The following is a 72,089-nucleotide window of genomic DNA, read 5'->3' on the forward strand; positions in this document are numbered from 1 at the left end:
TTCTTGAGGTGGAGAGAAATAGGTGAACTGACTCAACATAAAGATAAAAGAAAGGTCCTTCAAAGAGGAAAGCATCGATTGCTATATTTGTGCTAGAGCTTTGGTTTTGAAAACAAGAAACAATTTTGTCAACGGTAGTAATAAAGCATATGTGTTATGTAAATTATATCTTACAAGTTGCAAGCCTCATGCATAGTATACTAATAGTGCCCGCACCTTGTCCTAATTAGCTTGGATTACCTGGATTATCATCGCAATGCACATGTTTTAACCAAGTGTCACAAAGGGGTACCTCTATGCCGCCTGTACAATGGTCTAAGGAGAAAGCTCGCATCGGATTTCTCGCTATTGATTATTCTCAACTTAGACATCCATACCGGGACAACATAGACAACAGATAATGGACTCCTCTTATATGCATAAGCATGTAGCAACAATTAATTTTCTCATATGAGATTGAGGATTTTTGTCCAAAACTGAAACTTCCACCATGGATCATGGCTTTAGTTAGCGGCCCAATGTTCTTCTCTAACAGTATGCAATGCTCTAACCATTTTAGTGGTACATCTCCCTTACTTCAGACAAGACGAACATGCATAGCAACTCACATGATATTCAACAAAGAGTAGTTGATGGCGTCCCCAGGAACATGGTTATCGCACAACAAGCAACTTAATAAGAGATAAAGTGCATAAGTACATATTCAATACCACAATAGTTTTTAGGCTATTTGTCCCATGAGCTATATATTGCAAAGGTGAAGAATGGAAATTTTAAAGGTAGCACTCAAGCAATTTACTTTGGAATGGCGGAGAAATACCATGTAGTAGGTAGGTATGGTGGACACAAATGGCATAGTGGTTGGCTCAAGGATTTTGGATGCATGAGAAGTATTCCCTCTCGATACAAGGTTTTAGGCTAGCAAGGCTATTTGAAACAAACACAAGGATGAAGCGGTGCAGCAAAACTCACATAAAAGACATATTGTAAACATTATAAGACTCTACACCGTCTTCCTTGTTGTTCAAACTCAATACTAGAAATTATCTAGACCTTAGAGAGACCAATTATGCAAACCAAATTTTAGCAAGATCTATGTATTTCTTCATTAATAGGTGCAAAGTATATGATGCAAGAGCTTAAACATGAGCACAACAATTGCCAAGTATCACATTATCCAAGACATTTTAGCAATTACTACATGTATCATTTTCCAATTCCAACCATATAACAATTTAACGAAGAAGATACTTTCGCCATGAATATTATGAGTAAAGCCTAAGGACATATTTGTCCATATGCAACAGCGGAGTGTGTCTCTCTCCCACACAAAGAATGCTAGGATCCATTTTATTCAAACAAAACAAAAACAAAAACAAACCGACGCTCCAAGCAAAGCACATAAGATGTGATGGAATAAAAATATAGTTTCACTAGAGGAACCTGATAATGTTGTCGATGAAGAAGGGGATGCCTTGGGCATCCCCAAGCTTAGACGCTTGAGTCTTCTTAAAATATGCAGGGGTGAACCACCGGGGCATCCCCAAGCTTAGAGCTTTCACTCTCCTTGATCATATTGTATCATCTCCCTCTCTTGATCCTTGAAAACTTCCTCCACACCAAACTCAAAACAACTCATTAGAGGGTTAGTGCACAATCAAAAATTACATGTTCAGAGGTGACATAATCATTCTTAACACTTCTGGACATTGCACAAAGCTACTGAAAATCAATGGTATCGAAAAATCCATCAAGCATAGCAAAACAGGCAATGCGAAATAAAAGGCAGAATCTGTCAAAACAGAACAGTTCGTAAAGACGAATTTTATTGAGGCACCAGACTTGCTCAAATGAAAATTCTCAAATTGAATGAAAGTTGTGTACATATCTTAGGATCACTCACGTAAATTTGCATAATTTCCTGAGTTACCTACAGAGAATTAGACCCAGATTCGTGACAGCAAAGAAATCTGTTTCTGCGCAATAATCCAAATCTAGTATGAACCTTACTATCAACGACTTTACTTGGCACAACAATGCACAAAACTAAGATAAGGAGAGGTTGCTACAGTAGTAACAACTTCCAAGACTCAAATATAAAATAAAAGTACTGTTGTAAAAACATGGGTTGTCTCCCATAAGCGCTTTTCTTTAACGCCTTTCAGCTAGGCGCAGAAAGTGTGTATCAAGTATTATCAAGAGACGAAGTGTCAACATCATAATTTGTTCTAATAATAGAATCAAAAGGTAACTTCATTCTCTTTCTAGGGAAGTGTTCCATACCTTTCTTGAGAGGAAATTGATATTTAATATTACCTTCCTTCATATCAATGATAGCACCAACAGTTCAAAGAAAAGGTCTTCCCAATATAATGGGACAAGATGCATTGCATTCAATATCCAAGACAACAAAATCAACGGGGACAAGGTTATTGTTAATGGTAATGTGAACATTATCAACTCTCCCCAACGGTTTCTTTGTAGAGTTATCAGCAAGATTAACATCCAAATAACAATTTTTCAATGGTGGCAAGTCAAGCATATTATAGATTTTCTTAGGCATAACGGAAATACTTGCACCAAGATCACATAAAGCATTACAATCAAAGTCATTGACCTTCATCTTAATGATGGGCTCCCAACCATCCTCTAGCTTCCTAGGAATAGAAGTTTCGCGTTCTAGTTTCTCTTCTCTAGCTTTTATGAGAGCATTTGTAATATGTTTCGTGAAAGCCAAGTTTATAGCACTAGCATTAGGACTCTTAGCAAGTTTTTGTAAGAACTTTATAACTTCAGAGATGTGGCAATCATCAAAATCTAAACCATTATAATCTAAAGCAATGGGATCATCATCCCCAATGTTGGAAAAAAATTCAGCAGTTTTATCACAGGCAATTTCAGCAGTTTTAGCAGTTTCAGGCAGTTTTTCGCGCTTTGCATTAGGAGTGGAAACATTGCCAACACCAATTATTTTACCATTAATAGTAGGAGGTGCAGCAACATGTGGAGCATTAGCTTTGCTAGTGGTGGTAATAGTCCAAACTTTAGCTATATTATCTTCTTTAGCATTTTCTTCTCTTTCCCACCTAGCACGCAATTCGGCCATCAATCTTATATTCTCATTAATTCTAACTTGGATGGCATTTTCTGTAGTAACAATTTTATGATTATGATTTTCATGAGGCATAACTTTCGATTTCAAAAGATCAACATCAGCAGCAAGACTATCGACTTTAGAAGCAAGTATATCAATTTTCCCAAGCTTTTCTTCAACAGATTTGTTAAAAGCAGTTTGTGTACTAATAAATTCTTTAAGCATAGCTTCAAGTCCAGGGGGTGTGTTCCTATTATTGTTGTAAGAATTCCCATAAGAATTACCATAGCCGTTGCCATTATTATAAGGATATGGCCTATAGTTGTTACTAGAATTGTTCCGGTAAGCATTGTTGTTGAAATTATTATTTTTAATGTAGTTTACATCAACATGTTCTTCTTGAGCAACTAATGAAGCTAACGGAATATTATTAGGATCAATATTTGTCCTATCATTCACAAGCATAGACATACTAGCATCAGTATTATCACTCAAGGAAGAGGTTTCTTCGACATAATTTACCTTCTTACCTTGTGGAGCTCTTTCCGTGTGCCATTCAGAGTAATTAATCATCATATTATCAAGAAGCTTTGTTGCTTCACCAAGAGTGATGGACATAAAGGTACCTCCAGCAGCTGAATCCAATAGGTTCCACGAAGAAAAATTCAGTCCTGCATAAAAGGTTTGGATGATCATCCAAGTAGTCAGTCCATGGGTTGGGCAATTTTTAACCAAAGATTTCATTCTTTCCCATGCTTGTGCAACATGCTCAATATCCAATTGTTTAAAATTCATTATGCTACTCCTCAAAGATATAATTTTAGGAGGGGGATAATATCTACCAATAAAAGCACCCTTGCATTTAGTCCATGAATCAATACTATTCTTAGGCAGAGATGGCAACCAATCTTTAGCTCTTCCTCTTAATGTGAAAGGGAACAATTTTAATTTAATAATGTCACCATCTACATCCTTATACTTTTGCATTTCACATAGTTCAACAAAATTATTAAGATGGGCAGCAGCATCATCAGAACTAACACTAGAAAATTGCTCTCGCATAACAAGATTTAGTAAAGCAGGTTTAATTTCAAAGAATTCCGCTGTAGTAGCAGGTGGAGCAATAGGTGTGCATAAGAAATCATTATTATTTGTGGTTGTGAAGTCACACAACTTAGTATTTTCAGGAGTACCCATTTTAGCAACAGTAAATAAAGCAAACTAGATAAAGTAAATGCAAGTAACTAATTTTTTTGTGTTTTTGATATGGAGATTGCAAACAAGACAGCAAATAAAGTAAAACTAGCAACTAATTTTTTTGTGTTTTGATATAATGCAGCAAACAAAGTAGTAAATAAAATAAAGCAAGACAAAAACAAAGTAAAGAGATTGGGATGTGGAGACTCCCCTTGCAGCGTGTCTTGATCTCCCCGGCAACGGCGCCAGAAATTTAGCTGCTGGCGCGTGGTTGACGAGGGAGGAAATGGTGTAGCTTTCCTTCGTTCCCCGGCAACGGCGCCAGAAATTTAGCTTGACACGCGTACAGCACGCGACCGTTGGGAACCCCAAGTGGAAGGTGTGATGCGTACAGCAGTAAGTTTCCCTCAGTTAGAAACCAAGGTTTATCGAACCAGTAGGAGTCAAGAAGCACGTTGAAGGTTGATGGCGGCGAGATGTAGTGCGGCGCAACACCAGGGATTCCGGCGCCAACGTGGAACCTGCACAACACAACCAAAGTACTTTGCCCCAACGAAACAGTGAGGTTGTCAATCTCACCGGCTTGCTGTAACAAAGGATTAGATGTATAGTGTGGATGATGATTGTTTGCAGAGAACAGTAGAACAAGTATTGCAGTAGACTGTATTCGATGTAAAAGAATGGACCGGGGTCCACAGTTCACTAGTGGTGTCTCTCCCATAAGATAAATAGCATGTTGGGTGAACAAATTACAGTTGGGCAATTGACAAATAGAGAGGGCATGACAATGCACATACATGATATGATGAGTATTGTGAGATTTAATTGGGCATTATGACAAAGTACATAGACCGCTATCCAGCATGCATCTATGCCTAAAAAGTCCACCTTCTGGTTATCATCCGAACCCCTTCCAGTATTAAGTTGCAAACAACAGACAATTGTATTAAGTATGGTGCGTAATGTAATCAATAACTACATCCTCGGACATAGCATCAATGTTTTATCCCTAGTGGCAACATCACATCCATAACCTTAGGGGCTTCTGTCACCCCCCCAGATTCACGGAGACATGAACCCACTATCGAGCATAAATACTCACTCTTGGAGTTACAAACATCAACTTGGCCAAAGCATCTACTAGTAACGGAGAGCATGCAAGATCATAAACAACACATAGATTGATAATCAACATAACATAGTATTCTCTATCCATCGGATCCCAACAAACACAACATATAGCATTACAGATAGATGATCTTGATCATGTTAGGCAGCTCACAAGATCCGACAATGAAGCATAATGAGGAGAAGACAACCATCTAGCTACTGCTATGGACCCATAGTCCAGGGGTGAACTACTCACTCATCACTCCGGAGGCGACCATGGCGGTGTAGAGTCCTCCGGGAGATGAATACTCTCTCCGGCAGGGTGCCGGAGGCGATCTCCTGAATCCCCCGAGATGGGATTGGCGGCGGTGGCGTCTCTGGAAGGTTTTCCGTATCGTGGCTCTCGGTACTGGGGGTTTCGCGACGAAGACTATTTGTAGGCGGAAGGGCAGAGTCGGGAGAGTCACGAGGGGCCCACACGCTAGGGCCGCGCGGCCAGCACCTGGGCCGCACCACCCTAGTGTGGCGCCGCCTCGTGGCCGCACTTCGTCTTCTCTTCGGTCTTTTGGAAGCTTCGTGGCAATATAGGCCCCTGGGCATTGATTTCGTCCAATTCCGAGAATATTTCCTTACTAGGATTTCTGAAACCAAAAACAGCAGAAAACAGCAACTGGCTCTTCGGCATCTCGTTAATAGGTTAGTGCCGGAAAATGCATAAATATGACATAAAGTATGCATAAAACATGTAGATATCATCAATAATGTGGCATGGAACATAAGAAATTATCGATACGTCGGAGACGTATCACGCGTCATCAAGACAGTTTTCTGGGGCCGTTGCCGGGGACCTGAAGAAAAGTTACACCACAAAGATTTCTAACTCCCACGTCAACTGTACGCCAGCAATGATCTAAACTTTTCACAAGCGAAGACAACTTCAAAGAATTCTTTCTCTACTAAAGGATAATCTATTTGTGCATCATTTAGAGTCCGGATAACATGTTGGATGATATTAACTTCATCACCATCTTGTTGGCACAAAGTGGCTCCAACTGATTCATGGCTTACTTCACAAAGAAAATCAAAAGGTTCCTTCCAGTTAGGCGGTTGTATTATAGGAGCTTAAGTAAAGCTTGCTTAAGAATGTTGAAAGCAGTAGGACATTTTTCATCAAACTTAAACCGAACATCTTTCTGTAAGAGGTTAGTTAGGGGTCTTGCTATCTTGGAAAAGTTTCTAATGAATCTCCCGTAAAACCCAACATGACCAAGGAAACTACTTATACCTTTGATGTCTCGTGGAGGTAGTATTTTCTCTATAGCCTCCACCTTCAACTTATCAACCTCTATGCCCCTTCATGAGATCTTGTGCCAAGTACTATCCCATCTTGAACAATAAAGTGTCACTTCTCCTAGTTCAAGACTAGATTAGTATCTTCACATCTCTGCAGCACTTTGTTCAAATTATGCAAGCAAACGTTAAATGAAGTTCTATAGACGGAGAAGTCATCCATGAACACTTCCATTATATGCTCAATATAATCGGCAAATATGGATGTCATGCATCTTTGAAAAGTAGCAGGAGCATTACATAATCCGAAAGTCATTCTTCGATAAGCATATAATCCAAAAGGACAAGTAAAAGTTGTTTAATTTTTAGTTGATCTTCCGGATGAACAACTATTTGGGAGAACCTAGAATATCCATCAAGATAACAAAAATGTGAATGCTTAGCAAGTCTTTCGAGAGTTTGATCTATAAAAGGAAATGGGTAATGATCTTTCCTAGTTTTCTTATTCAATTTTCAAAAATCAATGCACATCCTATGTCCTACTACAGTTCTGGTTTCGACCATTTCATTATGTTTATTGGGTACTGCAATAAATCCTCCTTTCTTAGGAACACAATGAACGAGACTCACCCAGTCACTTTCTTTGACAAGGTAGATGATACCTGCATCGAGAAGGCGGATGATTTCCTTTCTTACCACTTCCTTCATTTCAGGCTTGAGTTTCCTCTGAAAATCCGCAGCTGGTTGGGCTCCATCCTCCATTAATATTCAATGAGTGGCTATTGAGGGACTGATCCCTTTCAAGTCATCCAAAGAATACCCAAAGGCTTTGCGATGCATTTTAAGTACCATCATTAACTGCTCTTCCTCTTTTTTGAAAGGTTAGTACTTATGATGTCTACGCACGCTTCTATTCCTGTAGACAGTGTTGGGCCTCCAAGAGCAGAGGTTTGTAGAACAGCACCAAGTTTCCCTTAAGTGAATCACCCAAGGTTTATCGAACTCAGGGAGGTAGAGGTCAAAGATATCCCTCTCAAGCAACCCTGCAATTAAGATACAAGAAGTCTCTTGTGTCCCCAACACACCTAATACACTTGTCAGATGTATAGGTGCACTAGTTCGGCGAAGAGATAGTGAAATACAAGTAATATGGATGATTGTAAGTAGTAATTGCAATCTGAAATAAAAATGGCAGCAAGCAAACATGTAGCAGAACTTGTTGGAAACGGTGTTTCAATGCTTAGAAATAAGGCCTAGGGATCATACTTTCACTAGTGGACACTCTCAACAATGATCACATAACTGAATAAATAAATGCTACTCTTAAACACTCTCTTGTTGGATAACAAACACCATTCATTGTGTAGGGCTACAAAAGCACACCTCAAGCCGGAGTAAACAAGCTCCACAACGTCCGGAGTTCATATTAAAGTAACCTCTAGAGTGCATAATAGACCGTTGCAATTTAGACCGAGTACTAACATAGCGTACACACTGTCACCAATAGCTATGAAAGGGGGAATAGATCACATCAATACTATCATAGTAATAGTTAACTTCATAATCTATAAGAGATTACTATCATAACCTACGCCAAGTACTACATGATGCACACACTGTCAACTTTACATCATGGAGGTGGAATAGACTACTTTAATAACATCACTAGAGTAGCACATAGATTAATAGTGATACAAAGCTCATGATCACATAAAGATCACACCATGGGAGAGAGAGATGAACCACATAGCTACCGATAGAGCCCTCAGCCTCGGGGGAGAACTACTCCCTCCTCATCATGGGAGACAGCAACGGCAATGAAGATGGCGGTGGTGTCGATGGAGATGACTTCCGGGGGCACTTCCCCGTCCCGGCGGCGTGCCGGAACAGAGATTCTGTCCCCCGAAACTTGTCTTCGCGATGGCGGCGGCTACGGAACTCTTCGTGGAATATCGTCAACTGTTTTAGGGTTTTCGGAGACGGAGGAATATATAGGCGGAAGGACGATGTCGGTGGAGTCCCGAGGGGCCCACCCCATAGTTGGGCGCGCCCCCCTCTTGGTCGCGCCGCCAGGTGGGGTGGCCACCTCGTGGCCCCTCTCCGTCTCTCCTTCGGTGTTCTGGAACACTACATTGAAAATAAGGCCTTGGGCTTTTGTTTCGTCCAATTCCGAGAATATTTCCTGCGTAGAATTTCTGAAACCAAAAACAGCAGAAAACAGGAATTGGCGCTTCGGCATCTTGTTAATAGGTTAGTTCCAGAAAATGCATCAAAATGATATAAAGTATGAATAAAACATGTAGGTATTGTCATAAAACTAGCATGGAACATAAGAAATTATAGATACGTTTGAGACGTATCAACTTACAATAACCGGATATCTGTTTGTATCATCTAAAAGCTTATATTTTAAGTATGGAGGAAGATGTTTCAGTTCTGGAGGTGATCAATGTTCATCTCCCTTTCTTTCAGGTATTTCATACTTTTCTTTAGTTGAACCATTAGTCATAGGGAGAGATTCCAAATATTCCTCGATATCATTTTGACTTGATCCTACAATATTATCATCATTTTCAAGTAAACTTACCTCTAAATCATCTTGAGGAGTATTATAAAGAATCGTGGAAAGAGTTGCAAGATGAACTTCATCCTCGAAGTCTTCTTCTTCTTCTTCAATAATTGGCTTATGAGTGAACTTCGAGAAATGGAAACTCATCACTTCCTCCCCAAACTTAAGAGAGATAGTTTCTTTCCTACAATCAATATTATCTCCTGTGTTTAAGAAAGTTCTTCCAAAAACTATTGGACAATGAAAATCAATTGACATATCAATAACAAGAAAATCAATGTGATAAGTGTAGTGTCCTATTGTAATAGGCACATCTTTTATCACTCCCATAGGAACTCTAAGAGTCTTATCAGCTAGCATTATTGTCATGTATGTGTCTTCTAATTGTGAATTCTCAAGTTCATCTTGAATACCGAAATAAAATCTAAGTGGAATAACATTAATGGCTATACCAATATAACAAATTCCATAATAAGAGGATCCACCAAAAGTACAAGGTAAAACTGGCTTACCTGCACATGTGGCTTTGACCATACCTTCTACAAACTGTGAAGCTTCAGAATCAAGCTGAACTACATTACGATGTGCAAACATAGCTAAGATACCTTCCTTTCTTACCCCACTTTCATTCGTACATTCATGAGTAATTTCCTCATTACTAATTTTTAACTCTTGTGCTTTTACCTTTCTTGCCTCCTATTCCTTTTGTTCACAAAGAAGTTGAGCTCGTATATGCCTTGCTGCTGCCATTGGGTGCGGTAGTGGCTCATTGTAAGTCGGCATTTCAATGGGTACCACTTTGGGCACTTCGGCTTCAACTTGCACTGCTTCAATAACTTGAGGTGGCGGAGTATAATAGAGCCATTCTTTCTTTGGTACTTCAATGAATTATGTAAAAGCTTGAAGAACATCTAATACCATAACATCATCAAGATTTAGTTCGTAAGCTCTTTCTTTTAGTTTTCCGGTGTTTCTATAAGAATTTAGACAGTCATGTTCTATTTCTATTTCTCCCTCACTTCCAAGATCAAATCCCCAAGATACTCTATTTCTATGAACTTTATCTAGACGTATCCAAGCTTGCTCGGCTGTGAGTTCCATGAAAGATCCACCAAATAACAAGTCTAATTCTCTTATATTATTTTGTTCTAGTCCTCCATAAAAGACATGTAAAACGTACCAAGGTGGTAAATCATGATGGGGACATTTTTGAACAGTACCTTTGAACCTAAGATAGGCTCTCATTAAGCTTTCACCGCAGCGATTCTTGAAATTAGTTATATCACTTCTTGCTTCCACGGACTTGACTTTGGGATAGAACCGAAATATGAATTCCTTTTTAAGATTCTCCCAAGTATCGAGGTAATGCAGTGTTGGTTAGAGATTGACTAAACGATTTAAGCTTGAGTTCATCATCGGTATAGTTTCTCAATTTGATTGTCCAACACAACTCAGTAAAATAATGCAAATGAGTGTAAGGATCCTCATCGGGATCATCTCCTGCAAAACTCCTCTCCTTCATAAGAGCGATAAAGCGTGGATGAATGGATGATTCAATATCATTTCCATTAGGGAATTCCTTAACGAACCCTCGGTTGAACCTTCCGAGATATTCAGCTGCGTCAAGGTTATTCATAAGCCCAAGAGAAGCTATGGTGCTATCTGAAACTATCAAACAACTTTAGTAATAACAATAATAGATATGCAACTTAGAATAAAGATCAAAAGCGTTGTGCTCCCCGGCAACGACGCTAGAGTATACATATTAGTTGTAGCTAGTTTCGAAATAAGAGTATCAAACCACGAGGAGCTACTAGTAATGATCTTGATATCCCTTGGTACTTTATACTAAATATTACTTAATAATTGTTTTCTAATCTCAAAATGATAAAAATGGGGTGTTGTAAATGGTTGGAGGAAAAGTAAATAAAGCAGTAAAACGTTATATGAAAAGGGTTGGAACTTAATAAGACAAAGTGTTCTCAGGGATTATTGGATCCACCACTAGCACAACTCATGTTAACCAAGATGGAGTATGCTTTCAAGCATGTTGTGTGTGCACTACAAAAAAGTTCTCATCCTCAACGTCAAATTTTTGTCAGGTATGGCTCCTTTTTCGTTGCCTATGGGCCTAACCCGACGATATGGGTTCTGTGGTGCATACTGCGTTCGGTAAAGGCCTACCACAGATTTTTCAGTGCGTCGCATTTGGGCGCCCTTTGGCCACAGAAAATCGGACCGTTGCAGAAGAGTTTTCGGGAGGCCGTTGACTGCTGACGTCATGCAAACTAACACGTGGCAGACGCCGTTAACCGGCTGAAACCCCGTGGTAGGCCCACACAAGGCCTGCCACGCCTTAAGCAGGCCGGCCCATTTAGTTTGCAGGCCGGGCTAGCTGACTTAGTTTGACCAGTCAACTATATAACTGGGATGATCTATTAGGTACGTGGGCCGGGCCTAACCTCTAAGGTTGATGGGTCAAAATTTAAATGGGCCGGCACACTAAGCATGTGGGCCGGGCCGAATGCCTTCATTTGACCGATCAAAAGGATAACTGGGCGGGCCCACTAAACAAGTAGGCCGGGCCGAATTTCTTCATTTGACCGGTCAACACGATAAATGGGCCAGCCCAATAGTCATGTGGGCCGGGCCGAATGCTTTTGTTTGACCGGTCGGCCCGGCGTAATAAGCATGTGGGCCGAATGCTTTTGTTTGACGGGTTAATAGGCAAATCGGCCCAGCCCAATAAGCATGTGGGACAGGCCAAATGTTTTTTTGACCAGCCAATAGACAAACTGGCCGGCCCAATAAGCATGGGGGCCGGGCCGAATGTCTTTGTTTGACCGGTCAATAGGATAAATGGCCGGCCCAATAAGCACGTGGGGCCCACTTTCCTATTATCGGAGGCCAAGTTAGTAAGTGGGGTCCTCTTTAAAGCAAGTGGGATGGCCCAATAAGTAAGTGGGCTGGCCCAAAATAAAAGCCCACACTACAGTAAGTGGGCTGGCCCAGTAAGTAAGTGGTAGGGCCCTGGTCGTTTGACTAGTCAACTTGCATTCTGGGCCAACCCAGTTAGGCTTATGAGAAGTCCCATTAAATTTCATGGGCCTGCTAAACTTATTACGAAAGCCAATTACAGTTAAAATTTGATATCAATGATATACCCAATTAGATACACAAATAAAATAATTACGAAAATTACAAGGAAATTAATGTGCTCAAATAAAAAAATTACATATAATCATGGGGGAATTCTATTAGCATCATCAATAACACGCTGATATTTGGCAATCGCCTTGATTGAATCTTGTGTAATCTTTTTCAACATATCAGCTACATATCTTAGAGCAGCAACACCATGTCTTTCATATAGTACAGTTTTGAGATATTTACTATTTGATGAAAGGAATGGTCTAGGTTGACGGCTATGGGAGGATGCATCAGAAGAAAGGTTAGAACTTTTTGGGGGCCTCTCTTCTGATGAGGATTGCTTCATTGCAACTGCATTCTGATAATATTGCAAAAAGAGTTAAACGATGAACTATGCAAACATGTATTAAGCATTATCGATATGAGATAGTCACAAGTACTAAGCACATAATTACATTATATAATTGCATAGGCTCACTACGGAACCTTTTTTGCCCTCTATCTTCTACTAAGGACTGCTTCATTACAACTGCATTCTAGTAATATTGCAAACATAGTTACAACAGTGAACTATTCAAACATGTATTATGCAATGTAGATATAAGATAATAACAAGTTGCAGAAATAAGCACAAGATAATGTATGGAACTTGTACTAAGCACAAACTTACATCATAATGTTGCACAAGCTCGCTACAGATCCTTTTTGGCGCCTATCTTCTAATGATGACTGCTTCATTACAACTGCATTCTGATAATATTGCAAACATAGTTACAACAATGAACTATTCAAACATGTGTTATGCAATGTGGAGATCAGATAACAGCATGTAGCAGAAATAAGCACAAGATAAGATATGAAACATGTACTAAGCACATACTGGCTCGCTGCAGGTCCTTCTCTTGCGTGCACTAGTCGTGGTCAACATGCCTGTCATTTTAGGCTCAGCCATCAGGTGAAATGCTAACCCTCCTGCTCCATTGTCCTTAATTTGTGTTTAGATATCTCATTTAAGACAAAGTCAGCTGGTTTCAAATAACAAAAAACTTGAGCTGCCAAATGAATAAGCTAATATTTACCACATATCAGATTAAAACCAATTAGATGTTGCTTTGCATGAGATAAGAATTTCAAATATTCAGATTTAGAGTATGGAGTGAATATAACTGTAATGCCAAGGTTTTCCACAAAAAGTAAACTTGCATTAAGAATGACCAGATGTCAGGTTCAAAGCACCTTCGCAGTTGCTCCAAGACAAGCATATCAAATAGGCAGAAACATAGTAAAGTGTGAATGGCATAGCTATGGCAGGGTTCTAAGTGTTAATCTCTGGCAGAAGGAACAATGCATATAGGTTATAGATAATAACATAAGTAAACTGCCAAAATTACCAACCAAGAACTCAGATTCCAACATTTCCTAGCGTCACCGCTATTAATGTTGGATGTTCTAATAAGCAGTTCGCATGATCAATCCCTAGGAAAAATAACATTAACAAGTTAGTCTACGATAATACAAGGACCAGACATGAACGCAACAATAACTATACAAGTTGTGCGACAAAAGCATTCATGGAAAAAATAGCTATAAGCTAATGATGAGGTATAAGAGCAAGCAGATTGGAAATGCACATAGCATGATTATAAAAGCAGTGTAACAATAGAAGGCAGGAGAAAACAGCTAGCGGTGAGCTAATGACGTGGTATAAGAACAACCAGATTAGAAATGCCCATAACATGACTATAAAAGAAGTGTGACAATATCATGAAGTAAAAAAATAGCTGGCAGCAAATGAATGGGTATACGGCTATATATATGTGGATGCACACAGGTGTCAGTAGAATGAACATGATGGTAGCGACCGGTGATGACCCACAAGTATATGGATCGTAACAGTCTTCGAGGGAAGTAAAACCCAAAATTTATTGATTCGACACAAGGGGAGCCAAATAATATTTATAAGATTTAACAGATGAGTTGTCGATTCCCCTGCACCTGAAAATAGACTTGCTCGCAACAGTTTATCAATAGTAACAGTTTTATAGCAGTGGTAGTAGTGAAATAATAGCAGTAGCGAAATGAAAACAACAGTAGAGATGATTGCAGTAGAAAGCATGATTAAAATACTGCAGGCACATGGATGGATGAACGGGCGTTGCATGAATGAGAGAGTCCATATAATAGCAAGACCTAGGCATTGCAAGTAATAATGATATAAGCATCCTAGTATAAGATAACCATATGCGTGTGTTCCTATTTAGTCGTGCGTGCTCGCGATGAGAAACTTGCACGACATCTTTTGTCCTACCAGCCCTTTGCAGTGGGGCCTCAAGGGAAACTACTGGTAATTAAGGTACTCCTTTTAATAGAGTACCGGAGCAAAGCATTAACACTCCTTGAACACACGTAATCCTCACATCATAGCCATCCCCTTCGGTTATCCAAATTATTGTCAATTTGGGGCCTCGGGTTCCGGACAACAATATGTGTATACAGCTTGAAGATATGATCAAAAACAATAATTATCATCATGATTCAATAACATGTTCAGATCTGAGATCATGGCACTCGGGCCCAAAGTGACAAGCATTAAGCACAACAAGTTGCAACAATGTCAAAAATACTAACAACGATACTAGGCACTATGCCCATAACAATCTTATAACTATTACATGACTAATCTCATCCAATCCCTACCATCCCCTATAGCCTACAGTGGGGAATTACTCACACATGGATGGATGAATCATGGATGGTTGATGGAGAGGCATCGGTGATGGCGATGGCCATGATCTCCTCCAAATCCCTGTCCCGGCAGGGTGCCAGAACAAAGTTTCTGGTGGGTTTCTGGTGGCGGTAGAGCAGCGGAACTCTTTTTGGAAAAACGCCGAACACCCTTCGGTTTTCAGGTCAGGGGCTTCTTATAGTGCGATGGAGAGGTCGATGAGGTGGCCGAGGCGGCCAGAACACCCCTAGGCGCGGCCAAGGCTTCGCCCGCGCCTAGGGTAGGTGTGGGCCCCTCGTGGCCCCCTCCGTCTCGTCTTCTGGCTCCGTGAGTCTTCAGGTGAAATATGAGTTTTTCTATATTTTCCGGGAACTTTCCTGAAAGTTGGATTTCTGCACAAAAACGAGACACTAGAGCAATTCTGCTGAAAACAACGTTAGTTCGCGTTAGTTGAATTCAAAACACACAAGATAGAGGGCAATCAACAGCAAAAGTGTTCTGGAAAGTAGATACGTTTTTGACGTATCAACTCCCCCCAAGCTTAGCTTATTGCTTGTCCTCAAGCAATACAGTGAATACTGAGTGCGATAAAAGAAACTTTCACGAACCTATTTGCTTCATATGTGATACGCGTACAGCACGCGTCCGTTGGGAACCCCAAGAGGAAGGTGTGATGCGTACGGCGGCAAGTTTCCCCTCAGTAAGAAACCAAGGTTTATCGAACCAGTAGGAGCCAAGAAGCACGTTGAAGGTTGATGGCAGCGGAGTGTAGTGCGGCGCAACACCAGGGATTCCGGCGCCAACGTGGAACCTGCACAACACAACCAAATTACTTTGCCCCAACGTGACAGTGAGGTTGTCAATCTCACCGGCTTGTTGTAACAAAGGATTAGATGTATAGTGTGGATGATGATGTTTGCAGAAAACAGTAAAACAAGTATTGCAGTAGATTGTATTCGAGGTAAAAGAATGGACCGGGGTCCATAGTTCACTAGTGGTGTCTCTCCCATAAGAAATAGCATGTTGGGTGAACAAATTACAGTTGGGCAATTGACAAATAAAGATGGCATGACAATGCACATATATGTTATGATGAGTAGTGTGAGATTTAATTGGGCATTACGACAAAGTACATAGACCGCTATCCAGCATGCATCTATGCCTAAAAAGTCCACCTTCAGGTTATCATCCGAACCCCCTCCAGTATTAAGTTGCAAACAACGGACAATTGCATTAAGTATGGTGCGTAATGTAATCAACAAATACATCCTTAGACATAGTATTGATGTTTTATCCCTAGGGGCAACAACACATCCACAACCTTAGAACTTTTTGTCACTGTCCCAGATTTAATGGAGGCATGAACCCACTATCGAGCATAAATACTCCCTCTTGGAGTTACAAGTAACGACTTGGCCAGAGCCTCTACTAATAACGGAGAGCATGCAAGATCATAAACAACACATAGATGATAGATTGATAATCAACATAACATAGCATTCAATATTCATCGGATCCCAACAAACGCAACATGTAGCATTACAGATAGATGATCTTGATCATGTTAGGCAGCTGACAAGATCCAACAATGATAGCACAATCAGGAGAAGACGATCATCTAGCTACTGTTATGGACCCATAGTCCAGGGGTGAACTACTCACACATCACTCCGGAGGCGACCATGGCGGTGAAGAGTCCTCCGAGAGATGATTCCCCTCTCCGGCAGGGTGCCGGAGGCGATCTCCTGAATCCCCCGAGATGGGATTGGCGGCGGCGGCGTCTCTGGAAGGTTTTCCGTATCGTGGCTCTCGGTACTGGAGTTATTATCGACGAAGGCTTCTTATAGGCGAAGAGGTAGGTTTAGGGGCGACGCGAGGGGCCCACACAACATGGCCGCGCGGCCAGGAGGTGGGCTGCGCCGCCCTGGCGTGTCGCCGCCTCGTCGCCCCACTTTGTTTCCCTTTCGGTGTTCTGGAAGCTTCGTGGAAAAATAAGATCCTGGGCGTTGATTTCGTCCAATTCCGAGAATATTTCCTTACTAGGATTTCTGAAACCAAAAACAGCAGAAAACGGCAACTGGCTCTTCGGCATCTTGTTAATAGGTTAGTGCCGGAAAATGCATAAATATGACATAAAGTATGTATAAAACATGTAGGTATTGTCATAAAACAAGCATGGAACATAAGAAATTATCGATACATTGGAGACGTATCAATATGCTGTATATATTCTCATTACATGATCAAATTCTCGAGCAATTCATAATAAAAAGCATGCAACTAAGGATACTCAATAGTTATGCAAGTCATGAAAGGATACCAAGAATAATAAGCAACATGAAACATAAGTATCCGCAGGATTGCAATGTTCATAATATGATATGATAAAGTGGTATCTCGATTTCCCTATTTGTGTAGCAAAACATAAATGCCGGGGCACCTCTGAAGTTCAAGAGAAGACCAGAAGTAAAAATATTGAAAGATTCAAACATCACTGTTATACCATAATTAATCTTATTTCGGGACAAGCACATTAAACTAAGAATGACAACTATGCTTTCAAGAAAATGCTCGAAGAACGGATGGTGACTCAACATAAAAGTATAAGATTGGCCCTGCGCAGAGGAAAGTAAGATTGCTCATGTGCTAGAGCTTTTCGTTTTTAATGCAATAGGAGTGTTGAAAATATATTTTTAGAAGTGCAAATCATGTCAACGGTAGTGATAAATAATGTGGCTTATGCATAAAACTTCCTATAAGTTTGCTTGCCTCATGCATAATATACTAATAGTGCTCACACCTTGTCCTAATTAGCTTGGATTTCCATGGATTTTCATCGCTTACATATGTTTCAACCAAGTGTCACAAAGGAGTACCTCCTTGCCTCCTGTACAAAGGTCCTAGGAGATGAATCTCATTTGATTTCTCAATTTTGATGAATCTCAACTTTTTGAACATCCATATCGGGAAAATAAAGACAACAGATATTTGGACTTTCGTCCAGCTAAAACTTCCACCATGTGAACATGACTTTAGTTGGTGGCCCAATGTTCCTCTCTAACAATATGCATACTCCAATCTTTTCAACTCATGGTAAATCTCCCTTACTTTAAACAAGATGAGCATGCATAGTAATTCACATGATATTCAACAAGGGCATGTTGATGGTGTTCCCCATGATAGCATGGTTATCACACAACAAGCAACTTATAAGAACTAATAATGCATAAGTAACATAATCCTTACCACAAAAGTTTTTTTAGACTACTTTCCCATGAGCTATAAATTACACAAAACAAGTGATAATTTTTTTGAAGGTTTAAATGTAGCACACAAGCAATTCACTTTGGAGTGGCAACAAAATACCACATATAGGTATATATGGTGGACACAATTGGCACTTTGGTTTTTAGTGGTTGGATGCATGAGTAGAGCTCAGTGTAAGCGAATGCTAGCAATAGACTAGGAAGCGAAAATCAAGAAAGCAGTAGGTGTCATAATCATGCTTGCGACAGATAAAATTAACGGAAGCATAAAAGTAATACAAGAACTCTGAGGCAAGATAAATCATCGAGGCTAAAATGACTTTTGTTTTAGTATTATGCATGCTTGAGCATGTGCCAAGTCGATTCAGATGAAGCATTCAGAGGAGGATACCACAATGTCATGCCATTATATGAATAGAGCAACGCAAGCAAACATCTATATGGCATGTTACCTAATATTAATAAATTGAAACTAATCATGAGAGAGCATAAACTACTAAGCATCATTAAGTAGCATACACCTTACACAAACAAACTAAGCATGTCCGCATAAATAAGTATATGTACATAAATGAAAAAAATAGAGTTCATACCAGCCTCTCACCACAACTCGAATTGTCGTGACCATCATTATTGCTCTTCACTTGTGTGACTTGAATAATATGAAATGATAACCTAGCTCCAATGAAGTCACGGAAGACCGTTGAACCCTTCAGCAACTTTACAAAACCAAATAAAAACAACATATATTTTTGGGTTTTCGATTTTTTATCAACACATAAAGCAAAATCTTTTTTGATTTTCGAATAGCAAACCATAAAGGGAAAATGAAGAAAATTAAAGAATAAAATGAAGAGAAACAACGGAAACAAAATCAAGAACAACAAAACGAAAGAAAACTAACAAAAGCACACAAATGCAATAAGTGGCAGAAATCTGCCAACCCAGAACAGCAGGCAAAGATAAATTTTTATGAAAATGTTCTGTAGCTCATCTCGAAAAGTGCTCAACTAACAAAAGTTAGATAACAACCTGGGGCATATTCTAAAAAATTGGTAGCTCAAAATTCCATTCTTCCTATTTATACGAAATTTTATGGTGACAACACATAATCTATTTTTAGACATCAACTCCCCAAATTCTTACCTCCTTCCCATTAGAGGCTATCCTTGGTATAAAAACGAAATAAATAAGCTAATGAGAGGTTATTACAGTAGTAACAACTTCCAAGATTCAAATAAATATTAATTATAGAAATAAACTAACAAGAACAAAAAAGAAAGCGAAACATGGATATACAAAGTTCCGACGGAATATGATATGTAGATGAGCGAGATGTTGGTATACCTCCCCCCAATATTAGGATTTTGGCCTAAATGGAGATCAACCCCAGGGTGACCAAGCATCGAAAGAAATGTTGCCCCCGTAATACAACGAGGAAGCACATTCGTCCTGCTATGAACTCGAGGATGCCCCGACGTAGTGTGTGGTGTAGTCACCAGTGGCCGCCTCCTCCTCCTAGTGCTGCCCATGGAATCCAAGCAGTCACAACTGCTCGGCCAACTCCTCCTTTGAGCGCGACCACGGTAACCTGTGAACAATAAACAAACCAGATTGTGGCAGAGGAATCTCCCTTTCATCTCCATTAATAAATAACATTATACCAGAGAGCAAATGGTTCAAATTTCAGCAGGAAATATGGGCCGAGGAAGGAGATCAAAAATTCGCGACGAAGAACAACAAGAGCACGGGTTTTAACAATGGTGGAGTATTTTTCGGGAGAGAGAAGAGAATGGCAGAGGAGGGAGCAAGTGGAGGGCCAGGGGGCACACCTGGCCTTGGTGCAGCCAGGTGCTGCCCCGCGCCACCACATGGTGTGCCGGCCTGTGGGTCCCCCTGGGCTTCCCCAGGTGCCTCCCTGCCCCTTTTCATGCGTAAAATTTTTCTAGATATTTCCTGGAATTTTTCGAGAAACTTTATTTTTTGACAATTTTTAGAATTGAATAATGATTCTATCGCAGGAAAACAATTATAAAAAGATGAAAAACCAAATCTACAACAACTCTAAAGCATTCTAATATAAAGTCAATCAATAGTACATAGGTGAAAACATAGTTTCATTCATTCAAAATTACTTTGCTAACAAGGTTGATCAAGTGTTGTTATCAACACAATTTTATATGAAGAAAAACTTTGCACTTCACACAATGATTATGTTACCTCAATCTCGACGGGAATAGTTCCAATCACGACAATAGTATTATCTTTCTTTGTCTTGCGTAAAGGCAAATGAAATTTCCCAATTTGGATAGTATCAACATTAATAATCGAATTTAAACCGTAGTCCCTATCAATCTTCTTGGAAAAATAAATCGTGTGCTCTTTGTCCTCGACATTGAAAGTTACTTTTCCTTGGTTGCAATCAATAACAGCCCTATAGTGTTAAGAAGGTCTCCCAAGAATAATAGACATATTATCATCTTCAGGCATTTCTAGCACAGCAAAGCCTCCTTCCGTCCGGCGCGGCCCAGTACGTTGTCCGGCGCCCCGAGCCCGTCTCCGATCCACTGGGGACGCTCTGGACGCGCCAGACACAATGAGAAGTGAGGCGAGGAGTGGTGGGCCTGACGCGTCAGCGATAAATAAAAATTCGTCCCCCTCCCGCCAAATCGCGCCTCTCCCGCCACAACCCACCCCCAGCCGCACATTTCCGCCCTCCCAAAAGATTTCACCGCCTCTCCCGTCGTCGCTACTCTCTCCCTCCCACCGCCGCTACCCTCTCCCATCCATGGCGCCACCGATGGGCCCCAAATAAATGTCCAATAAAGCGGCCACCAAGCCGCTGGGCAATGTGGCAGCGACGAAAGGGCCGAAGGCGCCCTTCGTGAAGCCGCGGAAGGCGCCGGTAGCGAGGAAGAAGCCGTAAGGCTGGACTGACGAAAGGTGGGAGCAAGACTGCCTGCGGCGCAAGCTGTCGACGGCGGAGCGGAGGGGACGGCGGGTGGTGCAGTAGGAGAAGAAGTCGGTGGCGGCGCATGCGCACCAGAAGGCGATGACCACGTGTATCGCTGCTACCAACGCGAGCCCATGGAGTATGTTGGCCATCGCGTTCATTCCGGGTGTGGTGTCCTTGTCAACACCTGGTTTCTTCAACGAGGGCCCTTCTGCCACTCCCGGGTGCGTGAGCCCGAACTTGTCACCGTGGTACGAGGATGCGCTGCCGCATGGCGGCTTCATCCCCAACGCCCTGTTCTACTCCCCGGCGTACGACCCAGCGCCCCAGCGCTAACCAGGCCCCGGTGCGTACGGGCCCCCGTTCATTGGCCGCAGGGGTCCGCTGGAATTCGAGGGCACCGGTGGTTCGTTTGGGGAGGAGGAGGAGGAGGAGGGGAGGACGAGGGGGTGGAGGATGATGACGAAGAGGGCGGCGACGAAGAGGACGATGATGCCGCAGAGGATGCAGAGGATCTCGTGGAGGTTGACGCGGCCGACGTGAGGAAGAATAGGAAGAAGGAGGCGGCCTCGGGCACTCGAGGCCCCAAGTGGAAGGTTCTGGAGGATGAATGTCTCTGTGAGTCGTGATCGACGGTGAGCCATGACTCCGTCATCGGCGCCAACCAAAAGTACGGAAAGTATTGGGCGAGGATCAAGGCGGAGTTCGATGAGCTCAAGCAAGTCAACAAGGATTACCGCATGATGACAATAAAGAGGAGCCAAAAGGCAATGTCGACGCGCTGGGCCATCATCCAGGCGTCGGCGAACATGTTCCATGGGTTCCATAACGAGCTCGAGACCAGAGGCGATAGCGGCGCGAACGCCGGCGATACGGTACACCTCTTTCTACGAGAAGTTTTAGCGCCTAGTTTAATCACGATCTGATTGCGATTCCTTTGATTAGTTCGACCGCGCCATGGGATGTACCGGAAGAACTCGGAAGGGTTTAGGCCTTTCGTGCTGCTGCATTGCTATAGCAAGCTCAAAATGAACGAGAACTGGCTGTTGACGCGTATTTCATTGTCGAAGGGGAAAGATGGCATTGGTCTGGATGCGTCGCTCGCAACATCGGCAGGGCACCCTATCGGTAACAAGGCCACCAAGTCCGCCTTGGCCGATGAAGCACTGACCGAGAAGACGTAGGCATCGATCACACAGTGCCTCCTCGCCGGTGTCTCCTCGACCCTGCTCTCCCGCGACAAAAAGACCGACGAAAGATGGGCGACCCTGCTCAAGAGGCAAGAAGAGAAGATGGAGCTTAAGAAACGCAAGGAGGACATGTCCCTACTGACCGCTCGATAGCTGGAATGTCTCCCCGGACGCGGGCGGCGCACAACTTCTACAAAGGCATGATCCTCGACGACATCGAAGCCAAAATGACGGGGCAGAGGCAGCAACAACAACCCCACACCTGCGTCAGCGGCATCGGCATCGGCATCTGCATCAGCGACGGAGCAGGCGCACCAGGCAGAGCACGACGAGATCGTCGTGATCGACGGGCCTACGTCGACTCAGGATGCGTCGTCGGCGTTGTTGAACCCCTTCTTCTAATTTATGTTCAGTTTGAACCACCGGTCTGTAATATGATCGCGCGTCCAGTACTTTGATCGCGTCTACTTCCATCGAGACGACTTCGGCAAGAACGATCTCTTTTGAATGAACTATTTGAATTTTTGTTTGGGAACCGCGTTTAAGGGACACGGCTAGGAAGCGATGTCTCCCAAACGCGGTACGAAGAAAACACGTCCCCTAAACGTTCTATCCGGCGCCGTTTGGGGGACGCGGCTGGAGATGTTAAGGTTGATCATGCTCCCGGACCAGATGGTTTTAACTGCCTTTTTGTCGAAAAAAAAATGATGGCTTATAATCAAGGAAGCGCTTCAACGGCGAGAGCAGATAGTTTGACACCTTTGACATCCTCATCTGTTGGAGCTTGTGCATAGAGGGAAATGCTCGGCTATTCGACAATGCTAGGAAATAGCACAACGTCCATAGCCTTGTAAGTGGGATTTTAGAGGGTAACCTTTCGATAGAGTAGACCCTGTAGTTTTCAGGTGTGGCGTGTAACGTGTGTTGCTGCCAGTGCTACTCACTTTGCTTGCAGAGTTGAGTTCGCACTTGGAATGTTAAGGTATGCCATCGGAGTATCCTGGGAAAAAAACTATCCAAAAAGAAAAAAAAAAACTATGCCAGCATGAGACCCACAAACGAATAGGATGGGAGAGGAGGGGAGAAGAGGCCAAGAGGGACAGTCGTCACGCCAATGATGCGCCGTGAAGAAAATTATGTGGTCAGCTCAGCGTAGGACTGCATAGTGCATACCATTTGGTTGCCGGCAGTCGGTACGCCCACTTGACCTCCTCGGTGACGACGTTGTCAGCGTGACCCGCGGTGGCGTGTACGGGTGAAAATAAAATGGAACGTGTTAACCAAGGGATCATATGTATGTCTATGTATAAACTGCCAAACTGGTTCTCATGTCTATGTATTACATTACTTCTCAGACAACTCCATCACTTTGGTTTGATGCATTTTTTTTTCCAGCAAATTAAGCTGAACCCGTGGTCCCATTGTTAGCCAGTAGATTTGCAAATGCCGCCACCATTCTGTTGAAGTAATAAAAATGGCCTTTGGTGATCTAAGGATGATTTCATTAAGCTCTGTAATGAGTTCCATACAGGCCAAGCCCTCTTGGAGAGCATTAACGGTTACTTTATCACCTTGGTTCCCAAGAATACTACACCTGAGACTGTCAATGATTTCAGACTGATTTCTCTTACCAATACATGTCTTGAAATTTCTTACCAAGCTGGCTGCTAATAGACTTCAACAACAAATTACACTATGTATTCATGCAAATCAGTACGGTTTTATAAAAGGACGAACTATCCAAGATTGTTTGGCTTGGACTTTTGAGTATCTACACCAATGTCATAAATCAGGGCGTAAAATAATTGTGCTCAAGCTGTGGTACTCCGATAGTCTGCCCACCTACTTCATGTCCTTGTTCCTTCTCCCAGTTCTAGTTGTTGACAAATGGAACCTTTGTCCCTGCCCCCTAGTTGTGACGGATAACCTGCAGGGGAAGTTTCAAAACATCCGTAAGAAATGTAGCACTGCCGATGTAGAAACGGATAAAAGGAATCCCGAAATCTCAACAGTTTAGGACATTCTAAATCAGTTCCTGTTTGCTCAAGGAAAATACGGAATACAGTCAAATACAAAATGTTTGTAGGGAGGCCTAAGAACAACCCATATGAAAGCCGAGGGTCCAACTTTGTACAAATTGAGGATATAATTAGTGACGTACCCGCATGACCTCCTCCAGATTTTGGGCTTCACGGTTCTTTGCGAAATGGTCACGTACAGGCTTAAAACAACAGAATTTGGTACAACTTGTCAGAAAATTTATTTCCAATAAGAAATTGGTCAAAGCCGTCTCGACTGAATGCACAATGTTCAAAGCAAAAATGGATGCAAAAGTTCACCAATGCACAAAATATGAAAAGTATACCCTACCAACATCCCCGCTGGACCTACAACCATTTGATAAAACTACGTATCCAATTCAAATTCTATAGCAACACATAGTATATGTGTTCAATCATATATGTACTATTCAAAGAAGAGAGAAATAGAGGCAGTTATAACACAGATGGGTCTATCTTTTCCCTATCTGTACAATGTGCATAAGATCACATTTAACACTCAATTTTATGTGCACACATAAGATAACATGTAAAAGTGCCCTGGTTTTCTTCAGCATGTTCTGAAATGTGCATATGTGCCAGTGAACATCATGGTTGTACAGCCCATTGGTAGGAGCTTATAACATGCCAAGATCCAATTTAACATTGACAATGCATCAGATTAGTTCACCAAATGTGACTACTTAGGCGACTAACTGCAATGACAAAAAAAGGCTATAATTCAGGCTATGTAGCCCTAGAATTCACATTTTTTGCTGAGTAATTTCTACTAAAAGGATAGGTCCAGTGCTTCCTTGGGGGAAATCAGGGGATGGATATAGCAAAAAAAGATTACCTTCAGAATCTTACTTAGTGCTTCTGTAAGGGCCAGCTTCACCTCAGCAGCATGCAGAGCACCACTTACATAATCAGTGATAAGCTCTTCCATGTTCTGAAACGTTCTACACATAGATGAAACAAGTTGCATCAAGATGAATTATAGCAATTCGTCTGTACTGCCCAGCCACTGACCAGAAAATTGCGCACAAAATTATCTCGTGGATGATAATTTGTTTAGTTTTGCTTGCCTTGCTACCAAATGCAGAATGACTCAGTCATATAATTGTATATTGCACAAATGAATTTGTTCAGGAGGATACATGTAAGTGGTACCACCTCCGTCGCAAATTATAACATATTTGAGCTTTGACCTAAGCCAAAACTTCCTTAAGTTTGACCAAGTTTATAAGAAAAGTACCAACATCTACAACACCATATTAGTTTTATTGAATTAAGCATGAAGGTTTCATAATATACGTATCTACTATTGTAGATGTTGGTACATATTTCTATAGATTTGGTCAAACTTCTAGAAATTTTACTTAGGACAAAGCTAGAACATCTTATAATTTGAAAAAGGGGGTATTTAGTAACCACGTCGAAGGAAGAAGAAATCCATCATTCTAACAAATTTGTACTAACTGCATACTGACAAATGATCCAAGTCCTTCATACTTGCCCATACTTCTTCACATAAATGACATACATCTGCCCTTTCAAATAAATTTAAAGGTACAGTGCCGGATAACATTATTCAGAGAGAAATAATGAAATATTACCTGCTACCGCCATTTTCTTTTGCCCTGAGTACCTCGAAGTATCCAAACCATGGAAACACAATATATTTGATGTACTCCATACATGGGTTGCCTTCTGCAACTTTAGAAGGACAGAAAGCTTTGCTTAGTTTGTCACTTAAATTAACCTGAAATAGAGAGATGTTAGATGGAAAACTCACAAATGCCCCCCAAAAAATGCATTAAATTATCATCCATGAAGTACAGCATATGTCATATCTTTAGTATGATGTTACAATGAATGGCAATAACAAAATACACTTTCAGGACTCAACAGCTGCTCAACAAAGCCAAACAATGCCAAGACTCCTGTAGGCTAACTACTGAAGCCACATGTCAGGCTTAATAAATAAAGCGAAAAATGTAATGGTAAAATCTTGAGGAAAAATCAGACTCCTATTTTGCATGCTTTATTTATCCAAGCCTCTCTTTACAATCAAAATGGGCGAACAGGGGCATCAATTTTTTTCAGTTTCACTAGAGGAAAAAGATTGGCAGGAAGCGCAATGCTTTGGCGATTTCATTAAACAAGAACGCGGTGCTTAAGTGACATCCAATGTTGTTTATGCATTTCAGAATTCATTATTCTGTATGGTGCGTGGTAGACGTCGCATGGTTCTTCGTTTTTGACGACAGCTTTACTTTTCAGTTAATTCAGCACTGAACTTCCAGGCAAAATTGTGAATTATAAGGCTACATAACCCAATTCAAACTGAAAAGTCAAGACAGATGGTTAAAAAAACGTCTATTAGCATAGCTTTAGAATCTAATTTACTTTACATAGTGTTATTTATTTTTAAATTTTTTGATATCCTGATTAAATTTTGATTCGGTCTGACAAATGATTGTTTCTATACTTTTTATTCTTTTTAGTATCAAAAAGTTTAAAAAATAAAATGACTGTTATTGAATAGCACTCTGCAGTCTTGAAAAGAATAAACTTGACAATATGTTTTGCAACCGTGATACCGTTGTAATTATTGATGTTGCATAACTAAATTGTATCTCTAGTGACACTGTAAATTCTAAACAGATAGAGGTATAGAAGACATGTTAAACTTCAGAAAAATCTGTAGTGTCACTTTTGGGAAACAAAGGTACTAGCTAAATGGTAACTTGATGGACCGATGACTGTTTGTGATATCATATTCCATTCATTGAAAGGCTTGGGTAAAAATAGCTTGAGAATACAAAACTGTACTCAGAACAAATAAAACTAGAATAAATGCAACTGGAACCATCTGGATGACAGAAGAGTACCTCCTGATCTTCCATGAAGATAGCCCAAGCTGGATCTCTATTCTTAGCAAATTCAGGGTGTTCTATTAAATTGGGGAGCTTATCTGTACACCAAGTCAAGGATATATGTGTGTATCTCAACAGGAAAAAAGAAGAAGATGTAGTATGTGCCCACGCCAACAGAAACTAAAGGTGAATAAGGATACTATGGGGCAGAATAATAGGTCTATTTTCAAGCTCCATGCCTTTGCAGTATTGCCTAATTAGCTTGTCGTGAAGATCCTCTTCATGATCCATGGACAATAGCCATATGTCTGCCTGAAATATTAATAAAAAATAATAATACAGGCCTAACAGAAATATCCGTCATTGCACTACCAAAGGCATCTTTTGTAGGGTAGTAGTCCCGATATATTATCTTTCTTGGTCCTAAAGCAAATCATGATTCGTCCATGACAACTTTGTTAAAATAAAGCTGATTACGGAACATGGAAATATAAGAAAACTATACTTACACTAGAAGGTAAAATTTTAATCCCTTCGAAAAAATAAGAGAGTAAAATGAATAACAGTTAATGTAGTACGAGTTTAGGACTGCATAACCCCTGTTTGGCCTATAAAATGGTTATAATACGAGTAAAGTGATGCAGTAAGCGTCTACGAACTTGACAGGTGTTTGCAGAACGAAAGCCCACGTTTAGGTGTGTTACGCTGTTTAAGTCAGGCAATCTAGGTGCAACCCTACTACCTAAGCAGCTTGCTGCATCCTTGGCGTACATGGCTGACTAAACAATACTAAATGAGCTGTAAAACTTGCACTAGTCTGCCAAGTTCCAAGACCAGTACCACAATGTACTCTTACGGAAATAGTTGGGGTTCAATTTTGAATGATTGATGGGGAAAAAATGTGACCTTTCAGTCTTTTAGATCCTCTGGATAACTGTTCGATACATGAAATCCCTAGTTAGTGGGCATTTTAACTCCCAACTATGGCTAGTATGGTAACTGCGGTGCTGCGGTGTGTAGCATGGCACCCCTAAGACATATAAAAGCAGTTACGAAGAATCGAGTATCTCATCTTCAAAACATATCAAGATTTAATAAATTCTCTTTTCATATTCTAACTACTCCCATTTCTCATAACTTGGTATACCGAATAAGAGCAATCGATAATGGATTTCCGATATCACGCCCAGGATAATCAATTTCTCTCCCAGAACTTTGGGGTCCATTTTGTTCAGGGTTAAGGGGTAGGTTAGAAACTTAACCTGCTAAACGCACTTAGCTTAGGAAGGGTCAAATTAACACGGTAAGAACCATGAAAGCATCCTACAATAGGTTTAAAATAATAAATAGAAGGGTAAGGCAGCACATTTCTACTATTTTTTAAATCTTAATCCCCTTAACCTAACCAAGTAGTAATATTGGCTAATCAGGTCAGTGGCCAAACACATTATCAGGGTTAGGCTAACGACGTCAGGTTAAGGTTAGCTAACCTAGTCGTCTAGGCTACACTGAATCTAGCAAAGAGCACTTTTGAAATTTATGGCCCTCTTGCTGCATTTGTATTGGAAGCATATTTTGTTGCTACAACATCGCCTTATTTTTATAACTCTTTTCTTAACTGTGAAAAGTAAAGTTCAAGGAAGCTGATATAGTGCAAATGTTACTGAAATTAACAACATACGATGAACATGTTATGAAACTAACCAACCTTCTGGAATAATATACAAGCACAGTGCGCGCAAGGGGTAAAGAGCGTTGAAGCCGTCACATCTATGGGGTCATATGAATCCAATGAATCAATAAGATCTTCGTTAAGAATGTATGGATCCTCAATTCCACAACACCTGCTCCTCAAACAACTTAATACTCGTAGGGTTTGTAAATGAAATGAAACATGGACAAGCGTAAACATAGGAATACCTTATCATCGTCCTCAAAGTATTATTTCTGGAAATATCCATGAGAAGTGCCCAGTATTCATCTGAATGGCCATTTATTTCATCCGATAACCATATGAACTCTACCCCATGAAGTTCCAAGCCAACTGCTTTCCATATCTCAATCATGTAAAATCCAATGGACCGAATATTGGTTAGATCACCATCAAATTTGTTCTGTATACAAGCAAACCAATCTGCTATCAAGATTTTAACTATGCAACCAGCTTTAACCATCTTCCTAACATTAATCACCATCATGATCCCCTGCAAGAAGATAACAGATAAATGTAAATCATTGCGCAAATATAATTTGCATGTGAACAGTAAACATCCCCACTCTGAACTGCTATTATAAATGAAGCGAAATATCAGGTATAATGACAGTCGAAACAGTGCATAAATGACATGTAGACAATTATATAGCACAGAATTAGCATTTACCTCATGGCAAGAATCTATAATTACAAATAATACAACGTCTACTCCTCTCCCCCATGAAAATGACAATACTCTAAACTTGGCACTGACAAACATGTTGCTAGTGCCTCTGTCACTTACCCAAAATTATGTTTCTACAAAGTAATTATCTTATAGCACTGCACATATTCCCATTGAACACCTCAGCTCCATTCATTTTAATCCAAGTGATTACAGAAGTAAGAATCCTATTCTTAAGCTTATATAAATTATTTTGCCACCAATTTGTTTACACATCTGAGAATTACAATTGGGCTGACAAGGAAATTGAGAACAAATGTAATGCAATGTAGGCAGAAGTACATAAAATTATCCAAATTGTGCAACATAATAATTCTGATATCCTTTTCTCGCCCTCAAAGAGGCACCCAAATGTGTGTCATTTTGTATTGAGAAGAAAGCGGTAACATATCGTTTACAATGATCTACGATGCAATTATTCTGATATCATTTCTTAGAAAAACTGCATCAAATATTTTGACGAGTTTTTAGTAGCAACATGGAAGATAAAGTAAATCTCCGGTTACCATACCTGGGCAATATGTACCGAAGGGGAGAGATCACACCAAACATAGCAAACTGGAGCAACCTTCTTGTCCAGTAGCCTCCTAACATCATCCTCGTCACTGCTCTCCAAGCCTATGCTCCTCATTATTGCAAACCTCTCATCCAAACTCATCCTGACAGCATTCCTATACACAAAGTCAAATCCATAGGCTATTCACCCCAATTCTTAGTCCAACATTAGTTCTTCAAAGTTAGCGCTCTTACCCTGTGGTGCAGATTGGCGCCTCTTCCATGGGAACAGAACTGGGTTGCAAACGCAGTCCACTTCGTATATATAAAATATACAACAGAAAGGACGCAACAACCTGTTAACAGCAAGTACATGGCAATGGTAATATATCATTATATTTATATTTAGAATAGAAAGACCAGGACTTCATCCAAAAAAAAGACCTTTCGTTTGCATTGGCATGGCGTTTCAAAATACTTTGTCGTAGTTTTGTGTATCACATTCATGTGCTTTAACTTGATAAACACGATTTTTTTTTTTTTGGAATGGCCTTCTTTTATAGCATTGCTTCCCAATGCTGTTGTTATTGTCTAACTGGTCAGAAAACTTGATAAAGCTTTGCCTAAAACGATTTGGCGCAAGCGCCGCCACTTCTTGCGTTATAACAAGTAGAATATAGAAATTGTCATTATTTTGATTGGCTCGGGATCATGCAAGCTGAGTTGAGACAGCTCTACAGCTCGACCTTGAAATCGACTTAAATTGAGCTCAATCATTCATTCGCAGCCCTACCTCTACCTGAAAGCAGTCCAAGAACATAAAACACTTGAAACAAAATTATGGTTGTATCCAGTGGTTGGTTGTATAACGCTTTGTGCTTTAACTAGACAGACATAAAATAGATACATTTATCAGCTATCACACTGGGAATCGGCTAGCAGAAGGAAACTAAACGCGGCCTGGGGCACAGAGAAATAACATGGAAATTTTCGAGACCCCACTAAGAGAATATGGAAAATCCTCTGCTGCCTAGCCTGTCGCCAGAGCAAAACTCACTGATGCAATTCATCAAGGTTAACTTGGACGCACACTGTATGAAACGCGGTGATCAGCAGACAAAAAGAGACGGTGGAAAATTCAATTAACATCTATACTCGTGTTATCTACTTGCTGGAGCCACAACGGGCGTGGTTTTAGACTTCAGAAACACGACGAATCGACGCAATGCTTCAGACCTACAAATAGGCCTCACAGCAAGAGAAATCCGTCCGCAAGGGGGTCGATCTAGGGCTGATGGGAACTTGAGGTACTGACCTGTGGTAGGGTTTGGTTCCCGGAGAGGAGGAGGAAGTTGGGACGGAATACTTGGCGGCCGCCGGAGTAGCGCCGGATGCCGGAACCCCGTCCGCTTCTGGTTCTCACAGTTTTGGCACACGATTTCGCCGCCGTCGTTAGACAGGCGCTCGACCAGGGCGATTCCTATATGCCGACCAGGTCGGCGGCTAGTCGGCTACTGCGCACCGCACACCCCCTTGCCGGGTTCGGGCCAGGCCCATTTAACTGTTTTTCCGTTTCCCAGTACGATTTTAGACCTGGTTTTCTATTCCGGTTTTCCTTTTTTTTCGGGTTTCTTGTTTGGTTTTCTTTATTTTGCTGGTTTCCAAGATTTAAAAATGTTTAAATTTAAAATTTTCCAATTTTTGAAATTTTTCGAATTTTGAAAATATTCAGATTTGAAAATTGTTCAAATTCTGAAAATATGCAGGTTTTAAATCTGTTCAAATTAAAAAATGTTTAAATTTTAAAAATATTCAGGTTTAAAATTTGTTCAAATTTCAAAAATGTTCAGGTTTAAAATTTGTTCAAATTTTAAAAATATTTAGTTCTAAAATTAGTTGAAATTTTAAATTTGATAACATTCAATTTTAAATTTGTTCAGATTTAAAAAATTGTTAAAATTTTCAAAATTTTCAATTTCAAAACATGTTCACATCGAGAAAAAATGTTAAATTTTTTTTTAAAAAAAATAATCAGATTTTTGTAAAACAGAAAAAAGAAAAAGAAGATATTACCTGATCCTAGGGCGCGGCGCAAGTAGCTGCGGCGAAGGGTGTGCAGCAACCGCACGCTGCCAACCAGGTCAATGGAGAGCAGCTCCCCTCAACCAGGTTGGCACAAGAGAGCCTAAATTAGCATCAAAGGCAGGTGGGCTTCAGCAATATTTAAGCCCGATGGATCGGTACTCTCTCTCTTTTTACTATGGGAAGAAAATATTATCTCGTACATGACTACAAAGTGGTCAGCCACATTATAAACTTAGGGTGGCCAATTCTGAAAAGTTGTTCTTTCCGTTTTTAGAAACAATCCGAAAATTAAATCTTATGCAATGCCTACAGATTGTAGACTTGGGTTTTCGTAGAAAGTAGATGGCAAGTAGATCTCGAATGTTCAGACGAAAATGTGCTCGACAAAGTAAAACCTAGGGTTTATGGACAATAGATTCAATGATTCTTCGCCCGTCGGCTCCCTTTTATATAAGAGGGAGAGCCGAGGGATCTTCTTGTCGTACAAGTTACAAACTCCGGGAGACTCTCTGAGCCTCTCCCGTATAATTACATGACTCTCGACTCCTAATATAACTCTATCTTCCATATCGATGTTTGCTGGCTTCTGGGCCTTGAAATCTTCATGTCGTGGGCCTCCAGATAACCTCAGGTACCTTATTCGGCAGGCCCATCTGGGATGCCTATGTCAGCCGCTGCTCCACATCCGCCGTCCACCTTGCATTTGTCCAACCCGGCGGCCTCTCTTTTGGCGCCTGCAGCTTCCTCGCCTTCGACGCGCCGTCGTCGACGATCTTCTTCGGTGGCATGGTGGTGGAAGGGAAGAGGAGAAGCTGCAACTATGGGGGAATGGCGGTAGTTTCTCTAAAATTCGGCGGAAAAAATGGGTATATACGATTCATTTTAGAGGGAAAACGAAATAAGTAGAGGGAACTATCCGACACCGCGGGCCAGCTCGATTTTTTGCCGTCGCGATGAAAAAGAAAAGGCTGTCTCGTCGGGGAGACGGCTGCATATGCTCTGATGGGCGCGACCATGGCGTGGACCGCGGGGGCGGCAAGTCCGACCGCGACGCCACCCGCGTCCATGAGGAGCGCGTCACCTCCTCAACGCGAGCCCCGGCCACCGCCTCCTCGACGCCGGCTGCGGCCGCGCCCACAGAGGGTTCGCGGTGGAGGCCAAGATCGGTAGCGGCCGCTCCTTCTCCTCGACGGTCGCGACGTCGGAGCTAGCCACGCGGGTCAGCAGATCAGGAGGCGGCGCAGGACGTGGAGCAGCCCACACAAATCCTCTGTAAAACCACAAATCCCCCCTTCCCCCTCGGCTTCGTACCCGAATCAAATTCCCTGTATCCAATCACGACTCCTCCTCGGCTTCCTACTCAATCAAATTCCCTGTCATTGCCCTGCAGAAGCATAGCCTGCACCCCTAACCCGTTTTCATCAAAGTTCCGGGACGGGGCTTGCCTGCGCCGCTTTTTTGCTTCCATCGGTGCGCCCAGCTACGTGGCAGTAATCTAGCGATTCCCCCCACGCGGTTGCTTTTCTTTTAAAAAAAATGAACAAAACTATCCGCCTAATACGAAGGGATACGAGCGACGACCGGTCGTACGGAGTACATCACTACTTCGTCTTCCCCAGTGTGAACTCGGAGCTGAAGCACAGAGAGGAGGGCGGAGGGGAAGAAGCCTGTGCGATTCCCTCCGTCGCCCCCGTTCTTCCGGCCGCCCCCCTTCCTCTCCCTCGCGCACCATAACTCCTCCAGCCGGCGGCGGACGCGAAGCTGGTCGCCTCTCGAGTTTGCCAGGCCGGACCTGCAGGAGTTGAATCCCGGATGGCACAGTTGCTTCGGCCTACTCGAGAGCGGAAGCTACGGCCTTAGAGGAGGAGGTTCCCTGGTGTTGTAGCTGCTCCTATTGGATCGTTCGCGGTGGCCTGTTCCCGCCGGCGGCGGATCCCGGCTGGTGGAGTCACTCGTACTAGCTCCTAGCTGGAGGGGCAGACCTGCAGGCGCATGGAGGTGGAGTCGCGCTGGTGCGTCCGTCCGTCCACAGGGAAGCTGCTTCACCACAGTTCTGCAATTCGTCGACTCGCGACCATGTACACAGGAGACAAAGGACAGAGGTAAAATTCCTTTCTTCCTTTGTTGCTCGCGTGAACTTGATATGTCGCTTCTTGCATCTTTGCAGACACGTACAGTTTTAAAGTAGTAGAAAATCAGAATAAGCAATTGATTGACGAAGACTTGTGAACATAGTTGCTAATTTGACTATATACATAGGCTGGTTCAATTTTGCTTCGATACAAGAGATAAAACTCTATACAACATATTGATTAATTCGGCTTCAATTGATTGAACAAGGTTTGCTGTTGTCCTGCCATCATAGTAGAACTAGAGGACCCAATGGTTTGTTGTTCTGAGTAAATCGGAGTTGAGTTGTTCTGTTGTAAGAAGGCATGATTTTGTTGCGCCATCATAGTAGAAGCAAAAGTCCCAATTGTTTGTTGTTGTGCGTAAATCGGAGTTGAGTTGTTCTGTTGTAAATATATGTCCATGTGATTTGTCGGATGACCCTGTGGAAAAGTTGCAAATTTCAATGCCATTGAATTTTGAAAATGATAAAAACATACATTGTAGAATGCTCATACCATTAGTGTATTGTATGGTTGGAATCCTGTCAACATTCTTTGGTCGTGTGGCGACATCGAGATGGAAGTACCAAGTGATGGCTGCATCGAAGCATTTAGAAATGGGTTGTACTGTAATTGGTATGCGCCCATTTGATTTGTCATCAACTCCAAATGACCCTATTAAACGTGTACATAAATGTTAGAAAAATTATATTGTGTATGTGAAACAAGTGAGAAAGTTCTATACCGTTGAGCTGGTTTGAGGTTGTAGCTGTACAATAGGATTTGTGCTTTTCTTCTTCTTCTTTCCCGTTGCTTTCTCGAAGCCACCAACGGGTCTTCTTGATCCTCGGACAGCCTTCTCCTTGACAACAGTTTTCTTGTGATTATTCACTCCAACAATCAAACCAAAAGGGCGTCCATCATCTAGTTTCCTGTAAGTGGTGTCAAAGCATATAACATCGCCAAACATGGCATAATCTGAGACCATTCTGGAGTCAGCCCAAAAAATGTTAGTGATCAAATCATCCGCATCTACTTGAATTGAATAGAAAAACTTGACATCTTCTGCCACCTTCTTCTCCATGTATTCTAATACTCCTCCAGTGTCACCTTGTTTTGCTTGTAATGTTCTTTTTGTATACAGACGATTTTTCATGTCTTCACGTGTAAAGCCAAGGTTTCCCCCGCATGCTTGTTTGGCCATAAGATCAATAGTTGCTTTATTAGAAATTCCTACAGACTTTGCGACCTCCGCAGATGCTATTTGTGCTTCGGTTACTCTCCTATGAGATCTCAAGTATTGGGCCATGTCACCTGTTGCAAGGATGTGATTATGTTTCTCCTCAAATTCATACACATGATAAAGTCCGTTCCTCAGAGTTATCTTCATGTGTGCATCACAACCACAACGTGATTCAGGCCTACTATATTTGAATGTATCTTCTCTTTTATCTTCAGCACGGGATCCTAGTAATTAATAAAGTTATTGTCGTAGTTCATCTAAAATTGATTATACTCCAAACAAATTAATAAAGTTATTGTCGTAGTTCATACCTTGCCGAGAACAGAAGAAAGTCCTTTGTTGTATTGTATTAGTGTTCTTCACTTTATGCTTACTGCCTCTTCGAACGCTGAAACCCGCATTTTCAGCATACTGGTTATAAAAGGAATAAGCTTCCTCTTCGGACAAAAAATTCATGCCAACCTTTGGTAACCTTTTATTATTGCTGGCTTCGGTTTCCTGCAGATGTGTCCAATTTAGTTAATACACCTATGTTTATAAATGAGGTTAACTATAGAGTTCAATTTGTGTATATGTCAATTTGTGTATAAATGAGGCTAACTATATAGTACATGGTTCCTGTGATATAAAAGAAGCCTTGTTCACAAGTCACCTGATCAAATTCAGTACTATCGGTTATAAGATTCTTATTTATATGTTTTAATGCAGAGATGAGATATCAACATAGCATCAGCTTTTGGTCATATAGGCAATGCTGGAGCCATTGGCTGAACGTGGAGTGGAGATTGCATCACCAGGTTCGTGTAGGATTCTAGTTCGTGTAGGATTCTAGTGAAAGAAAAATATGAAAGATATTATTTACTATTCTTACCTTTTGTGCTTCTGATCCAGCAGCATTATCATGGTTCCCAACACCAACTTGTGGAGAAGCCATCTGTGGAGAACAAGATCGTTCGCTTTACCTGTCAGATCGTGAACCTTCTTCAGATCGTGTGCCTTTTGCTTCTGCTGCATGTGCCTACAGATAGCGGCAAGATGGACTCGTGAAAAGTTGGGGATTTCCTGGCAATTCGATTTACAGAGCGGAGCTTCTACCTATCATCCGGCGCTGCCGATTTTCCCTGGGAGCTTCAATTAGATAGCCTTGAAGATGGCCATTTTTTCCCCTCCGTTCTTGTTTGCATTACTGGTGGATTATTAGATTTGGCGGGTAGCCATATGTTTTCTGGACGCCTTGGCGCGAAGGAGAAAATTTCCCTCCTATTCTGTGATCTGTTTTAACCGCAGGCTTGTATTACGGGATGATTAGTATTTGTCCGCGTATGAGTCGATCGTGTCCGGTATTTTTGATTGCTTTCTCTGTTTTGTTTTGGCGAAATTGAAGGGAGACAGTGCGTGGGAGGGGGAGGTCCTTGGATGCCTGCCACGTAGCTGGGCGCACGGATGGGAGCAGAAACGGGGCGCAGGCAAGCCCCGTCCCTTAGTATTAGCCTTCTAAACTCGTCTTCCGCGAGCCTCACGATTCTGCCGGTGACTACCAGATTTCACCTGCAGAATAGTCACAGCAGGTAAGTTAATCGATCTGGGGTCTCCAAAAATTTCATGTCTTTTCTCTGCTCTTCAGGCTGCGGACGTTTAATTTCCTTTTGCCAGCCGATTGTTGTTTCTGCTGTCACTGGGATTGTCTGGGTTTCCCAGTGTGATCTACAATAATAAATTTTGACCAGTCAAGTTCAGAACGTGCTACGCTAGGCTCGCCTCGTACTAAAAATAGTAATAATCCAAGTCGAGTTCAAGGTTGAGCTGTAGAGTTGTCTCATACTCAGCTTGTCATGATCTTGAGCCAAATAAAATAATGACAATTTCTATATACTACTTGTTGCAAGGCAAAAAGTTTCAACTAATTGGACCATAACAAGGTCAATCTTTCCAACTTGTTTGACAATAACCACATCCACATCACGGGTAAACATATAAGTATACGAAAGACCAGTCCAAAAAGGCCTGATTTGTGATTATAAGTTAAACAATATTGCGATAGACTATGATCAGGTATTTTAAAACATCATAATGTAAACACAAACTACAGGTCCTTTTTTTTCTTGGTGGTCCTGGTCTTTCTAGTCATACTGATATATATTTTACTATTGCCATGTACAGGTTGTCTTGTACTTGTTGTATATATATTTTATATATACGAAGTGGACTGCGTTTGCAACCCAGTTTGAATCCCATGGAAGAGGCGACAATCTGCACCATATGGTAAAGCGCTAACTCCGAAGAACTAATGTTGGACTAAGAATTCAGGTGAATGATCTATGGATTTGAATTTGTGTTAGGAATGCTGTCGGGATGAGTTTGGATCAGAGGTTTGCAATAATTAGGAGCATAGGCTTGGAGAGCACTGATGAGGATGATATTAGGAGGCTACTGGGCAAGAAGGTTGCTCCAGTTTGCTATGTTTGGTGTGATCCCTCCCCTTCGGTACATATCGCCCAGGTATGGTAACAGAAGTTTTACTTTATCTTCTATGCTGCTACGAAAAACTTCATAAAATATTTGGTGCAGTTTTTCTAAGAAATGATATCAGAATAATTGTATCATAGATCTTTGTAAACAATGGCCACTTCGTGCTATCTCACTGCTTTCTTCTCAATACAAAATGAAACACATTTGGCTGCCTGTTTGAGGGGGGAGAAGAGGATGTCAGAATTATTATATTGCACAATTTGGATAATTTTGCAAAGTTATGCCTACATGGCATCACATCTTGTCCTCGATTTCCTTGTCTGCCAAATTGTAACTCAGATGTGTAAACAAATGCGTGGGAGAATAATTCAGATAAGCATAAGATAGGAGTCTTCTGTAATCACATGGATTTAAATGAATGGAGCTGAAGATGTTCGATGGGAGCATGTGCTGTGCTATAAGATAAGTACTTTGTAGAAACTTAATTTTGGGCAAGTGACTGAGGCACTAGCAACATATTTGTCAGTGGCAAGTTTAGAGTATTGTCATTTGCATGGGGAGAGGAGGCGTTGTATTTTTTGTAATTACAGATTCTTGCCATGAGGTAAACAATGATGATGTGCTATATACAGTAATTGTCTACCTGTCATTTATGCACAGTCCGGACTGTTATTATACTTGTTATTTTGCTTCACTTTTAATAGCAGTTCGGAGTGGGGGTGTTTACTGTTCACATACAAAGTATATTTGCGCAACGATTTACATTTATCTGTTATCGTCTTGCAGGGGATCATGATGGTGATCAATGTTAGGAAGATGGTTAAAGCTGGTTGCAGAGTTAAAATCTTGATAGCAGATTGGTTTGCTCGTATGCAGCACAAATTCGATGGTGACCTAGCGAAAATTCGGACTTTTGGACTTTACATGATTGAGATATGGAAAGCAGTTGGCTTGGACCTTAACGGGGTAGAGTTCATATGGTTGTCCGATGAAATAAATAGCCATTCAGCTGAATACTGGGCACTGGTCATGGATATTTTCAGAAATAATACTTTGAGGAAGATAACAAGGTATTCCTAAGTTTACACTTTTCCAAGTTTCATTTCATTTACAGACCCTATGCGTATTACGTTATCAGATCATTTGTTGGAACTAAGTTGTTTAAGTAACAGGTGCTGTGAAATTGTGGATCCATTCATGCTTAACAGAAATATTAATGATTCATTTGACCCCAAAAATGTGACGGCTTCAACTCTCTTTACCCCTTGCGTGCACTGTGCTGCTATATTATTGCAAAAGGTTGGTTATAGTATACTAACATGCTCATCATATGTTGTTAATTTCAGTCACATTTGCACTATATCAGCTTCCTTGAACTTTACTTTTCAAAATTATTATGAAAAGTTTAAAATGAGACGATGTTATAGCACCCAAATATGCTTCCATTACAAATGCAGCAAGGGGGCCATAAATTTCAAAAGTACTGTTTGCTAGATTCAGTGTAGCCTAGATGACTAGGTTAGCTAACCTTAACCTGGCGTGTTTAGCTTAACCCTGATAATGTGTTTGGCTACAGACCGGATTAGCCAAAATTACTACTTGGATTAGGGGGATTAAGAACAAAAAAAATAGTAGAAATAAATATACTTCCTCGCCCTTCTACTCCCTCCGTCCCAGAATATAAGACACCCATAAATTTCGCAGGTCGACAACTTATAACTTTGACTATAATTTGTACTAATAGTATGTCCACAAAATTTATATAAATATATAGAAATGAAAGAGATTTGCAAGACAAATGTAACGATACCATTTACACATTCTGAAACCTAATTTTGTATATACTAGTGGTCAAAGTTGTGCATCAAGACCGTGCACAAAAAGGCGTGCCTTATATTTTGGGATGGCAGGATTTATTATTTTAAACTCTGACCGTGTTTTTAATCCTGGCTAACCTAAGGGCGTTTAACAGATTGTGCTACTGGTTTTGGAACTTGGCAGACTGGTGAAGTTGTACAGCTCAATTATATTACTCCCTTCGGTTCAAAATAATTGCCAAAAAACAGATGTATCTGAACCGGGAGTATTGTTTAGACTGCCATGCATGCCAAGGTTGCAGTGAGCTGCTTAGGTGGTAGGGTTTGCACCTAGATTGTCTGACTTAAACATCGCAATGTACCTAAACGTGGCCATTTATCTATTACAAACACCTGCCAAGTTTGTAGACGCTTACTGCATCACTTTATTCATTGTATAACCATTTTATAGGCCAAAAGGGGTTTGGCAAAACTAAGCTTGTACTACATTAACATTTATTCATTTTACTCTCATTTGTCCAAATGGATTAAAATTTTACTTTCTTCTGTAAGTATCATTTTTCTTATATTCCCATGTTCCGTATTACTTTGTTTTAACAAAGTTGTCATGGATGAACCATGTTTTGCTTTAAAACCAAGGAAGATATTATATTGGGATAACTACCTAAATATATAGGATGCCTTTGGTAGTGCAATGAAGAATATTTCTGTTATGCCTGTAATAAGAACTTTTTTTTAATATTTCAGGCAGACATATGGCTATTGTCCATGGATCATGAAGAGGATCTTCACGACAAGCTAATTAGACAGTACTGCAAAGGCATGAAGCATGAAAGACCTATTATTCTGTCCCATAGTATCCTATCCAGCCTTTATTTTTCGTTTGCATGTGCATGTGCTACTCCCTCCGATCCATAATAAGTGTCGTGGTTTAGTTAAATTTAGTCAATTTAACTAAAACCACGAGACTTATTATGGAAAGGAGGGAGTACATTTTTTTTCATGTCACACATGTATCCTTCACTTGGTGTACAGATAAGCTGCCCAATTTAATAGAACACCCTGAATTAGCTAAGAATGGAGATCCATCTTGGGCTATCTTCATTGAAGATCGGGAGGTACTCTTCTGCATGCCAGATGGTTCCTGTTGTGCTTATTCTAGTTTTATTTGTCCTGAGTACAGGTTTGCATTCTCAAACTATTTATACCCAAGCCTTTTAATGAATGGAAAATGATTATCACAAACAGTCAAAGGTCCTATCAAGCCACCTGTTGAGCTAGTACCTTTGTTTCGCGAAGGAGATATACTACAGATTTTTCTGAAGTTCATCACTATCTTCTATACCTGTAAATGTTTAGAATTGACAGTGCCACTATTTATTCTTTTTTATGTTGCAAACTTATTTAATACTAAAAAGAAAAAAGTAGAGAAACAATCATTTTAATTCCTCCCAGGCTATTTGTCAGACCAAATCAAAATTTAATCAAGATATTGAAATCTAAAAAATGAAGAACACTGTAAGTAAAGTAAAAGTAGATTCTGAAGCTATTTTAATAGACCTTTTTTTACTATCAGTCTTGACTTTCCAGTTTGAATCGGTTATGTAGTCCCAGAGTTCACATTTTTTTCCGAGTAATTTTACTTGGAAGTTCAGTTCTGAATTTACTGAAAAGTAAAGCTGTCGTCAACAACCAAGAACCATGCGCTGTCAACCACACTCCATACAGAATAATGGATACTCAAATGCATAAACAACGTTGGATGTCACTTAAGCACTTCATATTGGATCAAGTAAATCCACCTTTCAAAATTAAATCACAAAGCATTGGTTGCATTGGTGCATCCTACCAATCTTTTTCCTCTACTAAAACTGAAAAAATTGTGCTTCTACTGTTGACCCATTTGAATTGAAAAAAGGGGCTTGGATGAAATAAAGCATCCTAAATAAGTGTCTTATATTTGGCTTCATTTATTAAGCCCAACATGTGGGTTCATTAGTTAACCTACGGGAGTCTTGAGGTTGTTTGGCGTTGTTAAGCAACTCTTGAGTCCTGAAAGTGGATTTTGTGAATTTTGTTATTGCCATTCAGTGTAATATTACTAGAGTTATGACATATGCTGCACTTTATGGATCTTTGATATTTGGATGCATTTTTTTAGGGCACTTGTGAGTTTGCCATCTAACATCTCTGTTTCAGGTTTATTTGAGTTACAAACTAAGCAGAGCTTTCTGTCCTGCGAAAGTTGCAGAAGGCAACCCATGTCTGGAGTACATCAAATATATTGTGTTTCCATGGTTTGGATACTTTGAGGTACTCAGGAAGGAAGAGAACGGTGGTAGCAGGTAAAATTTCGCTCTGAACAATGTTATCCGGTACTGTATCTTTACGTCTTTTTGAAAGGGTACATGTATAGGTCCTTTGTCAGTATGTTTAAAATTTCTCTCTGAACAATGTTATCCTTAAGTATGTGCAAGTACGAAGGAGTTGGATCATTTGTCAGTATGCAGTTAGTACAGATTTATTAGAATGAGAGCTTTCTTCTTCCTTTGATGTGGTTACTAAATACCCCCTTTTTCAAATTATAAGATGCTCTTTGTCATAAGTAAAATTTCTTTAAGTTTGATAAAACTTATAGGAATATATACCAATATCTACAATAGCACATAAGTATATTATGAAGCTATACTTCATGGTAGATGTTGGTACCTTTAGATTATAAGCTTGGTCAAACTTAAGGAAGTTTGACTTATGACAAAGCTCGAACATCTTATAATTTGAGATGGATGTGGTAGCACTTTTACATGTTTCCTCCTAAACCAGTTCATCTGTACAATATACAATTATACGTCTGAGTCATTCTGCATTTGGTAGCCAAGCAAGCGAAACTATGCAAATAATCATCCATGAGATAATTATGTGCCAAGTTTCTGGTCAGCGGCTGGGCAGTAGTGCAGTACAAAATGATTGCTGTAATTCATCTTGATGCAATTTGTTTACCTATGTGTAGGACGTTTCAGAACATGGAAGAGCTTATCATTGATTATGAAAGTGGTGCTCTGGGTGCCGGTGAGGTGAAGCTGGCCCTTGCAGAAGCACTAACTAAGATTCTGAAGGTATCTTTTCTTGCTACATCCATCCCCTAATGAAACTAGACCTATCCTTTTAGTAGAAATTACTCGTCAAAATTGTGATTCTCGGGCTACATAACCCGAATTCTAGCCCCTTTTTTCTTTTGTCACTGCAGCAAGACATTTGGTGAACTAATCTGACACATTGTCAATGATTAGAGTTAAGCAATGTTCATTTACACCCTAACATTTGCCCCCCCCCCCCCCCCCCCCCCTTGTTTGATCGAGCGATGCTGAATCCAGCCTTGCGCATTTCCACCTATCCATGCTTTACGACTTGTTACGCTCCTACCAATGGGCTGTACAACCATGATGTTCACTGCACGTATGTACATTTCAGAACATGCTGAAGAAAATGTTATATTATGTGCGCACATAAAGTTGTGTGTTAAAATATGATCTCATTCATATTGTACCGATAGGTAAAAGATATCACCCATCTGTGTTATGATTGAACACATATACTATGAGTTATTATGAATTGGATAAATAGTTTTATCAAATGGTTGTAGATCCAGTGGCTAGATATGGTTTTCATGTTTTGTGCATTGTTTAACTTTTGCAACCATTTTTTTGCTTTGAACATTGTACTAAATTCAATTTAGACCACTTTGACCGATTTTGTATTGGAATTAAATTTTCTGACAAGTGGTTGTACTGTTTTCTTTTGTTTGTATGAATTGGATAAATATTTTTATCAAATGGTTGTAGATCCAGTGGCTAGATATGGTTTTCATGTTTTGTGCATTGTTTAACGTTTGCAACCATTTTTTTTGCTTTGAACATTGTGCTAAATTCAATTGAGACCACTTTGACCGATGTTGTATTGGAATTAAATTTTCTGACAAGTGGTTGTACCGTTTTCTTTTGTTTGAAGCCTATACATGACCACTTTGCAAACAATTGTGAAGCCCAAAATCTGGAGGATGAGGCTCTGAGGTATGTCACTAATTATATCCTCAATTTGTTCAAAATTGAACCCTTGGCTCTTATATGAGCTAGTGTTCTTAGTCCTCGGAAGTATCAACTTGAATTAACAACTTGGCAGTTGGCTCCCTACATTTTGTATTGGGCTATATTCCACATTTTCTTGAGTTCTTGTAGGGACTGATTTACCATGTCCTAAACTGTTGAAATTTCCGGATTTCTTTTATCCGTTGCTGCATCGGCATTGCTATATTTCTTACAATTGTTTGAAAACTTTTCCCGCAGTAGTATCCCCCGGTACTAGGGAGTAAAGGAGCAAATGATGAGTTCAAGGAAATTTTACTGAAGATATATAAGGGCGATTACGTGAACTTAATACACAGGAAAGGTTCATGGCAGCGTTATGTATTGGTACTAAAGAACATGTGTATGCTTTCTGTTTGTTTGTTACAAGCCATTCCGTGCTTCAATATAATGTTTTATGTCTCATCATACTGTTGACTTTGATTAGTTACTTCTAAATATTCTGGTGTTATCAAGTTAAGAAAATCAGGGATCAATATGAAAATAGCTACCTTAATATTTTTTCATGAAAGTTCATTTCGTTTGGTTATTACTAAATTCGAAGTTACTTATAAGATGGTATAATACGATGCCCTATTAGAAGCAGACTTACAATTAGAAAAACATTATCATCCTTTTAATGTTTTTCTTCTAATAATGACAAGATTTTCTATCATTTTGTGGGGTAATTTCCACATCTATCATTCTCATTCACATAAATTTTCTATGAATTCACCAATCTATTTTTAGCAAAGTTTTATCTTTATGTCCCGCAGGAACGTGTAATCCTCTAGTTCATATAATGCTTTATGCGTCGACTCCTCTAATTACGCGCCTTTGGCCGGATTGTGTGTGAGTTAATAGCATAAAGCCACCACTTTTCAATTCAAATTACCAAACACCATCACTTTACGTTTACGGGACAAAAAGAAGTTTTTAACAAAGGACAATAAACACGAATTGATATGAGAATTGATAGGGAATCTTACAGGTGGGGCCCATTTGTCAGGACCAATTTGCTGACTTGGACTGCGGTCCACTTGTCAGCCCAATTACAAAATCAAAACAACCCAATAAGAGCATCTCCCAATAAGCCCCCCAAAAAGAAAATAGGGGCGCCGGCGCCAAAATACTCCCCCAGTCGCGCGCCTCAAAATTGTTTTCACGTGGGCGCGTATTTTCATCTGGCACCCCTAGGCCGAACCCAATCCGGCGGGAGGCTATTGGGGGCGCCGGATGGCGCTAAAAGCGGGCGCGGGCCATCTTTGTCGGCGAGACATGACTAGTTTCCCCCAAAACAATTAGCTCTCCCGCCGTTGGCGCCATACCATCCCGTTCCCCTTCTCTCTCTGCCATTTCGCCCACCCCGCTAGCCTTCGCCTCGCTCCGCCGCGCTAGCCATCGTCTCGCTCCGCCATCCAGCCATGAAGACGAGGCAGTACGTCGCTCCGCGCGCGTCGGCGCAGGACGCCCTCGCCGCCAAGCCGGCTCCCGCGAAGAAGGCGGCACATGCACCTGTCGTCAAGGAGAGGCCACCGGGGATGACCAACGCCGGGTGGGCGTTTGACATCCAGCATCGGGCGATGGAGAACGCCAGCCGCCGCTCGAGGGATGCGAAGAGGGCTGCGACAGCGACAACGAAGGAGGCTGCGTTGATGGAGCGAGCCGCTGCCATGCCAGCGCCCCAAACCCCGGCGCATCCGTTCGTCCCCGCCGCGTGGAGCGGCAGCCAGGGCAGCGTCTCCTTGCCGTCACCGTCCACCTCGTCGCCTTTGTTCCATGACGCCCAAGGTAACCCACCCCACGTGTCCCGCTTCTCGCCGAGCTTCCACCATTTCGTTCCGCTTGGTGGGTTTAACCCTAACACGTTCGCCGCCCCAAACACTTTCACCGCCGTCGACCTGCACATGCTGGTGTCCGGATCGCCTGAGCTCCGGCGCACTTCGTATAGTGGAGGCGGGCCTCCTCCTCACCTCGGCTACTAGCAGTTCGCCGCGAGTAGCAGCGCCGATGTCGGGCAACGTCATCTTGGAGGACATGATCATCGACGGCACCAGCGGCTGCCATCCTTCACGAGCAGGAAGCCGAGGCGTACGCCGAAGATGAGGAAGAAGGCGGCGATGTTGGGTCGGAGAACGCCATGTACACTGATACGTCTCCAACGTATCTATAATTTCTTATGTTCCATGCTAGTTTTATGACAATACCAACATGTTTTAGTCATACTTTATAATGTTTTTATGCATTTTCCAGGACTAACCTATTAACAAGATGCCGAAGCGCCACTTCCTGTTTTCTGCTGTTTTTGGTTTCAGAAATCCTACACAGGAAATATTCTCGGAATTGGACGAAACAAAAGCCAAACCTTCTATTTTAACGAGACGGACCCAGAGAGCCAGAGAAGTGCCGGAGGGGGGCCAAGGGGGCCCCACACCATAGGGGGCCGCGGGTGGACCCCTGGCCGTGCCCAGATATGGGGTGGCCCCCTCGGGACCCTTCCGAGGCCGCCCTTCCGCCTATATATTCTCCCCGTCGTGAAAACCCTAAAGGATCCAGTCATATTCCACGAAGAGTTCCGTAGCCACCGCCATCGCGAAGACAAGTTTCGGGGGACAGAATCTCTGTTCCGGCACGCCGCCGGGACGGGGAATTGCCCCCGGAGTCATCTCCATCGACACCACCGCCATCTTCATCGCCGTTGCTGTCTCCCATGATGAGGAGGGAGTAGTTCTCCCCCGAGGCTGAGGGCTCTACCGGTAGCTATGTGGTTCATCTCTCTCTCCCATGGTGTGATCTTTATGTGATCGTGAGCTTTGTATCACTATTAATCTATGTGCTACTCTAGTGATGTTATTAAAGTAGTCTATTCCTCCTCCATGATGTAAAGTTGACAGTGTGTGCATCATGTAGTACTTGGCGTAGGTTATGTTTGTAATCTCTTGTAGATTATGAAGTTAACTATTACTATGATAGTATTGATGTGATCTATTCCCCCTTTCATAGCTATTGTTGACAGTGTGTATGCTATGTTAGTACTTGGTCTAAATTGCAACGGTCTATTATGCACTCTAGAGGTTACTTTAATATGAACTCCGGATTCACTCTCCACGGTGTGACGGTGACAGTGTGCGCATCGTGTGTGATCCCTTTATGAAGTTGTGGAGCTTGTTTACTCCGGCTTGAGGGTGCTCTTGTAGCCCTACACAATGAATGGTGTTTGTTATCCAACAAGAGAGTGTTTAAGAGTAGCATTTATTTATTCAGTTATGTGATCATTGTTGAGAGTGTCCACTAGTGAAAGTATGATCCCTAGGCCTTGTTTCTAAGTATTGAAACACCGTTTCCAACAAGTTCTGTTACATGTTCGCTTGCTGCCATTTTTATTTCAGATTGCAATTAGTACTTATAATCATCCATATTACTTGTATTTCACTATCTCTTCGCCGAACTAGTGCACCTATACATCTGACAAGTGTATTAGGTGTGTTGGGGACACAAGAGACTTCTTGTATCTTAATTGCAGGGTTTGCTTGAGATGGATATCTCTGACCTCTACCTCCCTGAGTTCGATAAACCTTGGGTGATCCACTTAAGGGAAACTTGCTGCTGTTCTACAAACCTCTACTCTTGGAGGCCCAACACTGTCTACAGGAATAGAAGCGTGAGTAGACATCAAGCTATTTTCTGGCTCCGTTGCCGGGGAGGTAAGGTAAAAGGTATTCACATCCTCCGACTACTAAGCTATTTCCTAGCACTGTTGCCGGTGTGTGAGTGCTCGAAGCTATCTCCTTTAGATTCTGCAATTTTATCTTTTTGTCTCTTGTTTTTATTTTTCACTAGTTAGGCATAATGGAAAACAACAAATTTAGTGAGCTTTTTAATCTTTTTCCTGAGTTAAGAGATGATTTGTTTGATGCAAAAATTTAAAAACCTATGAAACCTTATTTGCATGCTAGTAGCAATGTTATTAGTATGAACGCAATTACTGCTAATGCTATGGAGAAGTCTAAACTTGGGGAAGCTAGTTTTCATGATCTTTTTAGCTTCCCAGCTTTAGGGGAGAAAATTTGCTCTGATAATATTTTATCTCCCATATGCGATAACTCTAATGATGCTTGTGATATTTTAAATCCACCTACTGAAAGTATTCCTTTCAAGATACCTATGAAAATTGTTAAACTTGCTATGAACAATTGCTATTTTGGAGATGGGACTGTCCATCCTAGTGATCATTTACTCTTTATACATGAATTATGCGAGTTGTTCGAGAGTGCGGGTATTTCAAAGGACCAAGTTAAGAGGAAGCTATTCTCTATATCTCTGAAGGGCAGAGCTACAGAATGGTATAAGATGCTGAAGAACGGTCGATCTATTGGTTGGGAGGAAATTGTACCTTTCTTTTATTCTAAATTTTATCCTCCTCATGAAGTGCATGTTGATAGGAATTACATTTATAACTTTTATCCTCGTGATGGAGAGAGTATTTCCCAAGCATGGGGGAGATTGAAGTCACTAATGCTCAAATGTCCCATTCATGAGCTCCCCCGTAATGTTATTACTAATAATTTTTATGCAAGGCTTTCAGGACACCACAAGGACTATCTAGATGTTTGTTTGGAGGGATCTTTCACAAGAAAGGAGGTTGGAGCTAGATGAGATCTTCTTGAAAGAATTCAAAGCAATACTGAAGATTGGGAGAATGACAAAGGTAAGGAATCAGGTATAAACTACGAGTATGATTGCATTAAGTCTTTCGCTCAAACTGCTGATTTTCAAGAGCTTAGTGCTAATTATGGTCTTCATCCTCAAATTATGGTCAATTGCTATAGAGTCTTTGCTTCTCATATTAATGTTCCTAAAGAAAATTGGTACATGTATCATGAACCTTTTAAAGACACTTGCATGGAAAATGAAATTGTTGTTAATGATTGCAATAAACATGCTCAAACTTCTGAAAATGCTATTTCCTATAAGCATGTTAATTTTTGTGGAGTTCATAGACCTTGTGAAAAGAATAAAATTGAAGAAGAATATTGTATCCATCACAGGAATGAAAAAACTAGAAAGTGGTCTAGGGCTCTAGATGATCTTGGTGAAAAAGTTTGTGCCCTCTATCCTTTTATTTGTGAACTTTGCCATAGAGTGGGTCATTTTAATTTTCAATGCTCCTCCAATGATAATTCGAACCTTATGAGTGCTGCAAATTTGTATTGTGATGATGAAATCACTCCTAATCAGCATGATGAACTTACTTTATTTTTGGGGTGTGAAGAGTTATTGAGAAAAACTTCTTTGGTGGATATGAGTGCTCTTGATATTAATAGTGTCCTGCATGGGTGTCTTTCTTATTGCATTGATAATTGCCACACAAATACTTACATACAAAATTTAGAAGATGACACTTTGCCAAAATATGATAGGACCGCTGTGTGTTTCGAACTTATTAATGAAAAGGAGGAATCCTCCCAAGTTTCTTCTATTGTTTCTGGAAATAAATCAGGTTATGTGGAGAAGCCTCCCTTCAAGCCTCTTCCTCCTAAAGAAGGGAACGAGGAGAAGGAAAAGAATAAGAAGAAGAAGGGAACGAAAAAGAGGAAGAAGAGGGGGAATAAAAAGAAAGAGGTAACAGCATATCCCCGCGTGTATGAGATAACGATAGGTAACCGTAAGTATGTTGCTCCTAATGATTATTATGATAATGAATCTGAGTACAATGATCTTCCTATGCCCTTTACCTATATTAGTGATCATGATTTGGAAGAACACACTACTTTTGATATTGAAGATCTCTGGGACACTAATTCTGAAAATGATGATGTTAATAATTGCCATAGTATTAGTACTATCCATGTTTCTTTCCATAATGATATAGAAAGTTCTAAGCTTGGGGAAGCTGGTTTTGATGAGCATGATATTTTTGGTCCCCCAAGCATGGAGGAGAAAATTTACTTTGATGATACTTTACCTCCTATATATGATGATTACAATGATGACTATCATATTTTCAGTCCACCTACTATTGAGGAGAAAATTAATTATGATTACAATATGCCTCCTATATATGATGATTATGGTGATGAGAATAATAATGATAGCTATCTTATTGAATTTGCTCCCACTACAATTAATAGTAATGACTATGCTTATGTGGAGAGTAATAATAATTTTATGCATGTAGCTCATGATAAGAATGTTTCATGTGATAGTTATATTGTGGATTTCATCAATGATGCTACTGAAAGTTATTATGAGAGAGGGAAACATGGTTATATGCATCTTAATAATATTAAGTCACCTCTCTTTTTGTTGAAAATTTTGAAGTTGCACTTGCTTTGCCGTTCTATGCTTGTTGCATTATGCTTACATGACTTGTTTATTTACAAGATTCCTTTTCATAGGAAGTGGGTTAGACTTAAAAGTGTTTCTTATTTGCTTTTGATGCTCTCTTTTGCTTCAACTCTTATTTCTTGCGCGAGCATCATTAAAATTACTGAACCCATCTTAATGGCTATAAAGAAAGCACTTCTTGGGAGATAACCCATATTTTTATTTTGCTACTGTTTTGTTGTGTCTTGGAAGTTGTTACTACTGTAGCAACCTCTCATTATCATGTTAATTTCGTTTTTGTGCCAAGTAAAGTCTTTGATAGTAAAGTTGATACTAGATTTGGATTCCTGCGCAGAAACAGATTTTTACCTGTCACGAATTTGAGTAGATCTCTCTGTAGGAAACTCGTAAAATACTGAAAAAATTCATGCGTGATCCTCAGATATGTACGCAAGTTTCATTCAATTTGAGCTTTTTCATCTGAGCCCGTTAAGTGCTTCGAAAAAATTCGTCTTTACGGACTGTTCTGTTTTGACAGATTCTGCCTTTTATTTCGCATTGCCTCTTTTACTGTGTTGAGTGGATTTCTTTGCTCCATTAACCTTCAGTACCCTTGGGTAATGTCCAGAAGTGTTGGGAATGATTGTGTCCTTGCTGAACATGTGAATTTTTTATTATGCACTAACCCTCTAATGAGATTGTTTTGAGTTTGGTGTGGAGGAAGTTTTCAAGGATCAAGAGAGGAGGATGATATGATATGATCAAGAAGAGTGAAAAGTCTAAGCTTGGGGATGCCCCCGTGGTTCATCCCTGCATATTTCAAGAATACTCAAGCGTCTAAGCTTGGGGATGCCCAAGGCATCCCCTTCTTCATCAACAACTTATCAGGTCACATCTTATGTGCTTTACTTGGAGCGTTTGTGTCCTTTTATTTTCGTTTTGTTATTTTCATTCTCTGAATAAATCGGATCCTATCATGCTTGTGTGTGAAGGAGATATGCCCTAGAGGCAATAATAAAGTTGTTATTATTTATATCTTTATGTTTATGATAAATGTTTATATATCATGCTATAATTGTATTAACCGAAACATTAGTACATGTGTGATATGTAGACAACAAGAAGTCCCTAGTATGCCTCTTAAACTAGCTTGTTGATTAATGGATGATTAGTTTCATAATCATGAACATTGGATGTTATTAATAACAAGGTTATATCATTATATGAATGATGTAATGGACACACCCAATTAAGCATAGCATAAGATCTCGTCATTAAGTTATTTGCTATAAGCTTTCAATACATAGTTACCTAGTCCTTATGACCATGAGATCATGTAAATCACTTATACCGGAAAGGTACTTTGATTACATCAAACGCCACTGCGTAAATGGGTGGTTATAAAGGTGGGATTAAGTATCCGGAAAGTATGAGTTGAGGCATATGGATCAACAGTGGGATTTGTCCATCCCGATGACGGATAGATATACTCTGGGCCCTCTCGGTGGAATGTCGTCTAATGTCTTGCAAGCATATGAATAAGTTCATAAGAGACCACATACCACGGTACGAGTAAAGAGTACTTGTCAAGAGACGAGGTTGAACAAGGTATAGATTGATACCGATGATCAAACCTCGGACAAGTAAAATATCACGTGACAAAGGGAATTGGTATCGTATGTGAATGGTTCATTCGATCACTAAAGTCATCGTTGAATATGTGGGAGCCATTATGGATCTCCAGATCCCGCTATTGGTTATTGGTCGGAGTGAGTACTCAACCATGTCCGCATAGTTCACGAACCGTAGGGTGACACACTTAAAGTTGGATGTTAAAATGGTAGAACTTGAATATGGAATGGAGTTCGAATATTTGTTCGGAGTCCCGGATGAGATCCCGGACATCACGAGGAGTTCCGGAATGGTCCGGAGAATAAGATTCATATATAGGAAGTCATATTCCAAGTTTGGAAATGATCCGGTGCATTTATGGCAGGTTCTAGAAGGTTCTAGAAAAGTCCGGAAGAAATCACCATGGAAAGTAGAGTCCCGGAGGGACTCCACCTTACATGGCCAGCCAACCCTAAAGGGGAGGAGTCCAAGGTGGACTCCCCTAGGGTGGCCGGCCAAACCCCCTCATGGAAAGGGGGAATCCCACCCCAAGTGGGATTCCCACCTTGGGTAGGTTTCCCTACATATGGGAGTTTTCATTGTTGGGGTCTTATTCGAAGACTTGGATACCAACACTTGGGGATTTCCACCTATATAATGAGGAGGAGAGGGAGGGGGCTGCCCACTCTTGGCCGCACCACCTAGGGCTGCCCTTGGCCGGCGCCCTAGCCTCCCCCTCTCTCCCCAAACCCTAGCGGTATCTCTCCTCCACCACATCCCGCACGCTTAAGCGAAGCTCCGCCGGATTTCTCCACCACCACCGACACCACGCCGTCGTGCTATCGGATTCAAGAGGAGCTACTACTTCCGCTGCCCGCTGGAACGGGGAGGTGGACGTCGTCTTCATCAACAACCGAACGTGTGACCGAGTACGGAGGTGCTGCCCGTTCGTGGCGCCGGAACCGATCGTGATCAAGATCTTCTACGCGCTTTTGCAAGCGGCAAGTGAACGTCTACCGCAGCAACAAGAGCCTCATCTTGTAGGCTTTGGAATCTCTTCAAGGGTGAGACTCGATACCCCCCTCGTTGCTACCGTCTTCTAGATTGCATCTTGGCTTGGATTGCGTGTTCGCGGTAGGAAATTTTTTGTTTTTCTATGCAACGTTATCCTACAGTGGTATCAGAGCCGTGTCTATGCATAGATGGTTGCACGAGTAGAACACAATGGTTTGTGGGCGTTGATGCTCTTGTTATCTTTAGTTTGAGTACTTTGCATCTTTGTGGCATAGTGGGATGAAGCGGCTCGGACTAACTTTACATGACCGCGTTCATGAGACTTGTTCCTCGTTCGACATGCAACTTGTATTGCATAAGAGGCTTTGCGGGTGTTTGTCTCTCCTACTATAGTGAAGATTCAATTTACTCTTCTATTGACAACATTAGTATCACCGTTGTGGTTCATGTTCGTAGGTAGATTAGATCTCTCTCGAAAACCCTAAACCACGTAAAATATGCAAACCAAATTAGAGACGTCTAACTTGTTTTTGCAGGGTTTGGTGATGTGATATGGCCATAATGTGATGATGAATATGTATGAGATGATCATTATTGTATTGTGGCAACCGGCAGGAGCCTTATGGTTGTCTTTAAATTTCATGTTGAGTAGTATTTCAAAGTAGTTGTAATAGTTGCTACATGAGGTGAACAACCATGAAGACGGCGCCATGAACCTTGACGCTGCGCCGACGATGATGGAGATCATGCCCGTTGATGATGGAGATCATGTCCGTGCTTTGGAGATAAAGATCGAAGGCGCAAAGACAAAAGGGCCATATCATATCACATATGAATTGCATGTGATGTTAATCCTTTATGCATCTTATTTTGCTTAGATCGCGATGGTAGCATTATAAGATGATCCCTCACATTAATATCAAGATAATAAAGTGTTCTCCCCTCGTATGCACCGTTGCACAGTTCGTCGTTTCGAAGCATCTCGTGATGATCGGATGTGATAGACTCAACGTTCACATACAACGGGTGTAAGCCATGTTGCACACGCGGAATACTTGGGTTTGCTTGACGAGCCTAGCATGTACAGACATGTCCTCGGGACAACGGAAACTGAAAGGTTGAACACGAGTCATATGGATGATATGATCAACATGTTGATGTTCACCATTGAAGCTACATCATCTCACGTGATGATCGGTTTTGGTGTAGTGGATTTGGATCGTGTACCACTTAACAACTATGAGGGATGTTGTATTAAGTGGGAGTTCATTAGTAATTAGATTCAAACATGAACTAATTATCATAAACATAGTCTGAGTAGTATTTTGTATTAATTTTGTAGTATTGGCATCCGTTAACTACTATGCGCTAGTCTTGTTATTGAGATAGAAATACTGTTAAATCTGATAAGAAACTTTACGGATTAGTACCGTATTGTTAAAGAATCAAGAATTGATTAAGTCCTATTGCAAACTTTTAGTAAACCTCACATTGTTGATTCAAAGAGCTATGGTTTCAATTAGTACCCAAAGTTATCTTGTCTCTGTGAAACTTGAAGTTCAAATCTGTTTGAAAAGTAAGGAGCTGAAAATTTAGTTTTCAGAAATAATCAAGGTATGAGATATATGTGATATCTAAGACCTTATTGCAAGATGATAGAATATAAATTTGGTGAGACTACATAAACTCATAAGTTTTATGGGAATGTATGAAGGTTGAAGACGCCAGGCGTCACAATCCTCCAACTATTGGGGCACTAATAATATTCGCATATCCATGAAGTTATCATCCTTAGTATGCACCGTTGCTAAGACTCGTCGTTTCGAAGCATCACGTGATGATCGGGTGTGATAGATTCTACGTGTGCATACAACGGGTGCAAGCCAGATTTGCACATGCGAATACCAAGGTTAAAACTTTACGAGCCTAACATGTACAGACATGGTCTCGGAAAGTCATCATGATATAATGGATAAAATTATGAGTGAAATTGTTCATCATATTACAAAGTTACTAATAGTGAAATCTGAAACACTTGTCATATGATGATCAACTTCAAAGTAAGAACCTCAAGGTTATTGGTATTTGACCAACAAACCTAGAAGTTATTGAAGGTGAAGTATTTTCTGAATAATGAGGAAAGCTAAAAGAGAAACTGCAAAAGATATTTTGGCAAAAAGAAAAGAAAAGACTAGAAAGTCTAGCTCAGGTGTATATAAATGATATACATGTTATGGTTGTATTCCTAGTTAAGTCACACTATGAAATTCTTGGGTATTAGTGTTGCGGTCAAAACCCACCGGCGGGCAGCGACGGGCAACACAGTAGAGCCGGGAACAACTTAGGGCTGCAGCTGGCCCTGGTCCCTCCGAGCGACGGCCCGCAAAGCCTCTGGTGCACGCGTCCGATGCTGATGCAAGGGCGTGCCACCTGACCTATACCTGGTCAGGAAGGTGATGGAGATGCCGCGCTTAGTTTCCTGCATGGCATACACGTAAACATTAAATACGAGCCTCGATCGGCTCTCAGGTTGTCCTGTGAATCGGCTCAAGGAGCCGATCCACCCATGATTCGTACGAGGTGCACGAATATATGGTGGTCCTGCTTGATCAAGATAAAGCTAAAACGACCTACGACGATTTAGGGTTTTCACCGCATAATCGGATCATCCTACTCACGATTGGGCCTCGCGGCCACGCACGGTGATCGTAAGCCGATCCTAGATAGGGCCTAAAAACCAACACGAGGTTGATCCCCGGAACATCCTGTCTAGGACTAGCGAACAACACCCTACGTGCCGCTGGATCCTCCAACCCTTTGTAAGGCCTAACTATTGCAGATATTAAACTAATCCTTGAGGAACAAGGAGCAACCGTAACGGATCGGATCTACTAAATAAAGATCAAGCGGGGTGCCGCCCCCACACCTAAGATAGGTGTGAGGGCGGCTAGATATGCAAGGGTTGCACTACGATAGCATATGATATGAAGAACAATGCTAACCCTAACATATCTAAGATAACTACGCTGCTCGCCATCAAAAAGGCTTCAGTACGAGCAACGCTTGAACAACATAAGCTTGTGCTGCCTAGATCGCTAGATGCGATCTAGGCAGCATGATGCTTACCGGTAGAAACCCTCAAGACGAAGGAGTTGGCGATGCGCCAGGATTGATTTGTTGCTTGAACGTTGGTTGTTGTTTATTTCATAAACCCTAGATACATATTTATAGTCCAGGGGAGTTCTAACGTGGGAATAATTCCCACCGTGCACGAGACAAACTCTACCTAAACGATACGTATCCTACTATATTACAGATACACGGGCCAACTAGCCCAAACTTTGCATAACAGGCCGAATTCACATATTTCTTCCATGTATATTCTTCAAATCCATCTTGATCGCGGCCCACCTCTGACTCGGTCAGATTCTGGTGATAACACATGCCCCCCTGGTTTTGGAATTGGTAATTCCAAAATCACTCTGTCTCTTACGAAGGGTCATGTCGTGGCAGAGCAGAAACGTTGCAGCATCCTTCATCATGATGTCCTGTCTTCTCAGCTTCGCTGCAATTCGATAGCTTTAGCATCACCTCCTTGGAAACTGCAACGGCATTAAATCTCCACCAGGCTTCTCATTATTTATCCATGCCGATCGATTAGCCGTCTTCATCCCCTTTTCCGTCCCAGCCACCGGCACCAAAAAACCCTCTTTTTTCCATAGCCATGTCGTCTTCTTCCTCCTTTTCCGTTTCTCTCCAATCCTCTTCCTCAAGCGAGTCGGTTCTAGAGCACGACCAGATGGAGGCGTACAACCGTCGTGCTCCCAAGCATTGGGACCAGCGGGAATGGGATTTCGACTTCGTGCCAGAGGGCGAGGACCTCGTCTGGTCAGATGGGGCCATGCCCCTAACCGACGGGGAAGATGACCTTCGGTACCTGGTCGACGGAGCACTGGAGGCGGAGAGCGACGACGACGACCCTCTCTTCCGGGGTAAATTCACCTCCGTCACCAAAGAAGAAGAGGATGACGAAGACGAAGACATCTCCTCCGACATGAAGAAGGAACAGGAGGACGACACCTCCTCTGACGAACCGCCGCCAAAGCGCATCCGTGGCTGGGCTTGGTCAGACGAGGACGATGATGATGACGAGGGAGAAGCCTCCGCTGAAGGTCACAGTAGCAGCACCGAGGGATTCGTCGACAGCAACAATGAGGGCAGCTACCCCAGCGACGGCGAAGACGGCAACAGCCCTTAGAATAGGACCTACTAGTATAGGATTAGCAGTAGCAATCTGTCCCTTTTGATGTACAATCGGCTTCTCTTTGTAAGAAATCTTATTATCAATGGAAACTTTCCTTTGATTTTGCCGATGTTCTTTACGCTGATTTAGCCGATTTGTCCCCTTGGCCAATGCTTCATGAGCTGATAGCAACGCATCGGCCCTTTAAAATCCACCCTTCGATTCTTCAACTGATGATCCTAAGATCTGGTGGACAATGTGGAATCTTCAAGAGAGCCCTTAAATTTCTCCCACCAGTTTCAGCGATCCTCTTGTGCCTGCACTCATCATTCTGTGAAGAAGGTTGCCACGAAGGATGAGCCGATGACATATCAATCGGCTCCTACACAGAGCATCCACCAGGCCTGCTGCCCCCCGAGCCTTACTCGAGGCGAGAATGTCAGAGAGGGTGCACCAAAGCCGATCACTTGGTGGAGATCCGGTAAACCTTGTATAGTTGCACTAAAATCGATGGCTTGCGCATCGGCTTCGTTTCTCAGTTCTAAAGTCGATGCCCTTGCATCGGCTATAAAAAAAATTTTTACTGGCCGATTTTCTTTAATCGGCCCCCAATGTTTCACTGCACACATGTTCTCCTCTGCATGTTCACATGTTCATCTGGTTTAGGTGCCCCCCGAGCCGAATCTGCCAGGTGACTGCAGATATCGGTTTTGTGGTTTAGCCAAGGCACAGTATTTGCACGTCGGCTCCGCTAGGATTCGTGTTGACTCTCATCCGCCGACGTGACAGGTGCCCAATAGAACAACGTTGAACATAAGCAGAACCTGTGGTGAAGATAATTTTGGCCGATTGCTGAAAATCGGCCTCCATATTGATCGAAACACTCAATGAAGGTTCTGTAATGTCCCTTCATAAATTTTTTGGGGCCGATCACAAGGATCAGCCTCGCCATGTTTGCTCATTGGTCTGCTCCAGTTACATGGTTAGTGAAAGTGCATGGAGCCCCCATGTGTGGTTTTGGTAATTAATGACAATCCCTATGGACTAATGTTTGCATTGAGTTATATTTGTAGGAGTTGTCCATAGGCAATTCTTGAACCATATGTTGGCTTCAAGGTTGCAATAAGAAGAAATTGATGAAGGATATCAAGTGTCAAGTATGTCTTGAAGATGAAGATGAAGTGAGCCCTCAAGCTACTTCAAGACATCAACATGATGAAGAATGAAGAAATGAAGTGCAAGTTCAAGATGAGCCATCTCGAAGAGATCCTTTGCTTGAGTCTTGCCATCCATATGGTGATCATGGATATGTGAAGATGCGCCGAAGAAGAAGCTCTCCCATGGTGGATTATGGGGGAGCAATCCACAAGACTTCGTCAAGCAAGCACAAGCAAGAAAGGCGTTCCATCTTGTTGAGGTCAAGATCGTCGTCATCGAGCTCAAGTGGAATGCGCAAGTATAAGGTTTGCTCTTGATAGGGTTTGTTTCTCACCGGTCTCATAGTGTAGTTGGAGACCGGTTTATAGTTTAGTTGCCGTACTATCAAGAGGGCTCTCGAGTGAGTAACTCGATCGTATCGTTCGGAGAGAGCTCAAACCTTTGCATCCTTGCATCATCTTTCTTGGTTGTTATTTGGACCTTATCCATGTGATGTTTTAGAGCTTGTGCTTATTCTCATGACAAGCTCTAGTTCATCGAAAACGGATTTCGCATAGATCACTTGTTGCGTTTTCGAGTTTGGTTCATCATCTTTCTTGGTTTTATTTGGATCTTATCCATGTGATGTTTTAGAGCTTGTGCTTATTCTCATGACAAGCTCTAGTTCATTGAGAATGGTTTTTCCATGGGCAACTTGTTGCATTTTCAAGATTGGAGGTTTTACCGGTATGTCTTTTTGAGATAGGTCAAACCTTTCATCATTTGTTTCTATCCTCCTTTGCTGGACTATGATGTTTCTATGCATATTGTTGTAGAGCTCGTTGTTGTGATTTCAACGAGCCCAAGATCATCGAAATCGGAGTCCGGATGCAAAAGTTATGCCCGTTTTAGTTTTGGTGTTTCTGCAGTTTTCTTAGGCCGGATATTTTGGAAATATCCGGGCCGGATTATCCGGGCCGGATATTTCGGAAATATCCGGCCCCCCCGAAATCGTCTAAGGACCGGAAGAAAAGCAGCTCTGGATAGGGGCCGGATTTTTGGCCGGATTTTGTCCAGGTTTTGTCCCTGAGGCCGGATTATCCGGCCCCCGGATAATCCGGCCCCAACTTGGGCCGGAATATCCGGCCCTGTTTTTGCCCAAACGGCTCGATTTTCTTGGGGGGTATAAATACCCCCCTTCTTCCTCCTTGGGCTGTGCTTCTCTCACTCTCTCTCTCCTCCATTGTTGAACTAGAGAAGCTTGCACTATCTCTCAATCCCTCCATGATTCTTGCCCCCATTTGAGGGAAAAGAGAGAGGAGATCTAGATCTACTTTTCTACCAATCAAATCCATCTCTTTGTGAGTGGAATCCTCTAGATCTTGATCTTGGTGTTCTTTGTGAATTCCTTTGTTCTTCCTCTCTTATTCCCCCAATAGCTTTTGTAGCTTTGTTGGAATTTGAGAGAGAAGGACTTGAGCATCTTTGTGGTGTTCTTGCCATTGCATTTGGTGCATCGGTTTGAGTTCTCCACGGTGATTCGTGGAGGTGAAAGCAAGGAAGTTGTTACTCTTGGGTTCTTGGAACCCTAGACGGATTCTAGGCCTTTGTGGCGATTTGTTGGGAGCCTCCAATTAAGTTGTGGATGTGTGCCCCAATCTTTGTGTAAGGCCCGGTTTCCGCCTCGAAGGAAATCCCTTAGTGGAACCGTGACCTAGGCCTTTGTGGCGAGGGTCACCGGAGATTTAGGTGAGGCGCCTTCGTGGCGTTCGGTGTGTGGTGTGAGTACCGCATCTTGGGGTGAGGCCTTTGTGGCGTTGGTGTGCATCGAGCAACCACACCTCAAGGTGAGCCTCTTGTGGCGTTCGGGAGCACTAAGCAACCGCACCTCTCCACCGGAGATTAGCACTCGCAAGAGTGTGAACTCCGGGATAAATCATCGTCTTCCGCGTGCCTCGGTTATCTCTATACCCGAGCTCTTTACTTATGCACCTTACCTTGTGATAGCCATCGTGCTTGAAGTTATATATATCTTGCTATCACATACTTGCTTGCATTGCTTAGCATAAGTTGTTGGTGCACATAGGTGAACTCTTGCTTAGAATAAGTTGTTGGTGCACATAGGTGAACCATAGTATATATGCTTTGGGCTTGACAAAGTAAACGCTAGTTTTATTCCGCATTTGTTAAGCCCATCTCGTAAAAGTTTTAAATCGACTATTCAACCCCACACTCTAGTCGACATCAGTTTCCTTTCAATTGGTATCAGAGCAAGGTCTCTCATTCTTAGGCTTCACCGCCTTGAGAGTAAAGATGTCGGTTAGGGGATTAGATCACAATAACTTGTTTATATTTGATGGCACAAATTATGATCTATGGAAAATTTATGTGCTTAATATTTTGCGGGGTATTTCCCGAACATGGAGCGATTTCTTGACATGGGTTTTTCTTCTCCTAAGGATCCCCAAAATTTATCTTATGAGGAGAAGAAAAACTCTTGTCTCGATGCTCTTGCTTCTCATGTGTTTTCCATTGTTGTGAGCAATGTAGTTACTTCTTCAATCATGCCTTTTGGGAGCGCTCATGAATTATGGACAAAACTTGAGATAAATATGATGTGTCCAATATCATTGAGGATGATTGTATTGCTTCCACTTCCGGCCGTGATGAGTTCTCATCTTCATCCACTTCACCAAAGTGTTTCAAGACACAAGGTAATGATATGGTGAGTGGTGATGGAAATTGCAATGTTGGTATTGAGCTTACTATTGATGATCCTTCATCTATATCTCATTGCAATGGTTCATCTTTGGACTTAAACACATCTAGCACTAGAAATGATTTACATTCTTGTGTTGATAGTCCTTGCATATCATGTGTAAGTTGCTTGAAAAAATCTAATGATGATATGCTTGCATTGTCTTGTGGCCATGATAAAAATGATTCTATTTCCTCTAGTTGTTGTGTGTCTAACAATGTAGAGGAAACCAAAGATTCTATTGGTCAAGACAAGATCTTGAAAGGAGCCTCAAGTAACTCCTCATCTTTATTTCACGGTCCTCATATATGCCTTATGGCCAAGGGTTCCACGGTACCTCCTACCATGGAACCTAATATGTCTCGTGGTGATAAGAATGAGGATGAATATGAAGAAGAGGATTGGGTTGTCTCTCTACGCGATAAAGGTGAGAGTGTATTCAAGGTTCTTTACAAAGATAAAATTGCTAGCTCTCACTTCTTTGAAATCTTGACTACCGCTATTGAGAGCCAAAAACTTATTTGGATGCATGAGAACACCATTGATAAAAAGGGTGCTCTTGAACGAGAGTATGCCGATGATGTAGCATCTTTAAAGAATGATCTTGAAGAAGAACAAGAGACCGTAGCCTCTCTTGAGGAGCAACTTCAAACCCTTGAGGTGTCTCAAAATGAAATATTTGCTAAACTCACTAAAGAAAGAGACCATGCTAAAGCTAAATTAAAATTGCTTAAAAATGAAAAGTTCAAAGTTGGTGTTGGCCATGATAAACTTGTTAAGGATCTAGATGATCTAGACAAGGCCCACAAGGCCTTGGAGAGCGAACACTCTATCCTCACCAAGTCATATGAGCAACTACAAGCTTCATATTTAAAAGAGCATGCTATGTTACCCTCTCTTCTTGATATGTCTTGTGATGATGTTTGTGCTACTAACTCTACTTCTTGTGAAGCATCTATCATGAAGGAGAATGTTGAGCTAAGGGCTCAACTTGATTTGCTAACTTGCAATTATGGGAAATTGGAAGAAAATCATGGAAAGCTTTCTAGCTCCCATGAGGATATTCTAGCCTCTCATGATAGGCTAAAGTTAGCTCATGAGGCTATCATATCTAAGGCAACACCTTGTGAGCCTCATGTGGATACTAGCACTACTACTCAAAATGCTATATTGCCATGTGCTAGTCCTTGTAATTCATCCACTCATAGTATTGCTAAATCTTGTGATGAATTATCTTCCTTGCCTTGTTGCTCTAACAATGAAGGTTCTACTTCCTCTAGTACTTGTGTTGTTACTAACCATGTAGAGGAAATCAAAGAGCTCAAGGCCCAAGTCACTTCTTTGAAGAATGACTTGGTAAAGGGTCATGAAGGGAAATGCAAACTTGACACGATGTTGAGTATGCAACAATCCCCCAATGACAAGAGTGGACTTGGATTCAAATCCAACAACAAGAACAAGTCCAAGAACAACAACAACAAGAAGGGCCAAGTACAAGTCAAAGACCCGGCCAAGATTGTTTGCTTCAAGTGCAAAATTGAAGGGCACCATGTTAGATCTTGCCCTTTGAAGAAGAAGCAAAAAGGGAAGCGGCCTCAAGCTCAAACTCATATTCAACCTCAAGTTGAAGAAATTCCACTTCCCAAGAAGAATCAAGCCAATGCTCCCATTGTGGAGAAATCTAGTGAGAAGAAGGAGAAGAAAAGAACTTGCTACATATGCCGTGAGAAGGGCCACATCTCCTCTTTTTGCACTATTGGTACCTCATCCAACTCTATCTCCATTGATGATGTTTATTCTCTTTGTAAGGATGAGGGTGGCAATGTGTTTGCAAAATATGTTGGTGCTCAAAGTGGTGTCAAGAAAAGAACCATTTGGGTTGCCAAGCCTATTGTGACTAACCTCTTAGGACCCAACTTAGTTGGGGACCAACAATCCAAAACTTGATCAATAGGTGCTTTTTGGAGGGCATTGGAGACTTGGCTACATCATGAAGAATTAAGGGATCTTCATCATTTATATTATCTCAAGCCAAGTCTTGGTTATCTTGCTTCTATCATATATTCAATGTTCCTCCTTGCGGTAACATGTGCTCAACTCATTTATATTGAAAGTTACTCGCCCCTTTGCATGTGTTAGTTTTGTTCCTAACATGTGTTTGTATATGTTGTGCATCCTACGTGTTTTTCTTGAGAAATCAAGGCTATGTATGTTAGGTTGCACACCATGTATTTGTGCTTGTGTTGGAGCCTCTTTGCATCTTGTTGTATCTTATATGGCTCTTATGAGAGATTATTGGACTATAACATTTTGGGGGAGTGATATGCCTTTAGGAATTTCACAATCCTAACAATGTGTGTACATGAGGAATATCACTTAGAATTGATATTGCAAGATTATCTAGTCTCTATGTGGTATGTCATCTTCATGAGAAATTCAAATTCTAATGTTCATTAATATCTCTAGTTGGATCTTATTTGCCTCTTGTGAAAATAAATTCCTTATCACATTATGGGGGAGTAATAAGCTTTGTGCATATTACAAGCCTAGGAAATGTGAACATTTGAGGTTGTGTCACATAGAATTGATATTGTAGATTATCTCTCCTATGTGGCATGTTTGCTCAAACAAGCTCCAATTTGCTTAAATGGCTTCATTGCTAATATCTTTGTGGATCTTATTTGTGTAAGTTTTTCTTGGCATGGTTTTTCACAACGTGTCCCTCAATACATTTTTGGAAAACCATGTGCTTCAAGTCATACTATTAATTGCTTTGCATGTTGGTATGAATACTATTAATTGCTTTGCATGTTGGTATGAATACTATTAATTGCTTTGCATGTTGGTATGAATACTATTAATTGCCTTGCATGTTGGTATGACTAAATGAAGCTATCAAGAAACTTTCTTTGCATGATGGTTAACTCTTATCTTTTACCATATGCTTTGTTCGTTGTAAATATGATCTTATGTATACTTACAAACTACCACCGGAAATATTTCCTAATACCTCTTGTCCTAGGACAATTGGTAATCAATTATGAGGTAGATATTTATTGATCATATCTACATTGGCTCTTGTGTTTAAATTGCCTTATTTATTGCCATGAATTTGTTGTGCTTTGACTCCCATGTGTCTTCCTTGCATCTTATGGATCTTGTGTTTAAATTGCCTTATTTATTGCCATGAATTTGTTGTGCTTTGACTCCCATGTGTTCTTTTTTCTATTCAAACTTTCTTAGCTCTTTTTTGTAGATATAGGTAGTGTGATGATCCTAGTTGTGTGCATTTTGTATCCATATTCTAAATCCTAGATAATGCACTAATCTTGGGGAGCTCTCCTATATTTGTTATATAAACTTCTCTTGATCTTTATCAAAAATTTGGTTTTGGGAGTCATAAATTTTCTTTTTGGTACTGTGTGCCATCATAAAAAGTGTCGAGGGTTTGGTTTATTTGTTGGAACCTTGCTCTCTTGGGAGTTGGTTATCTCATTCCTTTGTGCTTAGGTTTAATTAGCTTCTTATAATGAGATAAGTCTTTGGAGTCAATCTTGTGTTGATTTGATTCTTTGATATAATTTGGACAACCATTGTCTCTTGGTTTATTTGGTGTTTTGTCCAAATTGTATCTTCCTTTGGTTCTTGAAAGTATTGTGCATGCATATTTAATATATGTATATCTTATGGCATGTGTCACTTTCTTTGATCCAATATATAGGGTAAACTCCATCAAATCCTAATTTGGCTAAGATGTGCATGAAATTCAATTTCATATCTATATGCACATAGAATTGTGGAGTTTGTCCTATATGTTGTAGTGTGTCTAACTACTTCGGACCCAATTAGTTTGGGGACCATTTTGTACTTACCTTTGTGTTAGGTACAATGGATATGCATTGAATGCTTGTCTCACTCTTGGAAAGAAGTGGTGACTCAATGGTAACGTGAGGCAAGCTAGGATGATCAACGAACACATATCTACTACATCCACACCAATGCTATCTTGGTAACAAGTATCTTCTCATGCATACTTTTCTTGTATCCAACCTTATGGTTGCATCTTGGCATGAATCTCTTGATTTGCAAATGTTGTGCTTCTTTCAAAAGTCTTAATGAAACCTCTTTATTGTGAATGTGAGTAATTTGAGATGAGTGCATGTGTTGGGAAGTATTTTAAATCATGCTCATGATTCATCCATCCCAACTATGCCTATCTAGCAATTTTGTTGCATATCAATTCCTCAAGGCTCTCACATGTGCAATATAGATGAAAGTGCAAATTTAGTTACTTCTTTTGGTATCCCCGTTTGTGATACTTGTTGCCTTTCTCAAATGCATCCCAACTATCTTCTATCCCTTGTTGATATTTGTGATGTATTTTAGTTGTTTGTGGTTGAAGTTCATGAATGTACAATAAGATAATATTGAGCCTTTGGCCATGCTATTAAGCAAAAATCTTATTGGTATATTGCATGACTTCGTCTTGGATATCATGCTATTTTTCTTGTGTATCTATTTGGTGTGTGCATGTTTCTTTGTGGATAAATATCTTTGTGATATTGTCCACTTAGAGAAACTTATACACATAAGAGATGATACATCTCCATTTGATATCTTATTTATTTGTTGCATGTTGATTGGTCATGCTAAGAAATATAATTCATTGAAGACTATGATGATGCTTTTTGCTCATCCATATAATAGTCTTATAATATGCTTTATCATGCCTTTCACATATCCTCTTGGTTGAGCCTTTTATTATGGTGCCTCTTACTTATTGCTCAACTATTTGTTTGTTGCAAGTGTTAAGCTTATTTCTCTATCTATGATCTATTCCAAATGTTTGTGTTTTAAATGGTAATGAGGGAGTGAGGATTCCATGTTATGCATATTGTATTCAAAGACAACATTTTAATTTATGCATGTACCTTGGGGAGCTTCCTCATTTGATTTAGAGCACTATCTTGTGGTGATCATTAGAGTTTGATTCACTTGGTATATTTTGTTTTTGAATGATATTATGGGAGTGATGATTCCATGTTTGTGCACTTTATACTCCAATACAAATTGTATAGTTTTGTGCACAAACCTTGGGGAGCTTCCTCATATTATTTAGAGCAATCTTCTTGATCTTATCATAATATCTATCTTTCTTTTTGATATCTTCTTTGTGGTTCATTTGGTTGCTTGCTTCATTTGTTGAAGCGTCTTGACTTTGTTATCTTTTTGCAATTGTTGATCCTATCTATGGTGTGATTCCTTCCGAATATTCGTAATTGGATATGTGCATTTGATTCCACTCAAATTATGAGAAATGCACACGCTATGGAGGAACTCTCACTATATCAGCCTTCTAAATTTTTCACCCATTTCGGCAATTGGTGCCAATGGGGAGAAGTTTGGAGGGTTTAAGGGAATTTGGTTATGTCTTTGCTTTGTGCTTAAGCATGTGCCTTCATTGCATTGCATCTTGTTGCTTTGCATAGTTGAATCTTTAGAGGAAACTCCACTAGGCTTTGAATGCCAATATATGCAATGAAAGTCAAGATCATTCACACATGCATATATTATGGGGGAGTTTGCTCTATAGATCCAACTTATTTGTTACTTCAATTCCTTATATAAACCCTCTCAAAGAGATTGTCATCAATTACCAAAATGGGGAGATTGAAAGTGCATGGAGCCCCCATGTGTGGTTTTGGTAATTAATGACAATCCCTATGGACTAATGTTTGCATTGAGTTATATTTGTAGGAGTTGTCCATAGGCAATTCTTGAACCATATGTTGGCTTCAAGGTTGCAATAAGAAGAAATTGATGAAGGATATCAAGTGTCAAGTATGTCTTGAAGATGAAGATGAAGTGAGCCCTCAAGCTACTTCAAGACATCAACATGATGAAGAATGAAGAAATGAAGTGCAAGTTCAAGATGAGCCATCTCGAAGAGATCCTTTGCTTGAGTCTTGCCATCCATATGGTGATCATGGATATGTGAAGATGCGCCGAAGAAGAAGCTCTCCCATGGTGGATTATGGGGGAGCAATCCACAAGACTTCGTCAAGCAAGCACAAGCAAGAAAGGCGTTCCATCTTGTTGAGGTCAAGATCGTCGTCATCGAGCTCAAGTGGAATGCGCAAGTATAAGGTTTGCTCTTGATAGGGTTTGTTTCTCACCGGTCTCATAGTGTAGTTGGAGACCGGTTTATAGTTTAGTTGCCGTACTATCAAGAGGGCTCTCGAGTGAGTAACTCGATCGTATCGTTCGGAGAGAGCTCAAACCTTTGCATCCTTGCATCATCTTTCTTGGTTGTTATTTGGACCTTATCCATGTGATGTTTTAGAGCTTGTGCTTATTCTCATGACAAGCTCTAGTTCATCGAAACGGATTTCGCATAGATCACTTGTTGCGTTTTCGAGTTTGGTTCATCATCTTTCTTGGTTTTATTTGGATCTTATCCATGTGATGTTTTAGAGCTTGTGCTTATTCTCATGACAAGCTCTAGTTCATTGAGAATGGTTTTTCCATGGGCAACTTGTTGCATTTTCAAGATTGGAGGTTTTACCGGTATGTCTTTTTGAGATAGGTCAAACCTTTCATCATTTGTTTCTATCCTCCTTTGCTGGACTATGATGTTTCTATGCATATTGTTGTAGAGCTCGTTGTTGTGATTTCAACGAGCCCAAGATCATCGAAATCGGAGTCCGGATGCAAAAGTTATGCCCGTTTTAGTTTTGGTGTTTCTGCAGTTTTCTTAGGCCGGATATTTTGGAAATATCCGGGCCGGATTATCCGGGCCGGATATTTCGGAAATATCCGGCCCCCCCGAAATCGTCTAAGGACCGGAAGAAAAGCAGCTCTGGATAGGGGCCGGATTTTTGGCCGGATTTTGTCCAGGTTTTGTCCCTGAGGCCGGATTATCCGGCCCCGGATAATCCGGCCCCAACTTGGGCCGGAATATCCGGCCTGTTTTGCCCAAACGGCTCGATTTTCTTGGGGTATAAATACCCCCCTTCTTCCTCCTTGGGCTGTGCTTCTCTCACTCTCTCTCTCCTCCATTGTTGAACTAGAGAAGCTTGCACTATCTCTCAATCCCTCCATGATTCTTGCCCCCATTTGAGGGAAAAGAGAGAGGAGATCTAGATCTACTTTTCTACCAATCAAATCCATCTCTTTGTGAGTGGAATCCTCTAGATCTTGATCTTGGTGTTCTTTGTGAATTCCTTTGTTCTTCCTCTCTTATTCCCCCAATAGCTTTTGTAGCTTTGTTGGAATTTGAGAGAGAAGGACTTGAGCATCTTTGTGGTGTTCTTGCCATTGCATTTGGTGCATCGGTTTGAGTTCTCCACGGTGATTCGTGGAGGTGAAAGCAAGGAAGTTGTTACTCTTGGGTTCTTGGAACCCTAGACGGATTCTAGGCCTTTGTGGCGATTTGTTGGGAGCCTCCAATTAAGTTGTGGATGTGTGCCCCAATCTTTGTGTAAGGCCCGGTTTCCGCCTCGAAGGAAATCCCTTAGTGGAACCGTGACCTAGGCCTTTGTGGCGAGGGTCACCGGAGATTTAGGTGAGGCGCCTTCGTGGCGTTCGGTGTGTGGTGTGAGTACCGCATCTTGGGGTGAGGCCTTTGTGGCGTTGGTGTGCATCGAGCAACCACACCTCAAGGTGAGCCTCTTGTGGCGTTCGGGAGCACTAAGCAACCGCACCTCTCCACCGGAGATTAGCACTCGCAAGAGTGTGAACTCCGGGATAAATCATCGTCTTCCGCGTGCCTCGGTTATCTCTATACCCGAGCTCTTTACTTATGCACCTTACCTTGTGATAGCCATCGTGCTTGAAGTTATATATATCTTGCTATCACATACTTGCTTGCATTGCTTAGCATAAGTTGTTGGTGCACATAGGTGAACTCTTGCTTAGAATAAGTTGTTGGTGCACATAGGTGAACCATAGTATATATGCTTTGGGCTTGACAAAGTAAACGCTAGTTTTATTCCGCATTTGTTAAGCCCATCTCGTAAAAGTTTTAAATCGCCTATTCACCCCCCCCCTCTAGGCGACATCCGTGTCCTTTCAGTTAGGCCAGTGGATAAAACCAGCCCAACCTCTGACTTTATCATGTTGATGCGCTTGCTGTCGTCAACCTCGAGTGCGTCGTGTAATCGTGGAGCACTAAGCTCCGTCGGAAGGACGAGCACCATGTTTGTGCCAGCCGATGTTTCATCATCGGCTTTCCTTTGCTTGGGGCGCCACTCCATTTTCCGTGGACGACCCTCTTCGTCCAGGGTTCGCTGAACTTTCGCAGCCAGATCAGGTCGTGCCTTCCTCAGCGTATGCAAGTACAACCTTTCGGCTTCCTCCAAGCCGCGCAAACGCTGAACCCTGCGCTTTTGGGAACGGCTGAGCCCATCAGGGCACCACCTTGGACGGTGGTACCTGTCTTCTTCTTCTTCTCCCTCGTCTTCTGAATCTTCGAGATCCTCCAACCGAGGGGACTCAGCTCGTTTGCTTCGAGGCAGGAGAGGCCCTAGGCGTTTGAACACGGACACGTTGGCTGCCTCCTTCTTCTTCTGGTTGCATTCTGGGCAATTGCCGATTGTAGGCAATCGGCTCATTCCTGAATCCCAGCAGTGTCTGAAGAAGGGACAGTCCCAGTGCCTGTCCTCGTCGTCTCGCTCCCTTGCCTTCCCTTTGGCACGGCGCTCGTGCTCCTCCTCATCGCGACCATGCCGACGATGTCGTCTAGCTTCACTAGCCAGACGCTCCCTTTCATCATCATCGCTGGATCGTCGGCGTTGGTCATACTGACTCACATACTTGTTGAGGAGGTGATCAGAGAGGGGTCGCTGATATCTTATGTTCTTCACTTCTCCCTCTGTGACGTAGCACTTGCCATCATGACAGAGCCAATCGCGTGGAGCGGCCTCCTCTGTGTCCTTGCTACGAGAGCAGCTGCCCTCGTCTCCATCCTTGCCAGCGTGGTTTCCAAGTCCTACCATGTTGATGCTGAACGAGGATCCTGGCTGGCAACCTTCAGGGTAAGTGCATTCCACCATGTTAACGGCGGGAAAGGGTTGGGTGTCGACCTTCATGGCGTACTGGTTGAAAATCAGACGTCCTTGTTCTATCGCCATTTGGATCTGCTGACGCCACACCCTGCAGTCGTTGGTGGCATGGGAGAGCGAGTTGTGCCATTTGCAGTATGGCTTTCCGTTCAGCTCTTGTACCGTGGGGAATTTGAGACCTTCGGGTATCTTCAACTGCTTCTCCTTGAGCAGGAGGTCGAAGATTTGCTCAGTTTTGGTCACGTCAAAATCAAAACCCCTGGGCGGACCTGGTGGCTTAACCCATTTGCAGGACACGGGGGTTGCCCCTCGAGTCCATTCAACCATTGCTACTTCTTGATCTCCCGCAGAAACTTCGTCTTCCTCCGCCTCGACCAGGACTACTGCACGCTTGAATTTGTCCTGGTACAAGTCCGGGTGGCGCTGTTCATATGCTGACAGTTTCTGAACCATGTGCGCCAGTGAGGGGTAGTCTGCTTGGGAGGCCATGTCCTTGAGCGGCGCTGCAAGGCCCGCCACTGCCAACTCGACTGCTTCCTTTTCAGTCACACGAACCGAATAACATCGGTTCCTAAGATTCCTGAAGCGCTGGATGTATTCTGTCACAGTTTCTCCACGCTTCTGACGTATTTGTGCTAGATCGGCAAGGCCAGACTCGGAAGCCTCTGAGTGGTACTGCGTATGGAACTGTTCTTCCAACTGCTTCCAAGTCCGGATCGAGTCTGGTGGCAACGAGGTGTACCACCCGAAAGCCGATCCCGTGAGGGACTGTGAGAAGAGCCTCACGCGTAGCGGATCCGACACTGAGGCCGTTCCTAGTTGTGCCAAATATCGGCTCACATGCTCGATGGAGCTGGAACCATCCGATCCACTGAATTTGGAGAAATCAGGGAGCCGATATTTAGGTGGTAGCGGGATCAACTCGTACTCGTCGGGGTACGGCTTGGAATAGCCGATTGCCCTCCTTTTCGGCATGATACGTCTCCGACGTATCGATAATTTCTTATGTTCCATGCCACATTATTGATGTTATCTACATGTTTTATGCACACTTTATGTCATATTCGTGCATTTTCTGGAACTAACCTATTAACAAGATGCCGAAGTGCCAGTTGCTATTTTCTGCTGTTTTTGGTTTCAGAAATCCTAGTAAGGAAATATTCTCGGAATTGGACGAAATCAAAGCCCAGGGGCCTATTTTCTCACGAAGCTTCCAGAAGTCCGAAGGAGAGACGAAGAGGGGCCACGGAGGGGCCACACTATAGGGCGGCGCGGCCCCCCCCTTGGCCGCGCCGGCCTGTAGTGTGGGGCCCCCGTGCCGCCTCTTGACCTGCCCTTCCGCCTATAAAAAGTCTCCGTGACGAAACCCCCAGTACCGAGAACCACGATACGGAAAACCTTCCAGAGACGCCGCCGCCGCCGATCCCATCTCGGGGGATCCAGGAGATCGCCTCCGGCACCCTGCCGGAGAGGGGAATCATCTCCCGGAGGACTCTACGCCGCCATGGTCGCCTCCGGTGTGATGTGTGAGTAGTCTACCCCTGGACTATGGGTCCATAGCAGTAGCTAGATGGTTGTCTTCTCCCCATTGTGCTATCATTGTCGGATCTTGTGAGCTGCCTAACATGATCAAGATCATCTATCTATAATTCTATATGTTGCGTTTGTTGGGATCCGATGAATAGAGAATACT

At 41.7% G+C, this 72,089-nt stretch overlaps 2 protein-coding genes across 9 annotated transcripts; one reads left to right on the top strand and one right to left on the bottom strand.

Moving 5' to 3' along the window:
* Positions 1-24,061: 24,061 nt before the first annotated feature.
* LOC127292405 (tyrosine--tRNA ligase 1, cytoplasmic) lies at positions 24,062-31,906 on the bottom strand. Of its 7 annotated transcripts, none has more exons than XR_007845131.2 (11): positions 31,714-31,900; positions 30,654-30,754; positions 30,415-30,574; positions 29,386-29,669; positions 29,174-29,309; positions 27,666-27,777; positions 27,481-27,563; positions 26,203-26,302; positions 25,440-25,545; positions 24,706-24,765; positions 24,062-24,471 (listed from the first exon to the last, which is right to left on the bottom strand). XR_007845131.2 is itself a non-coding variant. In XM_051321793.2 (11 exons), exons 2-11 carry the CDS (start codon positions 30,680-30,682, stop codon positions 24,454-24,456), a joined length of 1,134 nt encoding a protein of 377 aa, XP_051177753.1. In that variant the 5' UTR covers positions 30,683-30,754; positions 31,765-31,906; the 3' UTR covers positions 24,062-24,453. The 7 variants fall into 7 exon arrangements, 6 of the variants coding, with proteins under 6 accessions (XP_051177753.1, XP_051177756.1, XP_051177754.1 ...); XM_051321793.2 differs by having other exon boundaries at positions 26,203-26,348; positions 31,765-31,906; XM_051321796.2 differs by having other exon boundaries at positions 26,203-26,348; positions 30,415-30,562; positions 31,714-31,898.
* Positions 31,907-34,044: 2,138 nt separating this feature from the next.
* Positions 34,045-44,673, top strand: LOC127292406 (tyrosine--tRNA ligase 1, cytoplasmic). 2 transcript variants are annotated; one of them, XM_051321799.1, is made up of 13 exons: positions 34,045-34,585; positions 36,546-36,634; positions 36,732-37,405; positions 37,998-38,099; positions 38,177-38,336; positions 39,093-39,376; positions 39,479-39,605; positions 40,871-40,979; positions 41,159-41,241; positions 42,323-42,468; positions 43,134-43,239; positions 44,132-44,193; positions 44,470-44,673. In XM_051321799.1, the coding sequence occupies exons 3-13, from the start codon at positions 37,281-37,283 to the stop codon at positions 44,483-44,485; spliced, it is 1,320 nt and encodes a 439-aa protein (XP_051177759.1). In that variant the 5' UTR covers positions 34,045-34,585; positions 36,546-36,634; positions 36,732-37,280; the 3' UTR covers positions 44,486-44,673. The 2 variants fall into 2 exon arrangements, with proteins under 2 accessions (XP_051177759.1, XP_051177758.1); XM_051321798.2 differs by having other exon boundaries at positions 34,046-34,585; positions 44,467-44,673.
* Positions 44,674-72,089: the final 27,416 nt, after the last annotated feature.

The sequence above is a fragment of the Lolium perenne genome, chromosome 4, assembly GCF_019359855.2.
Source record: "Lolium perenne isolate Kyuss_39 chromosome 4, Kyuss_2.0, whole genome shotgun sequence".
Classification (NCBI taxonomy): Eukaryota; Viridiplantae; Streptophyta; class Magnoliopsida; order Poales; family Poaceae; genus Lolium; species Lolium perenne.

Coding starts and splice junctions, on each gene's coding strand:
- LOC127292405 (XM_051321793.2), bottom strand. CDS start 30,682: ATGGAAGAGGCGCCAATCTGCACCACAGG. Junction 27,778..29,173: donor CTTGTATATTATTCCAGAAG/GTTGGTTAGTTT, acceptor TTAATATTTCAG/GCAGACATATGGCTATTGTC. Junction 26,349..27,480: donor TCTTCATGGAAGATCAGGAG/GTACTCTTCTGT, acceptor TCTCTATTTCAG/GTTAATTTAAGTGACAAACT.
- LOC127292406 (XM_051321798.2), top strand. CDS start 37,281: ATGGGAGCAGAAACGGGGCGCAGGCAAGCCCCGTCCCTTAGTATTAGC. Junction 39,606..40,870: donor CTGCTATATTATTGCAAAAG/GTTGGTTATAGT, acceptor TTAATATTTCAG/GCAGACATATGGCTATTGTC. Junction 40,980..41,158: donor ACCTATTATTCTGTCCCATA/GTATCCTATCCA, acceptor CTTGGTGTACAG/ATAAGCTGCCCAATTTAATA.